The sequence below is a fragment of the Gossypium arboreum genome, chromosome 8 (assembly GCF_025698485.1).
Source record: "Gossypium arboreum isolate Shixiya-1 chromosome 8, ASM2569848v2, whole genome shotgun sequence".
Lineage (NCBI taxonomy): Eukaryota > Viridiplantae > Streptophyta > Magnoliopsida > Malvales > Malvaceae > Gossypium > Gossypium arboreum.
In genome coordinates, this window is record NC_069077.1 from 126,042,082 (window position 1) to 126,114,170 (window position 72,089).

Sequence of the window (72,089 nt, forward strand, 5' to 3'; positions counted from 1 at the left end):
TCGTTCATCACACTATAAAAGGCTTGCCTAGCCTCATCATTCGGATTCTTGGCCATAGGTTGAGAGTCCGCCGGTTGTCCCTTCTTGCGGGAGCAGCGCCACACTCTCCACATCATCAGCTATTGCTCGGTGGGATCGGGATCCATTGCTATAAACAAACACAAAGTCAAATTGTCAGAAATCACCACACTATCGATTCATCATTTAATGGCATGTATAGCTAAACCCCAAACACATCACGGTAGTCCTAGAATCGACTAAACCGTGGCTCTGATACCAATAAAATTGTAACACCCCGAACCCGAGACCATCACCGGTGTCGGACACGAGGGGTTAACAAGCCAAGTTCACATATTTTGCCCCCCAATTTGACATTTCCAGTCAGGCTGGAAAACTGCATCACCGTCGCCTTAAAAATCATATCTCGAGTTTCAAAACTCAGAAACTGGTTTCGTAAATTTTCCCTGAATTTAGACTCATATATCCATCCATGGATTTATTTCTAGAATTTTTGGTTGGGCCAATTGGTACAGTTTATTAGTTAAAGTCACCCATGTTACAGGGATCGACTGCTCTGACCTTTGCGCTTTATAACTTGAATATCTCTATGTACAGGGCTTTAATACTGGTGCCGTTTGTTTCTAATTAAACTAGACTCAAAATGGAATCTGTACATATAAGGCATGACTCCTAATTCTTTCTGGATAATTTATAGTAAATTTTTAAAGTTGCGACAGGGGACCCAGAAACCGTTCTGGCCCTGTCTCACAATAGCTTTAATATCTCTTAACATGTAACTCCTATGCCCATTTCGTTTCTTCCATATGAAAATAGACTCATCAAGGTTCATTTACATAGCTTATTCACTATTTAATACCATTCCTACAAATTTTGGTGATTTTTCACATTCACCTCACTGCAGCTGGTAGCATCTGTTTTTAAGGTAGGTCTTACCTATTTTGTAGTCTCCATGAACCAACTAGTCTTGCCATACATAGGTTCATATATGATCATTTTAACCATACCAATGGCTGATCATGTGACCAACATTCCAATCTCCAATCCATAATCACATCATGACACCATATATAAATATACAAACCGCAAATAGTCTAAGTTCAGTACTTCACTTTTACGAGCCATTTTCGCATGGCGTACACATATACATCACAAAGATATTTAAACCAACAAGGGTAGTCCTATACATGCCATTTCAAAGTTCAACCAAAAATTTATACCAAAATAGAGGCGTTGATAGTGTGGATGACTTCGACTTTAATGATCCCGAATCCGATTGCTATCGGCGTAATCTATAAAACAGAGAGCCAAAGCAGCGGGGTAAGCATTTTTATGCTTAGTAAGTCTCAAGGAATAAAATCAGCTTTAATTTAAGCCATACATTCACATAACCAAATGCATCATTTCATTAATACACATTCTCATAATCATTCTTACTTCACACTTCATCATTATATACTTTCACAAAGTATCAACCATTCCAATAGCTGAAATTGTTAGTCGATTGAGCGAATGTTGCTCAAATATGTCGACTTTCCAATGCACGTATAAACGTACCTTATTCTTTGGGCTTTTCGAGCGTACTAATTGAATTTATTACAGCAACCAACACTCACCTCCAGCCCAAGCTTCTTGAATACAACCGGATATAACCACGTGCACGAATGCCTTGGTCTTAGCCCGGATAGAATGACTCGCACGAATGCCTTGGTCTTAGCCGGATGTAGCCACTAGCACAATTGCCTTGGTCTTAACCGGATATAATTTCAACATAATTTTCTTGGGCTTAGCCGGGTATCATTCAATTTCTCATGCACACATACATCAATAATCATTGGACATACATATTTCATTTTCGTTACTAAGGCTCAAACACAATTATAATCACTAGCATAATCGCCTTGGGACTTAGCCGGGTATCATTCGAATACTCATACACACATAAATCAATAATCAATACATCCATATTTCATTCCACATAATTCAATTAAGGTCACTTCTTGAGGACTTACCTCGGATGTTGTCGAACGGCTTTTACGACTATTCGATCACTTTTTCCTTCCCCTTGTCCAATTGTGGCCCTCTAAGCTCTTGAGCTAATTCAAACAAATTCAATTTATTAAAACCTCATTGTGCTAGCTTATGGCGAATATGACAAGGAGTTTAAATGGTCAAATGGCCACCCTTTAGCTTGAATACACAATGGTCATGCACATTTTATACTACATCAAGCAATTCAATACAATTCATTCGGGCATCAAGGAAAAGCTAAGGCCTTCAATAGGCTACCTAAGGCCGAATATACTTGTCCATGTTGAGGCCAATTATGCACTTAATACCACACAAAAACAGCATGCATTTTACTAGTTAATGCTTTGCATGTTGTAGCTCAAAACTTATAATATCGCATCAAGCACTCATATGTGTGCTAGGAATAATGTGCTTGCAATTTCACAAGCATTCTTCAACATCTTCTTCTTTAAACAAACATATTCATCACTTACTTCATAGCCAAAACATCATGTGCAAACATATATATACATATATGAGCATGGCGAATTTCAAGGTGTCCATAGCCATCTAAAACACAAATTTTAACTAACATGCAAGAAGCATGAACCATGCTCATGAATGCATCATGGCGAATACATCATAATCATGCCCTTTTATCTTCAATCATGGTTAAACAAAAGAAAACTCAAAGTCTTACTCAAGATGGCTACAAAGAAATTTCAAGAGTAGACAATCCATCATTGCATGCATCATCATCAAGCTTCACACTTAACATGCAATGGCTTTATCACAATACCAACCTTGACCAAATACCACTTCCATGGCATAACAAGGATTTGAACCATGGCTAACATGAACATCAAGTTGGCAACTAAAACATGCATGAATCTCATGACACAACCTCATACATACCTCAATCTTGATGCAAGTTTAGCCAAATATCCTTCTAGATCTCTTCTAAACAAAGGAAATGAAGCAAAATCTCTTCTTCCTCTTAGTATTTTTGGCCAAAAGGAGAGAACAAGGATGAACAAATTTTTTGTTTTCTCTTCTTGGTTGCACGGCAATGGGGAATGCTACTCTCTCACACACATTTTTTTTTCATTCTTTTCTTACCCATGCTTATTTGTTTATTATTTCTCCCTAATGCCCAACAAAACGTGTTTCATGACATGTTTAGCCCACATCTATTTGTCATGGCCGGCCATCACTTGTAAAAAGGGGAATTTGACATGCAAGTCCATTATTTTGCATGCATGCTTTAATTAGTCATCACACATTTCCCTATCGTACTTTCAAAGTTCACTACTAAGTCCTTTCTTGTGGAATTCACCTTTATAACACTAAATCAATCATCATAAAATGTCATACATGAGCACACACATATTATAGGCATCAAAATAAATTTTTAATTATTTTTATGCCTCGGTTTTGTGGTCCCGAAACCACATTCCGACTAGGGTCAATTTTGGGCTGTCACAAACCTACTTTGCAGAAAATGAATCTGAAGGAAGCACACGAGTCGTTCTCAAGAAATAGTAGAGGACCTGTTCATGAAGATCGAAGACTACAAATTGAGGAACTCAATGAATGGCGGACGCACAAACCAAGAACACCCGACAAACCGAAACTACGCCAAAACGAGCCCGATACCTCTCTAAATCAACTTAAGGTTGGTGATAAGGTCTTATTAGATGCCACAGATCCCCACATTGTCACTACCACACCGAATGAGGAAATCCCTCTTACGGTACTCAGTAATTTTCCATTCAGTAAGGTGGAGGTGAATCATTCCAAGTTCAGTACTTTTAAGGTAAACAATACCCGATTAAAACTCTATTTTGATGAAATTGATAGCAGGAATAAGGAGTATAAACTCCTCAAACCACCATGACCATTCATTGGAGAGGTAAGTAGAGCTTAGACTATAAATAAGTACTTCTCGGGAGGCAACCCGAGCACTAACAATATTAATTTCTTTAAATTTTGGTATTTAACTCCTAACTTACTAATAGAAATCTTGAATACAAGTGTTTTCACAGAGACGCGGCCAAGCACACGGGCGTGCTTAAGGCCGTGTGAAAATAGGGCAAGGATTTCCTCAACACGGACTACGATAAAACACCACGGCCGTGCGATATGGCCGTGGTCGAGCCTGCCAAAACAACACTGGCGTGCGACATGCCCGTATGGAAGAACTGTGGTCAAACCTGTTAAATTAACATGGACGTGGGAGAAGCGAATGAAGCTAGACACGGCCGTGTGACACGGGCATGTACTAAATGTCAGACGGTCCCAAATTTGAAATTCGCGAATCACACGGATGAAATTAGGGGACACGGGCGTGTGCCCTGGCCGTGTGGCCCAAAATCTATAAATACCCTGTACTATTCACTTTCTTCCCCATTCAAAAACCCTAACCCTAGCCCCTGCAACTCCACACGGCCTCCCTCCCTCCCACGCCCGTGCACCGCCTACAACTCCATTCTCGACGCCAAATCTTTCCCCTTAGCGTTTGTTAACTAAATTTTCTTTTATTTCATTGATTTATAATGTTATTTATCATATTAATCTATATTTTTCATGTTATTTCCATATTGATAATCACATAAAGTTCATTTATCAAACAAGTTATCATCTTTCTCATGTTTAAAATCTTACTCATTACATGATTCCTACACTTCATTCAATTAGTTAGAAGTGAATATTCATGGTTAGGATAGTTGAAATAATCATGCATATTTTGTTGACATCTCTTTTCATTCATATAGTATTTTGCATTCCATTCCTTGCCATTTTACTTATATTACCATGCTCATGCCACAAAGAAATGGGTCATTGGACTTATTATTTTAATTGAATTTAGTAATTGTGGCTAAAGATAGTTATGCATTTTCCTTTTCAAATTTAGTCGCATTCATTTTACATATTATAAACTGTCCACTCATCAAAAGACGAATTAATGTTTCCACTTGCAGGTACAAAATGTTGTCTTCAAGAGGAAAGAAACCTACCGTACTTGCTTTAAAGAAGAGGAAGGGAGCGTCCTCTTCCGCAGGTCCAATCGCGAAAATTTGTCACCCTCTTCTACAGTTTCCCCGAGGGCCTCAGGAAGAAATTTTCCAGATACTTCGGGCTCGACCTTTAATTGCGGGCCGCTGAATTGACTGGGCTGCTGTAAAATAAGTTCAGGTGGCTGATGTGATTCAGGCCCTCTTAACCACCGACCTTTGAGAGCTGTTCTTTGGGATCATTAAACCAACATACGTCGAGCTCACGATGGAACTATGCTCAACGTTCCATCTCCAGACCGTAATGACGAACTACGATGATCCCGGCACAGTGCAGTTTCGCCTAGACGAGTTAGTCCGCCAGCTAAGCATCCTAGATTTCGGTGCGACACTAGGCTTATATATGGAGGAGTTCAAGGAGGAGAATGAACTACATGCTCTCAGTCGTTACATACATTTCTCTCCCTCGAAGTGCTGGCACACTTTGGCCCCTAGCACGGCCTCCTACAATCCTAGCCGCTCCAAGGCATCAGTTCTCCCACCATCCTTGAGGTACTTACACGCTATTTTAGCTCACATGATTACAGGAAGGCGAGAAAGCACTGGCGTCGTCAACACCCACAATGTCTACTTCTTATAGTGCATGTCGCAAGGGCACGTCATCGACCTTGCCTATTTTATCGCCCTTGCGATTCAGCACCAGATGGAGCGGCATCGGAAAAGGGTCATCTCCATTGGCCCTTACGTGACTTGACTGGCGCGACATTCGGGCTCCTCAAAACCGCGGCCCAAGAGTCATCCCTCACCCTCATTAGCCAGATGTCTCCACAAGATATCTTGAGCATGCTTAGCATGAGGATGATCGAGAGGCACCGAGGAACCTACCTTCCCCAGTATCGTCTCACCTAATCTATCGAGGAAAAGGCCTACGAGGACATTCTTGATGATGTCCCCCCACAGCACGAGAACCCACCGACTCAGCCACCACCACCCTCTCGTCCAGTTCATGCGGCAGCTTCATATGCTGACATCTCTGAGTGTCTCACCCGATTCGAGTAGTAGTGTTTTCAATGATTTGACAACATTGATGCTACTCTACAGCAGATTTGTCAGCACCTCCACATCTCATCGCCAGTCTCACCTCGCGAACCATCCAGTGATGAAGATGTATAAAAACATTTATTTATTTATTTATTTTTATGTTTTTAATTTTTATTAAAACTACTTTTATTTTTAATTTTATTTTTAATTATCAATTTCAGTTTTTCTTTATGAGTAATTCTCCTTCCTAATATCCCCTAAAAAGATCCTGATTTTATCACAGTTATATAGAGCCCTTAAGCTCATCGTTACATAGGAACTAAAACTCCACCGGGAAAGGTTCTCCACGACTGCCATGTCCTGCTTGCCCACGACCATAGTTACCACTAGAGATAATATCCTTTTAGCGCAGGACTTATGGCCTAATGAACCTCTACGACCGTCGAAGTATCCTCCTCCACTCTCGAACTGATTCCTATCTAGAACTCCAATTCGAGGAATTCATCATACAGGAAGTTTCACTTCTCTCCCTAACTTTATTTTATATACTCTAATATCTATCTTTGTACATTGAAGGCAATGTACATCTTAAGTGTGGGGGGTATTTATTTCATTATCACAAAAATCCCTGAATGATTGCCTTGTTCTCTTGAAAAGCTTTCATATCATATTTAGGATAAATTTTAATTGATTTATGATTTTGATTGTTATATCTTGAATTAAAACATAGGCATTTATGCATTGATTGTTTAAACTTTAAGACATTAGAGAATCAAGCATGATGAGTTTATTTTTAAGAATTTAAAATTATATGTTGTTTCCCCAAGTCTAGGTACTACTTTGAATTGGAATTCACGAGTCTCAACATCAAAAAGCCATAATTTTTGTGAGATTTTTTAGCCTTTTGAGCATCTATTAATCCTTTCACGCTCACTTTTATTATTGCTTTGAGTGCGTCAATATTGAACTATTATTCTAGAACTTGCTTGATTATGCATGTCGAGACCACACCATTTGATTTGATATATCAAAATGATTAAGGCTCTTAGGATTAACCCACTCGTACCATGAAAAGCCTACCTCCACAATTAACCCCTAGTAAACCCCTTTGAGCCTAACAAGCCATTTCTTGTATTACCCTTAATATTAGCCTTTAACCCATTATTATTGAAATCCCCTAAATCAATCCCTATTTTTGTCGAGATTTGAGTTGAATGGATTGCTCAGCCATGTTTTGTTCTTAATAGTTAGTCTATATTATTTAACTTGTTCTTAAAAAAAACAAACTATGTATACATATCTATAATTTCATATTCTGAGAAGAAGCTCTGTTGTACGCAAGTGAAGATTAACTCTTTTTCTAGTTAGGAAAGTTTTCAATTCAATCTCAATTCTAACCCTTTTTTTCAGCTTGTGACCACACCCCCCTAACCAAGCCTCATTACAACCCTCTAAAGACCTTTTGATTGATGTATCATCTTAAATTATAGTAGTGGAGATTTGATTTTCATGCAAGCCTATGGTAATGACTTTTCATTATTGACTATTGAGTGCTTCATTTATTATCCTTAAACACCTCGAGTAATTTGAGTGAATCTTTAGTGAGGATGTGAAACTCTATGATATTCTGAATCAAAGGTAATTACTTAGATATGAGAGACACCTATGTTTGCATAATTAAATACTCAACTTGGAATGTTTGAAACTTTTATGTTCTTTTAGTTGAATTCTCAATGTATGATTACCTATAGATTATTTTGAGATATTATTGATAGAAATTATAAGTTGAGAAGAATTTATTTTGATTATGAGTTGAGAATTTTGCTTAAGGAGAAACAAATGTTTAGGTGTGGGGGTATTTGATAAACCGTAAATTATACATATTTTTACCCCATGTTTAATGCATTTTATGAATGATTTCTCATCAGAATTGGTGAATTCGATGCTCCTATTTTGATGAGATTGATAGCAGGAATGAACAGTATAAACTCTTCGAACCACCCTAACCATTCACTAGAGAGGTAAGTCGAGCTTAGACTATAAATAAGCGCTTCTTGGGAGGCAACCCGAGCACTAACATATATTGATTTCTTTATTTTTAATTTCTAACACTTTAAATCATTAACTTTATCTTTGAATTGCAAAGTTTTTCAGAACACACGTCCAGGCACACGGGCGTGCCTAAAGCCGTGGCCAAATAGAGGAAGAGACACGACCGTGCGATACGGCCGTGTGAAAGCAGGACATGATTTCTCCAAAACACGGGATGCGATAAATCCCCATGGGCGTGCGACATGGCTGTGGGTGAACTTGATAGGTGAACACAGGTGTGGGAACGGAAAAACACGGGCATGTCAGGGGCAAGGTTTGATTCTGTTTCTTCTCACGCCCGTGCCGTTAAGCCGTGGACAACAATATACGGGCGTGGTACCCTAACACACGGGCATGGAAGAAGCGAACAAAGCTAGGCACGATCATGTGACATGGCTGTGTCCATACACGCCCCAGACACACGGGTGTAGGATAGTAGCCGGGTACGACCTAAATTGCAAAATTCGAAAAATATGAGCTCACCCTCAGAGTACACGGGCATGGCCCTAGGCCGTGTGGCCCTCCCCTATATAAGCAAATCAATATTAATCTTCTTCCCCCTTTCAAAACCCTAGTTGAAATCTCCCCTTCTCCACTCTCTGATCCCTATGGCAGCCACCATTCACCAGCTTCTCATTTTCCCTACCCCAAACCATCCTAAAATCCACATCCCCTTTATTAATCCTCACTTTCCCATCTCTTTTCCCTTTCCTACAGTTTCCACGAGGTCCTCAAGAAGAGCTCTTCCAAATACTTTGGGCCTGACCTTTAGCAGTAGGCTGCTGCATCGACTGGGCAGATGTCTCCAAAAGGCATCTTGAGCATGCTTAGCATGAGGATGATCGAGATGCGCCTAGGAACCTCCCCTCCCTAGTATCATCTTGCCCAATCTACCGAGGAGGAGGCCTATGAGGACATTCTTGAAGATGTCCCGCCACAGCACGAGGACCCACCGACTCAGCCACCACCACCCTCTCGTCCAATTCATGCGGCAGCTTCATATGCTGACATCTCTGAGCGCCTCACCCGATTTGAGCAGCAGTGTTTTCAATGATTTGACAACATTGATGCTACTCTACAGTAGATTTGTCAGCATCTCCACATCTCATCGCCAGTCCCACCTGGCGAGCCATCCAGTGATGAAGATGTTTAGAAATATTTATTTTATTATTTTATGTTTTTAATTTTTATTCAAACTACTTTTTATTTTTATTTTTATTAGAAGATTTAGAATTATATTATAAATTTCAGTTATTTCTTTTCCAGTATTTATTCTTTCTAATATCCCTTAAAAAGTTCCTAATTTTATCACAGTTATATAGAGCTCTTAAGCTCATTATCACAGAGGGACTAAAACTCCACCGGGAAAGGTTCTCCACGACTGCCATGTCCTGCTCGACCACAACCATAGCTACTATTAGATATAATATTCTTTTGGCATAAGACTTATGGCCTAATGAACCTCTACGACCGCCAGAGTATCCTCCTCCACTCTCGAACCGATTACTCTCCAAAACTCTAGTTCGAGGAATTCATCATACAAGAAGTTTCACTTCCCTCCCTATCTTATTTTTATTTTATAATACCTATCTTTGTACATTGAGGGGAATGTACATCTTAAGTGTGGGGGGTATTTATTACTGATTGCCTTATTCTCTTGAAAAGCTCTCATATCATATTTAGGATAATTTTTTATTGGTTTATGATTTTTATTGATATATCTTGAATCAAAACATAGGGATTTATGCATTGACTATTTAAATTTTATGACATTAGAGAATCAAGAATGATAAGTTGATTTTTAAGAATTTAAAATTATAGGTTGTTTCCCCAAGTCTAGGTATTACTTTGAACCGGAATTCACGAGTCTAAACATCAAAAAGCCATAATTTTTGTGAGATTTTTAAGCCTTTTAAGCATCTATTCATCTTTTCATGCTCACTTTTATTATTGCTTTGAGTGCGTCAGTATTGAACTGCTATTCTAGAACTTGTTTGATTATACATATCGAGACCACACCATTTGATTTGATATATCAAAATGATTAAGGCACTTAGGATTAACCCACTCATGCCATGAAAAGTCTACCTCTATGATTAACCCCTAGCAAACCCCCTTGAGCCTAACAAACCATTTCTTGTAATACCCTTAATATTAACCTTTAACCCATTATTGTTGAAATCCCCTAAATTAATCCCTATTTTTGTCGAGATTTGAGGTGAATGGATTGCCTAGCTATGTTTTGTTCTTGATATTTAGTCTATATTATTTAACTTATTCTTAAAAAAAACTATGTATACATATCTGTAATTTCATATTTTGAGAGAAGCTCTGTTGTACGCAAGTGAAGATTAACTCTTTTTCTAGTTAAGGCAACTTTTCAATTCAATCTCGATTCTAACCCTTTTCTTTCAGCTTATGACCACACCCCCTAACCAAGCCTCATTACAACCCTCTAAAGACCTTTTGATTGATGTATCATCTTAAATTATAGTGGTGGAAATTTGATTTTCATGCAAGTCTATGGTAATGACTTTTCATTATTGACTATTGAGTGCTTCATTTATTGTCCTTAAACACCTTGAGTGATTTGAGTGAAACTTTAGTGAGGATGTGAAACTCTGTGATATTCTGAATCAAAGGTAATTAGACGAAGGGAAGCACCTAAGTTTGAATGACTAAATGCTCAACTTGGAATGTTTGAAACTTTTATGTTCTTTTAGTTGAATTCTCAATGTATGATTACTTTATGGATTAATGTGAGATATTATCGATAGAAATTATAAGTTGAGAAGAATTTATTTTGCTTATGAGTTGATGATTTTGCTTGAGGACTAGAAAATGCTTAAGTGTAGGGGTATCTGATAAATCGTAATTTATACATAATTTTCCCCCATGTTTAACGCATTTTATGGATGATTTTCCATTAGAACTGGTGAATTCGATGCTCCTAGTGCTTTAATTTCATGTTTTACACTTAGGAGAGCATAAGAGAGCGAAAAGAACGAGAAACGGGCCAAAAAAGGAGAAAATGGGCCAAAGTACGAAATCAACACGGCCTGGACCTCCTCACATGGGCAAACCACAAGGCCGTGTCAATCTGGAAGAATTGGAGCACGACTCACACGGGCATAGCACACGTCCGTGCCATTCTAACAGTCTCAAACACGGCCTGAAGTAATCGCACACAGGTGTGTCCCTGCCGAGCCCAAGTTAAGTCCAATTTAGAAAAGGCCACTTTTGAGGGCTTCTAGGCATTCCAAAGCCCATAAATACACCCTAGAAGAGGAGAAAAAGGGAGACAGAGAAGAGGGGGTAAGGAATTACCCCAAGGAAGTCGATTGATCCATCTCAAAAGCCGGATTCACATCAAGACTGAAGATCTCTCCTCAATTTCCCTTCAGGAGTTTTGGGTTTTCTTAATGTTTTGTATTCTTTATTCTTCTGAGATGTTTTCTTATTCAGTTATGAACTAAATCCCCTAAATACCTAAGGGGAATGAAACCTAAGATGAATCTTGTTATTATTTTCTGAATCGTATGGTAAATATTTAACTTGTTCTTAATTATGTGTTCTTAATTCTTGTTTTGATATCCCAGGATACTGATTCAAGACATGCTCTTATTCAGAGGAGGAATAGACCCTGTCTAAGAGTACTTTTGTCATAATTAAGCGGAGTTGATTGCACGCCTAGACATAGGGTGACAAGATTTTGCCGGATTAGGGTGAAACCTAACAAGGGGATCCATAGATCTTGTTAATGCAACCCTAGAGTGTTAATTAGAGAAAAGTTTCGGTTATTCAATCTAGGGATTAGACGTTATTAGTCTTGAATAGGGATAATAACATAACTTAGAGATCTCTACGGAACAAGTTGAAAGAATAAATCGTCCGGTTCAGAGCCAGAATAACAAGTCTGGGTGGATTTTTCCTTAGGTATTATCTCAAGTCAATCGATTTTCCTAAAAGCAATTCCCCAAATCTTTTCTCTGTGCATTCTTAGTTTAGATAATTAGTTCATTAAAACAAATAAAACCCCATTATTCTTAGGCTAGATAATAAAAAGACGATCATTACTAGTACTTTTAGTTCCTTTGGGTTCGACAATCCGGTCTTGCTAAAACTATACTATTGTTCGATAGGTACACTTGCCTACATCGTGATAATAGTTGGTTCAAGAATGAGTAATTATAAATATTTAAAACCTATCACGAAACCTCACGATCAATTGCACTCCTAGACATAGGGTGACAAGATTTTGTCGGATTAGGGTGAAACCTAATAAAGGGATCCATAGATCGAGTTAATGCAACCCTAGAGTGTTAATTAGAGAAAAGTCTCAGTTATTCAATCTAGGGATTAGACGTTATTAGTCTTGAATAGAGATAATAACATAAATTAGGGATCTCTACGGAACAAGTTAAATGAATAAATCATCTGATTCGGAGTCAGAATAACAAGTGAAGTCTAGGTGGATTCTTCCTTAGGTATTGTCTTAAATCAATCGTTTTTCCAAAAGTAATTCCCCAATTCTACTTTCTGTGAATTCTTAGTTTAGATAATTAGTTAGTTAAAACAAAACCCCCTTATTCTTAGGCTAAATAATAAAAAGACAGTCATTACTAGTACTTTTAGTTCCTTTGGGTTCGACAATTAAGTCTTGCTAAAACTATACTACTGTTCGATAGGTACACTTGCCTACATCGCAATAATAGTTAGTTTAAGAATGAGTAATTATAAATATTTAAAACCTATCACGAAATAACACGATCACCTTTGCCTCTCCATTTTCTTCTTCTTCATTCTTTTTTTGAGAAGGTTTCAAAGTGCCCTTTGCGGGTTTTCTCCTTGGCCTCTCCCTTTCCTAGGTGAAGTACCTCTTGACGGAATCTGAATTCACAGGATTGGATATGTTTTTACCATCCATCTCGGCTAGAATTAGTACCCATCCGGAAAAGGATTTCTTTACCACATAAGGTCCTTCCCAGTTTGGCACCCATTTCCCTCTGAAATCCTTTTGTATTGGAAGAATTTTTTTCAGAATCAGATCTCCCTCATGGAATTCTCTTGGCTGAACCTTTTTTCATAAGTTCGCATCATTTATTTTTGGTACATTTGACCATGACAGATAACCATTAGCCTCTTTTCTTCAATCAAATTCAACTGATCGTATCGAGACTAGATCCATTCTGATTCATCCACCTTCACTTCTGACAAATCTCTAAGGGAAGAAATCTCAACCTCTATGGGTAAAACCACCTCCATTCCATAAACTAGTGAGAAAGGCGTTGTCCTAGTAGGGGTCTTGACAGGCATTCGATAAGCATAGAGGGCAAATGGTAGCTTCTCATTCCAATCTCTATAAGTTTCAGTCATCTTCTCCAGAATCTTCTTAATGTTCTTATTGGCTGCTTCCACTGCACTATTTATTTTTGGGCGATAATACGACGAGTTGTGGTGTTTGATCTTGAATTGGTTATAAACCTCTGCTATTGTAATGTTGTTCAAATTCAGAGCATTGTCTGATATGATCCTTTTTGGCATTCTATATCGACATATGATCTCTTTCTTCAAGAACTTGTTGACTGCCAACTTTGTGACACTGGCATATGAAGCAGCTTCCACCCATTTAGTTAAGTAATCGATGAACACGAAGATGAATCGATGCCCATTGAAAGTTTTTGGAGATATTGACCCAATTACATCCATGCCCCACATAGAGAAAGGCCATGGGGAAGTCATAAAGTGAAGAGGCGAAGAAGGCACATGAATCTTGTCTCCATAGATTTGGCACTTATGACATCTTTTGGCGTAGTTAATACAATCTCCTTCTATGGTGGACCAGTAATAACCAAATCTCATAATTTGTCTGGCCATTGTAAAGCCGTTAGCGTGTGTCCCACAGACGCCGTTATGGACTTCTTCTAGAATTTTCTTAGCCTCTACAGCATCCACGCATCTTAATAGCACTTGATCCTTTCTTCTTTTGTATAGGATCTCCTCATCCATGACATAGTCAATGGCTAATCTTCTCAACGTCCTTTTATCTGTCTCGGTTGCCTAGTCCAAGTACTCACAATTCTTCACATATTGCAATATATTGTGATACCAAGGGTGATCATCTTTTTCCTCTTTTTCGCTAATGTTACAGCAATGAGCTGAAGCCTCATAAATACTCATTTGGATAGGCTTCATGTCCTCTTATTTGTTTACTTTGATCATAGAAGCTAAGGTAGCCAAGGTATCAGCCATCTAGTTTTCATCTCGCGAGAGGTAGCAAAAAGTGATGTCATCAAACTCTTTCATTAACTCTAGAACTATTTTTCGATAATTGATCAATTTAGGGTCTTTTGTTTCCCATTCGCCTTTGAGCTAATAGATTACTAGTGTAGAATCCCCATATACCTTTAGCACTTTAACCTTTCGTTCTATGGCTGCACTGATACCCATTATACTCTACTATATTATTTGTGCAATAAAAATTCAGTTTGCTGGTGAAGGGATAATAATCTCCGTTTGAGGACACCAAAACTACCCCGTTCTATGGCTGCACTTTAACGTAATTTATACATATTTTTACCCCATGCTTAACATATTTTATGGATAATTTTTCCTTAGAATTGGTGAATTCAATGCTCCTAATGCCTTAATTTCATGTTTTATACTTAGGTGAGCATAGGAGAACGAAAGGAACTAGAAATAGGCCAAAAATAGAGAAAACGGGCCAACGTACGAAATCAACACGGCCTGGACTTCCTCACACGGGCAGACCACACGGCCGTGTCAATTTTCCAGAATCAAAGCAAGACTCACATGGGTAGAACACACGCCCGTACCATTCTAACAGGTTCGAGCACGGCCTGAATTAGTCGCACACGGGCGTGTCCCTACCGAGCCCAAGTTGAGTCCAATTCTGAAAAGGCTAATTTTGAGGGCTTTTAGGCATTTTAAAGCCTATAAATACGCCCTAAAGGAAGAGGAAAGAAGGACACAGAGAAAAAGAGGCAGAAAACTGCTCAAGGGAAGCCGATTGATCCATCTCAGAAGCCGGATTCACCATCAAGACTGAAGATCTCCCTTCAATTTTCCTTCAGGAGTTTTGGGTTTTCTTTATGTTTTGTATTCATTATTCTTCTGAGATGTTTTCCTTTTTAGTTATGAACTAAATCCCCTAAATACCTAAGGGGAATAAAACCTAAGACGAATCTTATTATTATTTTCTAAATTGTATGATAAATATTTAACTTGTTCTTAATTATGTGTTTTTAATTCTTGTTTTGATGTCCCAGGATACTGATTCAAGATAAGCTCTTATTCAAAGAAGGAATAGACCCTGTCTAAGAGTACATTTGTCATAATTAAGCGGAGTTGATTGTGCGCCTAGAGATAGGGTGACAAGATTTTGCCAGATTAGGGTGAAACCTAATAAGGGGATCCATAGATTGAGTTAATGCAACCCTAGGGTGTTAATTAGAGAAAAGTCTCAATTATTCAATCTACGGATTAGACGTTATTAGTATTGAATAGGGATAACAACATAAATTAGGGATCTCTACGGAACAAGTTAAATGAATAAATCATCCGATTCGAAGTCAGAATAACAAGTGAAGTCTAGGTGGATTCTTCCTTAGGTATTGTCTTAAATCAATCGTTTTTCCAAAAGTAATTCCCCAATTCTACTTTCTGTGAATTTTTAGTTTAGATAATTAGTTAGTTAAAACAAAACCCTCTTATTCTTAGGCTAGATAATAAAAAGACGGTCATTACTAGTACTTTTAGTTCCTTTGGGTTCGACAATTTGGTCTTGCTAAAACTATACTACTGTTCGATAGGTACACTTGCCTACATCGCAATAATAGTTAGTTTAAGAACGAGTAATTATAAATATTTAAAACCTGTCATCATGAAAATAGCGATCAATAAATGCGCTACGATTGACCTCCGAACTTAAGAGTAAGGCTAGCACAGAGATACGAGCTGGTTGTTTACGCAGCTACTCCACAACACTGTACTCACTGTACTTTAGAAATTTTAGAAATTCTTTAGCCTCCTCTTCATTGACCGGCTCGTTAACAGGAGGCTCAAGTTTGGCCGTTTTTTCTTTCTTCTGTTCGACTGCTGTAGCTTTTCCTTTTGCAGGTTTTGCTCTTACGTTTATTGAATCGTAGTGCCTCCCACTACGCGTATAAGAACCCACATCTTGGTCCTCCTTTGAAACGCTAGTCAGGTTTTATTTTCTCAGGATCGTCACGTTACAGTTGTATTTCCATGGGACCCTCTTGCTGTTTTTATAAGGGAAGACTGCGGGTTTTTGGATTATGACTTTTGGTGGCATTTGCGCTCCTGCTTCATTATTTTTGGGTCATGATAGGATGACTACTTGGTAATTGAATTTTTAGACCTACGTCGTCGATTCTCCTTCTGACACGCATATATTTCCCTCTTCAGGGCGTTTAACCTCTTCATGAAACTCCATTTCTTTGTTATTCATCATGTCTTGCACTAGGGCCCTGAACTCCCCATCCTTTTGGATTTTATACCCCACTTCATTATGGAACTTACAGTAGTTCCGCTTTTCTTTAGGTCTCTTCTCTAAATCCAATAATGTTAACTCTATTTTCATCATCTCCTTTCAAACCCGTTTCATAGGGTTTTAACTTTAGTAACCTCATATTTGACCTTCTTGTTTCCACTTTCGTTTATCCTATTTACCCCTTGGTCGGTATGATTGGGTAGCGGGTTTCCTACTACATTAGGTGCAGATGGGTCGTCAAACTTCACAATCACCATTTTAATAAATCTTTTGATTAACTTTTTGAACGTAGTGCAATTTTTAATTGAATGCCCAGTGATTCCAGCATGGTATTCACACTGAGCATTTGCGTCATACCATTTGGGATATGGGGGCTGCATTGGCTTTAAGTAGAAGGGAGACATTACGTGCGCATCGAATAAGTTCTGATACAGCGGGTTTTTGGATTATGACTTTTGGTGGCATTCGCGCTCCTGCTTCATTATTTTTGGGTCGTGATATGATGACTACTGGGTAATTGACTTTTTGGACCTACGCCGTCAGTTCTCCCTCTACGTCATGGGTATAGGTGTAAACTGTAGTCTTTCTGTGTTTGTCTTCGTACTGGATTCTTGTCTCAGGGTGCTCTGATGGTTGGCGGTTACCATCTTTGGTTGGCTCACTGTAAACGATTTGGAATGAATTTTGTTGTACGTGCTCATGTTGTTCACCTCATTCTCTCTTTTCTTCAGGGCTGATCTCTTGGTACTCTTCTCTGCATCTATTTCGCTACTCTTTACCATGTTCTCAATCATTTAGCTGATCATCATTATATCTGATAAGCTTTTAGTAGCGCTCCTCAACATATGAGTGATGAATGGAGCCTTTAAGGTATTGATGAATAGCATGGTAGTCTCTTTTTCTAAGAGAGGTGGCTAGACTTGTATAGCAACCTCCCTCCACATTTGGGCCTATTGTTGAAAGCTCTCATTCGGTTTCTTTTCCATGTTCTGCAAGGTGATCCTGTTCGGGGTCATATCTGTCACGTGACTATACTGTTTCATGAAAGCTTGAGCTAGGTCCTTCCATGAGTTGATCTTAATACGACTCAATTGGTTGTACCATTTGGATGCTGCCCCAACCAGACTTTCCTGAAACCAGTGAATCAATAGTTGATCATTGTTGATGTACCCAGTCATTCGTCTACAAAACATGGTAATATGAGCTTTGGAGCAGCTAGTCCCATTATACTTCTCGAACACGGGAGTTTTGAACTTGGGGGGAAGCACCAAGTCCGGAACTAAGCTCAAATCTTTAGGATCTATCCCACAGTGATAGTCAGCATTCTCCATTGCTTTGAACTTCTCCTCTAACCATTTGCATCAATATTCCAATTATTTTGGAAGCTCCACTCTCGCTCTTTCGACCTCCACCATGTCATCTAGATCAGAGACTACGGGATTGGTTGGGTTATCCCCTTGATTAGATCTTGAGCCTAGTTGATAGTTAATTGGCATTGAAGTACCGGCCTAAAATTATTGTGGCCTGATTATAACAGGTGGCCTTCATATACACACCTCGGCTTGTGTCTGATCGTTTATCGTGGTAAAACCAGGAGGGTAAAAAGGATCTTCATTGTCATCTCCATTCTTGACCATAGGGTCTTTTTCTTTCTCCTGTCCACCAGTCAGCAGTTGTGATAGCTGGTTCATCATGTTCATTTGTGATTCTAGCATTTGGTCCTTCATATCCTACTGTATTTTAGCCAATTTCTCTTGCATTTGTGCTTGCATCTGTTCTTGCATCTCCTTATGCATTTGTTCCAACCTTTCTAATCTTTTATCCATCACTTTAGTCTTTCTTCGTGTACTGTAAGGATGTGTACAGTAGATTTTTTTTGGTTTCCAGATTACTGAAAGATTTTTTAATTAGAGTCTTTTTGTGAAAATTAATGCATATGATGCGATGAAATGTGAATACATGCAAGCAGAAAAAAGGTGTCGACTCTGATTCAATTTCATTTAGAGCAACTTTACTAGAAAACAAAATTCTTTACATAGAAATAGATTACAGATACAGCCTAGCCCTAATGCTCAAAGTTTTAACTTTCCTAAGCAACCAAACCAATTCCCGGCTCCAGTCTGATTCTAGTTCATATTTCACACTCAATACATCTGCTTGAACTGGTAAAGTCTATAGATGATCGGCCACCTCTCGAATCTGGGCCACAGCCTCACCCATAATATAGTCTGTCCCTAATATGACCCTGAGATTGATGGAGTTGCTTATTACACCACTCATTACTTGCTTCAAGGAGCTCAACCGGAGCTCACTGTTTTGTAATGAAATCTTGAGTTCTTTGACCTTCCTTTTCAGTTCTCCAATCTTATCCAAGCTCGCATTCAGCTCCATTGTAGAGTTACGGCTACGATGCTGATGAAGCAATTTTTCTAATTCTACTATTCTGCCCTTTAACTTGATCTTCTCAATTTGGGCTTCTGACAGACTCTTCTCTAATGTTTCTTTTCAACCCTAAGCGTCTTGGTATTTTCTTTCACATCGATCGGCTTTGATCTTCTCTTCTTAGATCTCAAGTCACCATTATTCAGATGTTTTTTCCCAACCCGACAGTTCTCATTAATAGCCATAATTGATTATAATCCATTTTTAGTCTATCCAAATCTTCCTCAGCCTTATTCTGTCCTTTTCTCCATTCCTCGGTCTCCAATTTCTGAACATCGACATCTAGTCTCAAATGCATCTTTTCTTCTTCCAGTTGCTCTATTTTCTTTCCGAGTTCTGCATTCCTTCTTTTAAAGTCCTACTTTATGATTTCTAACTCGGATGAGACTGCCTGTAGATATCCTTCCATCGACTGTTCGCCCTCTTGATTTGGCTCGGGAATATTATCGTTGATTCTCTTACTCTGCCACCAATTATACTCAGGGGTCATTATCGAACCTACTGCTAATCCCTTCATCCGGCAAGTTTGATTCCGAGTGTTGGACATCTCTCGAACCTTCTTCTTATAGTTAGCCCCGTTATACGAAAACTCGCACTGAGCTAGCCCATGGGTTGCTGGTATGAACTGTCTGGATCGGTACTACCTCAACACGAGCAAAGGGGCATATCCTATGGCTCCCCAGATCCCAAGTAAAGGGACCCAGTAAAATCCTCACATGGTATAAGATCTCATCGGGAACCAACCAAGGGGTTATCCACTCGACATCCTCTTCTTGGAGATTTTAGAGGATTACCATCCATCTTTCTTCTGATATGTCATCCCGTCTTGGTGTAGCCACTATTTCCTTTAATGGTGAGTAATTCTCAAAGAACACCCGATATGACACCTTGTCTACCTTCCAGAAATGGCTATGGAACCAAGCTAGTAGCAGTTGCACACATTCTATGAATCGACCCTCACCAACTCTTCGGCACGCATTCAAAGACCTAAATTTTTTGGCTAAAACCGTAGAAACTGGCGTAACTTTCTTATACAGTTGGTCAAACAGATCAGAAACTACCTCGTCTACCTGCCCCAATGCCTTAGGGAAACCCACTAACCCGTAGATACTTAAAGCAAAAACATCCACTTTCTTCTTCATGTCTGGGTATGCCAAAATCAAATCTCGTAAACTTTTCCAGGGAATACATTTGCTTTCCCATTTCTGTTTGATCCTAGCCGTAACCCACTGCACACTTATTCTAGTGATATTCATCAATTTCTTCACTAAGGTTGGAACATTAGCGGCTCTAGAATAGGCCTTGTCAACCTGAACCCTTGAACAACGAAGTAAGGCGATAAATTCTTCCACTGTGGGCACCAAATCTATGCTCCCAAAGGTGAAACAACTATAGGCCAGATTCCAGAACTGGGCCAAGGCTCGAAACAGATGCTTGTCTATCTTGATGTCGAGTAAGTAGGGCAGATCACCGTAATTATCATAAAATAGCTGTTTGAATTCATCACCCCATTGGGCCCATATTTCCTTCAATTCTCGAAGATCATTCTGTGTCACGCTGATACGAGTGAAGTCCCATAACTCTGACGTATACCCCACTGTCAAGCTATCTCCCTTCTTCAATTATGTTTTCTCCGACCATATACGGACAACCGCATTACCATCCACTTTATCAAGAAATCCGTTCTCCATGACAAGCTCTCTATTTAGTAATCGAACTTGAACCGACACCCTTTTTTATGATGAAATGCCATGTAATCACAAGCAAAACAACACAAGTCAGTACAATTCATATGAAATTAAAGCAAGCAAGAAATAACAAGCAGAACATCTATTCGGACGACCACTAATGGTTTGGTGTAGCTCTACCTAGGGTGGGCTCCTATAGATCACTACATGTGGTTCGGTTCTAAAGACAGGGTACCTGAACTAGCAGATTCCTCGATCTTCACCCATTATAGGCTCATATAGACTGAGTTCGATTCAGGGGAATACATTTCCCTATGACTATACTAAAATGAAAATCTCACGAAGACATAGGTACGGATGTATTTCGGAAGCGATCCACTACCTTATACGGAGGTGAAAACCTCACGAAGGACTAGTTTTTCACTCCCACTTAAAAGGTAAGACCGAGCGGTCATGTAATGCAATATGCAAAAATATTTAAAGACTCGAACCAACAAAGCAAGTATCATGACCAAGATCACGAAGATAACAGATGAAATGCAATGAAAGGATCGTATTTTAAATCGAATTTTCAATTTTCAATGAAAAGACATAAATTAATCAATTTACGGCTTGACTCTCTCATTATGTCCCCAGCGGAGTCGCCAAGCTGTCGAGACCATTGTTTAATTTGAAAAATGGTCGACATTTTATTTTTTGAAATTGAAAACTAAAGTCGCCACCAATCCTTTTTATGAGGTGTGATCGGGTCACCTTATAATTAATCGTTCTAATAAAACATTGTGATTTATTAAAACAATAATTTTGGTCTATGAAATTTAAGAAAACGGGTTCGGGAGTCGGTTACGTACCTTAAGGATTAGCACCCTCGTAACACCCAAAATTAGTACCTAATTGATTTATTAATGTCTTAACGTCAAAATTTGAAAACCCGAAAAAATTTAAAGTACGATCCTCTCCTTTATTAATGTCGATTAAAAAGTTTGAATGAATTAAAACGAGTATTGAAGGCCCTCTCATCTTAAAGTACCAAAATGTCATATGCCGTAAGTTAGGACACGACATTTGAATCCCTCGAAATTAAGCTAGCCTTTTAAAATGTTTTATTTTAAAAGTTGTATTTTGATTTCTTAAAAGGTATTCGGTCGTTTAGATTCAACAAGAAAAATCGAGACCCCGTGAGTTAGGGCATAACTTTCTCAAATTTCTAAATACCAAATATTTCTTTTATTTGAAATTCACATATTTTAAATTTTAAAAGAATATTTGGTTATTTGGGTTCAACGAAAAAATCGAAACCCTGTAAGTTAGGGTAAGTTTTCTCGAATCTCCCAAATACCGGACATTGCATGTTTTTTTGAAAATTTTCCTTTTTTGTGAAAATTAATATAATATTTGAATATGCATGTGAATTGAATATTGTGGTAACGAATGACAACAATGTGAGTGCACTAATAAGCGATTCATAATACATCACGATAATGATCACGTAAAATATATCGATTTAACACCATGATTAACAATTAGAGAGAAATAAATGAATCATGATAAGAATAACAATATAATAGACATCAATCACAACAAAAAAAATCAATTTTAAAACAAAATAGGATAAATGGATAAATAAATAATCACATAAAAGGATGTTGAAAAAATAGTGTATGAAATAACAAAAATAAAGGACTAAATTTAAAGAAAAATAAAATAGTTTTAAAATTATATTGAAGGATGTAACTAAGTAAATGAAAAATAAGATATATGCATAAAATTTTAGGTAAACAAATGTATATACATAAAGTAATAATAATTATAATAATAATAATAGAACATAAGTTTTGAAATAAGTAAAAAAATAGTACACAAAAAAAACACAAAGGCAAATTAAAAGGAAAATAAAAGAACAATTGGAAAACTGAAATAAAGGAAACATTAAATGAACAAAATAAATAAATAAGGTAATTGTTTAAAAACTAAGACTAAATTAATAAATAATCAAATAACAAAATAATAAATGAAACGACTTGTAGAAAAAAGGTTAAATAGACAAGGATTTAATTGAAATCAGAATGAAATTTAGGGGTACCAATTATAAATAAATAAACGCTGAAAAGGTCTAAAATGTGACATTCTAAACAATGACAGGACTAAATGCGCAATAAACCCATGCGCTAAAACACGCGACTCCTGGAATGGGTTGGGTCGGACTATGGGTCGGCCCTAAACAACACCTTTTCAGGTGCCTAACCCCTAAGACGGTCCAAGGACCAAATTGGAACAAAAATGAAACTTTGGGGTAAAATTACAAAAATAGAAAAATGATATAATACCAAATTGAAACTCGCTACAAAAGAGGAATGACCTTTTTTGTAAATATCCCATTTTCAAAGAAAACACGTGGATCCCTTAACTGGGTCGGGTTGCGCTCGGGTTAAGCTCTAAACGGTGCTGTTTTGAGGCCACTGATATAGGCCCTAAACGACGTCATTTGATTATTCTATAAAAAGCAAAAAAAAAATTAAAATCATTCTGTTGCTTTCTTTTAAAAAAAACTAAATAACCCTCAATAGCTCTCAACTCCTCCCATTTTCTTTGGCTGGCTTGTGAGTTTCATCGGCGCCGGATGCGCCTCCACCTCCGTTGTGGCCCAAGGCCTCCTTTTGATTCGATTTTCGCGCCAGAGAGACAGACTCCGAGGATGAAACCACGGGCTTATTCAGGTAAACTTTTCTCTTTTTCGTATGATAGGGAAATATGAAAACTTTAAAGTAAAATCAATAGCCAAATATGAAACTAAAATCACCTCTTTCAATTTCTTTTCTATTTTTTGATTGCTATATGTGCATGTAAAAAAAAAAAGAAAAATACAATGAAAAGGGTTTTATGGATGAATGAGAAATTACAGCCTTTCTTTTGCTACTGTTTTTTTTTTGTGTGTGTCTGTTGTTTTTTATTTTCCTGCAAGTACGGGTGTGTGCTGGCTCTCGATGTGGGGCGTACGGAGGCTGTACGAGGATGTTGACATGGAGACGCGAGCGGCGGTGGCGCTGGAGGCTGTTGAAGCGGCGCGAGGGAACCCTAGAGTTCCTGAGAGTGTTTTGGTTTTGGGCCATTTGGGCCAGGTTTATTTTATTTGGGTATTGGGCCATTGTAAATAGGTTTGAAATTTGGTCTTGTGTTTGGGTTTTGATTTTTTTTTTATTTGTAAATGGACCGTGGAAATTTGGACTTTTAATTTTATTATAATTTGTTTTTTTGGTTTTGTTTTATATCTGTATGGGCCCGGGCAAATTGGACATGTTACAACAAGGAAGAAACAAAGCATCGCCATGATGTGCAAGTGAAGATAATGAACCAATTCAAATATGGGGACAAAGTACTGTTAGACAAATTGGATCCATATATTGTTCCTTCAAAATTTAAGTTAAGAGGGTCCAACCCATTTATGGTAAAAACCATTTTTCCATACAGGACAATTGAGGTAACACATTTTGAATTTGGCACATTCAAGGTAAACAATACTCGTCTCAAACCTTATTTTAGAAGTAAAACTGATATCGAGAGAGAGGAGCTTCGGCTCTAAGATCCGCCTTAATCATGAGCTTAAAAAGGGAAGTCGAGCTTATTTTCTAAATAAGCGCTTCTTGGGAGACAACCCGAGTTATTTTATATTTTTTATTTATTTTAATTTCATTAGAAAATAAAAAATTTAAAAAAGTACATTCATTTTTATTTTTATTACAAAAAAATATTTTTTAAAAAATTCATTCATTATCATTTGTTTTTAAATTTAAAAAAATTAAAAAATAAGGGTCACACAACCTGGAGTGGTCCACACAACTTAGAGACACGGTCATGTGGGACATACGACCTGACCACACGAACATGTCTCAAACCGTGTGGATATTGGAGCTAATTTTTTCAATTTTAATTTGACCACATGGGCATAGAGAGTTACACAGGTTGAAGACACGGCCATGTGAGACACACGACCTGTCACACGGGCGTGAGAAAAGGGAAGAAGTATTACACACGACTTGGACACACGGGCGTGTCTCAGGCCATGTTGAAATTGAATTTAATTTTTTTTTAATTTTTCAATTGCCACATAGGTTAAGGCCATTTACACAGTCTCCAGACACGGCCGTGTGGCCAACATTGGCCAATTACACGATCGTGTCATCTATAAGCTAGCGTTTTGAATTTTTTTTTACTTTTGTCTTCTTTTTGAATTACCCTAGCCATCGCTGCCCCCACTGATCTCTTCCCAGCCCTCTTCGCTACTGATTCTATCCATTTATCTCTCCTCCTCCCTCATTGGTCCGATCACTAACCACTAACTGCGCAAACCCTCTCTATCGACTGCCCACCACACCCTTACGCTTCTTCTTTTCCTTTTCCTTCCTCCACTGTCAATTGCGTTGTTTCCTCTACCATCCATTTTTTTCCCTCCTCTCCCTTACATCGGCCGAACCACCTTCGAATCCCCCTTTCCCTTTCCTCCCTGTTCAGTAACCGTTTTCTCACACCACCTTCTTTCACCTTCCAATCGAATCAACACCCAAACCCAGTTCTCCTTCCTGTGCCTCGTCAGAGCCCTTCCTCCAACGCCGCCGACCACCGTTCCTCTGTCACCACTGTTTGCCAAAACCCCCACCGTTTGGTTTTAACCCTTTTATTTTTTCATATTTTATTTATTATTATTAGTATTATTAATTTTTTTGTTTAGTTGGGTTTAATTATTGTCAGTTTTATTCTTATTCTTATTAATTATTAGACTTTATTTTATCTTTATTATTACTATGTTATCTGTGACAGCCCAAAATTGACCCTAGCCGGGAAGTGGTTTCGAGACCGCTAAACCGAGTCACCGACATGCTCGAACGTAATATTTATTGTCTAGAATATGGGAAAATGCATGTGTGAATTTTGAATTCTTTGATTTAGTTAATTTGATTGTGAATTGAAAGAAAAGGACTCATCTGAAAGGATTTAAAATATGTAGCTATTTTAAGAGGTTAATAAAGGAATGAAGCAAAATAAATGGAGTTGCATGTCAAATACTCCATTTATTTTGGATGAGTGTTGACCATGTCTAGAGTATGGGCAAGGGACATGTTTCCAACATGTTTAGTTAGTGCATTATGTAGAAAGAATTAAAAAAGAAAAAGAAAAAATGAGCATGGATGCCCCCATGGTGCCGTAGCTAGAGAGAAAGAAAGAAAAAAAAGTTGTCATTCATCCTTTCTTTGAGCAAAGACTAAGAAAGAAAAACAAAAAAATTGTTCATCTTTTCCCTCCTTCCTTTGGCCGAAATTCCCAAGAGGAAGAAGAGATTTTGCTTCATTTTCTTGAAGAGATCTAGAAGGAGATTTGGCTAAACTTGCATCAAGATTAAGGTATGTATGAGGTTGTGTCATGAGATTCATGTTTGTTTTGGTTGCTAACTTGATGTGCATGTTAGCCATGGTTCAAATCCTTGCTATGCCATGAAGAATGGTATTTGGCCAAGGTTGATATTGTGTTAAAGCCATTGCATGCTAAATGTGAAGCTTGCTAATGATGCATGCAATGATGGATTGACTACTCTTGAAATTTCTTTGTAGCAATCTTGAGTAAGACATTGAGTTCTTTGTTTAACCATGACCAAAATTCAATGGGGTATGATTGTGATGTATTCGGCCATGATGCATGCATGAGCATGATTTATGCTTGTTACTTGATTGGTAAAAATTTGTGTTTTAGAGGGTTATGAACACCTTGAGATTCGGCCATGCACCTATATGTGTATATATGTTTGCACATGATATTTTGATTATGAAGAAAGTGATAAATATGTTTGTTTAAAGAAGAAATTTGTTGAAGAATGTTGTGAAATTTGCATGTACATTCGCCTAGTACATGTATAGTGTGAAAACCTTGAAATTATTTTTGATTTTGTGTATTTATGACCATGTGTAATCGGCCACATGAGTAATTTGAGCACTTGATGTTATGTTAAAACTCTTGAGCTTAAATATATGGATGTATGTATATGTGGCCATATAATGGCGTTTTGGTTCAAAGGTTGAATGATAAATTATAATAAAGTGAGATGATATGAGATGCTAAATGTGAAGCTTGCTGAATGTGATTTACTAGTAAACATTATTGATAGAAATATTGAATACTTCTACTTGTATTCGTTAAGCTCAAGAGCAAAAGGGAGCTAAATCCGATAAAGGGAAGGAAAAAGTGATCGAATAGCCGTTGAAGCCGTTCGACAACATCCGAGGTAAGTCCTCAAGAAATGACCCTACTCGAATTATGTGAAATGAAATATGGATGTGTAATGATTATTGATTTATGTGTGTATGAGTATTTGAATGATACCGGGCTAAGTCCCAAGGCGATTATGCTAGTGATATGTTTGTGTTTGAGCCTTAGTAACTGAAAATGAAACATGGATGTGTAATGATTATTGATGTATATGTGTGCATGAGCAATTGAATGATATCCGGGCTAAGTCCCAAGACATTTGTGCTAGTAATTATATCCGGTTAAGACCCAAGGCAATTGTGCTAGTGACTACATCCGGCTAAGACCAAGGCATTCGTGCAAGTTGTTAAATCCGGGCTAATACCAAGGCATTTGTGCAAGTCGTTCTATCCGGGCTAAGACCAAGGCATTCGTGCATGTGGTTATATCCGGTTGTATTTCAAGAAGCTTGGGCTGGAGGTGAGCGTTGGTTGCTGTAATAAATTTAATTAGTACGCTCGAAAAGCCCAAAGGATAAGGTATGTTTATATGTGCATTGGAAAAGTCGATATGTTTGAGTAACATTCGTTCAATCGACTAACGAGTTTTCAGCTATTGAATTGGTTGTTATCTTGTGAAAGTATATAATGATGAAGTGTGAAGTAAGTATGATTATGTGAATGTGTATTAATGAAATGATTCATTTGGCTATGTGAATGTAATGCTTTAGTTAAAGCTGATTTTATTGCTTGAGACTTACTAAGCATAAAAATGCTTACTCCGTTGCTTTGGCTCTCTGTTTTATAGATTTTGCTCGTTAGCGATCGGATTCGGGATCATTAAAGTAGAAGTCATCTACACTATCAAAGCCTCCATTTTGGTATAATTTTGGTTGAACTCGAAATGGCATGTATAGGACTACCCTATTGTTGAAGGTCATGTACCTTTCGGTTTGTGTAAACTTGGATAGCCATGCGAAAATGGCTTATATCGTTTTGGTATGATACTATAATCGTTGTATGTTGATCATTTTGGGGTATGGAATTGTTTTGAGAAGATTAGCCATTAGAATGGTTAATCATGATCACACTTTGTGCTATGTATGCAAAGAGGGGCAATTGAATCGTGGAAATCATGAAATAGGTAAAGGTTACCTTGAAAACAGATGCTGGCAGCAGCAGTGGTGTGGTTTTGAAAAATCACCAAAAATTGTAGGAATGGTATTAAATAGTGAATAAGTTATGTGAATGAACCTTGATGAGTCTACTTTCATATGGAAGTAACGAAACGGTCATAGGAGTTACTTGTTAGGAGATATTAAAGTTATTGTGAGACAGGGCCAGAACGGTTTCTGGGTCCCCTGTCGCGACTTTAAAAATTTACTATAAACTATCCAGAAAGAATTAGGAGTCATGCCTTATATGTGCAGATTCCATTTTGAGTCTAGTTTCATTAGAAACAAACGGCACCAGTATTAAATCCCTGTACAGAGAGATATTCAAGTTGTAACGCGCGAAGGTCAGAGCAGTCGATCCCTGTAACATGGGTGACTTTAACTAATAAACTGTACCAATTGGCCTGACCAAAAATTCTAGAAATAAATACATGGAAGGATATATGAGTCTAAATTCAGGGAAAATTTACGGAATCAGTTTCCAAGTTTTGAAACTCGAGATATGATTTTTAAGGCGACAGTGACGCAGTTTTCTAGCCTGTCTGGAAATGCCAAATGGGTCGGTGCTCTAAGAGGACTTGGCTCATTAACCCCTCGCGTCCGACACCGGCGATGGTCTCGGGTTTGGGGTGTTACATTATCATTGTTTATATCATGTTACGTGTTGGTTAAATTATTATTAGATTAGTTGTTTGGTCTTTTGGTTCAAGTTTTCGTTTGGATTTGGTGTTTGTTATGTAGCTTATTGGATTGGAACTATTGTGTTAATTTGTACATTTGCTTTATTCATGCTAATATTTGGTTATTATATTTTATTTCAGGTACATAATGTCGAACTCATGAGGAAAGAGTAGGGTCCCCGCTCATTTCAAGAAAACAAAAGCTACTGGAGCTTCATCTTCCTCATCTCCAATCGATTGCCACCACTACCTCACATTTGACCATCCATCCTATGAGGAGAGGTACCAAAATCTTAAGGGTAGAGCCTTGGGCGTGGGTTGATGTATCGATTGAGAAGCCCTTCATACTGTGGGTTTATTTGCACTGGTTCATTCTCTACTAAACGTGACTTCATAGGAGCGATTCTTCGTGATCGTAGAGCTAACATATGCTGAGCTTACATTGGAGTTTTACTCCATATTTTTTCTATAGTCGGTGCTTTCGTCGGGGGACGAACCTTGAGCTATATCATTCTGTCTTGGGTATCGCTTAACACTTTAGTATTGCTGCTTTTGTTGTCGCTCTCGACCTATACTCTGATGATTTCCTAGCAACGACCGAGCTCTCCTCCCTCTTATGACACATCCATTATACCGCCTCTCTCTACTGGTCAGAGATCGTTGAGGTTGTCATTCCATATAACTTGATCAAATCCAAGGCTCAGTGCTTTCCTTCAGCCTTGCATGCATTCACACTTTCCTAGCTCTTACTTTGACTAGCCAGAAGGAGAGTACGAGCGTTGTGGGCACTTTAGATACATATTTCTTTTGGAGCATGCATAGGCGGCATCTAATTGATCTAGCCCACTTCGTCGCCCAATGTTGTAGTAATCAGAGTGAGCAGACACGAAGAATACTCTTTGTATGGGTCCATATATCACAGGCTTGGCTCATTACATCGACCTCCTCGAGACCCTGAGCAGATTAGTACTCTTAATTTGGTTGGGGATATGATACCACATGGTTTAAACATTATGAGACACATGAGGATGATTGCTCATCAGCCTGGGCCTTTCTGTGATCAGTATGTGTTGTTATGATTGACTCATTAACACGAGGATGATGATCATCTCAACAATGATCCCCCACCACCATTGTGACCTATTCCCACTCCTCCTCCGAGCCCCTATATTGCTGCACCTACGCATTCAATCACACTCGACGATATTTATTGTACTCAGCAATAGTAGTCAGCACGACTCAATACCATTGAGGTGTATTTGTAGCGGATTTGCCAGCATTTCCATATTTCTCCACTGGATCATGCGCCTCAGGATCCCAACATTTCGCACAACGTCGATCCATGACCTGATTTACTATTCTAGTTTATTTTTTTTCCAGTTGTACTTTTATTTTTATTTTATTTTTCTTTTCTTTTGTTAGTTGTCTTATTTTTATTTGTGAGACTTCTTTATTTTATTTTTATTTTGAACTATGCTGTTATTTTTATTATTTTGATGGTTGTTTTTATTTAAGTTTGTAATCTCTTTATCTTCTTATTTATTTATGTTTATCTTCTTATTAGTTTGTTGGGAAACATGCACTTCATTTAGATTTGTCCACAATGTCGGTTTTAACTTTTCTGGCGATTTCATCCAAATTCAGGGCGGTTTTAGCTCTCTCCCCCTCTTTTGATATTGTGCTTATCCTGTACTCATATTTATTTTCACATTGAGGACAATGCACATCTTATGTGTGGGGAGATTATTTGTAAATTTCTGATAAAACCCTTGAATTATTTGTTGTGTTTAAGTAATTTTCTCATAAACTCCATTAAAGTGAATTTTTTTTTTTGAAATTTTTATTGATGTTATTTTGGATTAATTTGTGGATTTTTATGTATTGGTTGATTTATACTTTAAGACATGAGAGAGTCAAGCATGATAAGTTGTTTTTTATAATTGAATATTTTAGGTTGTCTCATGAATTAAATTACTATCTTGAAATTTTGAAATTGTAAGTTTGACATTAAAACCATTCTTTTTTGTGAGTTTTTGAGCCTATAGAGCATATATTTTATTTCATGCTTATTTTATTTTTGGTTGTGAGTGTGTCAACTTGATTTGTTATTCTAGAACTTGTTTCAATTATACATGTCGAGACCACATTATTGATTTGATATATTGAGATGATAGAGGCATTTAGGATTTAACCCACTTAACTTGTAAAAAACTTACCTACTGAATTAATCCTTAGTAAACCTTGTTGATCCTAATACATTTTTTTCTAACCCGTTAATGTTAACTCATAACTCATATGTATGTTGTAAAATTATCCTTGTTATTGACTCTTTTGTTATTGACTCGTTGAGATTTGATTTGATTAGTTGCCTAACTATGTTTATTTTTTTAAAATTGCTGCATTTTATTTTTGTTCTAAAAAATCAAAAAATAAAAAAAGGAAAAAAAAGAGAGAAAGAAAATGAAAATGAAAAAAAAAATTGATTGAGCTTGAATAGTTAGTTTGTAATTTCTCTTGATTCAGCAATTGATTTTTTTTCTATTTTGGTAACTTATTAATTTGATCTCAATTATATCCAACTTTTCTAGCCTTTTCCATACCTTTAACTTAAGCCTCATTACAACCCTTTTTAAAGACCTCTTAACTGGTGTGTCATCTCATTTTATAGTGGTGGAGATTTGATTTTTAAGCAAGCCTATGGTAATGACATTTCTTGTTCTACTATTGAGTGCATATTACATGAGCCTTAAACACTTGGAGTGCTTAGGGTAAATCTTTAGTGAGGATGTCAATTTTTGTTGATTTTGAATTAAAGGTAATTATTTAGATAAGGGGAGACACCTATATTTTTGTTCTTCAAAATTTTTAGCTTGGGCTACTTGAATCTTTAGTGTCATTTTGGTTGAATTTCTAATACATGGTTGTTTGCGAATTATCTCGAAACATTATTGCTGAAAATGCCAAATTGGGAAAAGTTAACTTGAATATGGGTTGAGAATTTTTCTTGAGGACAAGCAAACGCAAGTGTGGGGATATTTGATAAATGCCAAAAGTAATATGTTTTAGCCTCATTCTTAATGCGTTTTTTGGATGATTATTCGATTTAAAATGGTAAATTTTATGCTCCTAATCCTTTAAATTCATATTTCTATACATAGAAGAATATTTTGGAGCAAAAAGAATGAAAAAACGAGTGAAAATGGGAAAATCAAAGCAAGTTTCAAGAGCCACATGGGTTGGACACACGGTCGTGTGAGCCACACGAGTTGCCACATGACCATATGCCAGACCGTGTGGATTTCCTAAATTGCATTCCAGAAACGTGAAAAAAATGCAAATTTTAGGTTTTGGGGGCATTCTAAGACCTATATATACCAAATATAAGAAGAGTAAAGTAAGCCATCATAGAATATTGAAGAAAACAACTCGAAAACGCCATTGAAGCTAACTCGAAAGCAGATTTCCATCAAGATTGAAGATCTCCTTTTGATTTCTTTGAAGTTTATTATGGGTTCCTTTATTTCTTGTGGTTATACTGTCTTTGAGATGTTTTTATTTGCGATTATGAACTAATTTTCTAAATACCTAGGGAATTCTGTCTTTTGATTTCTGTTTTACGCAATAAATACTTGGATCTTGTTCTAAATTATGTGTGCTTAATTCTTGGTTTTATATTAATAGACCTTGTTTGATAGTAGATCTAGCATATTTGAGTGGAGTTGCATGCAATACTAGAAATAGGATGACATAAATCTATCGGATTAGAGTCAAATCTAATAAGTGGATCCATAGATCGAGTTAATGCGACAATAGGGGGTTTTAATAAGAAAGAAATTTCAATTAATCAACCAAAAGTCAATTGCTCTTAGTATTAAAAAAAGATATTAGCATAATTTAGGAATTTCCACGAATCAAGATACTAAGTGAAGAAATTGCGTAACATATATAGATAATGACAGATGAAATCTAAGTGAATTCTTTCCTAGTTATTATTTCGCTTCTTGGTTGTTTACTTGGTTATTTTCTAATTTTTTTCTTAGTCGTGTGCTTTAGTTAATTAATTTAGTTAATTTTAGTTTTAATCAATCACTCCAATTTGTCAGTTAAATAATAGAAAGACGATAATTACTAGTACTTTTAGTCTTCATGGAAATGATATCTTTGCTCACCGTAGCTATACTATTAATTGATTGGTGCACTTTCCTTTGTTGAATTTTTAGTTGGTTTCATGGACATCAAACACTTAGAGAAGAATTAGGTATTGCTACCTTACCTTAATTTTGTGTTCAAATGAATTTTAGCACCTTTTGTTTTAAAATTGTTTCATGACTTAAAATTGATTACAAAAGTATATATGCATGATTTATATGGCCCTTGTATGCAAAAAGTTAGGGGGATTTTTCATATGGATAACTTTTCTATTTTGACCTTATTAATCTAGCATGACTTACTGTTTTGACGCTCTTGACTTTACTACAATGGACAAATTTTGTTAACTTGGTCATTTCTTTTGGTTTTTCATGAATCATATGCATCATGCTTACATTATGCATTTTCATGCATAAGAAACCATTAGGAATGATTTCAAAATGATTTTAAAATCATTTTAGGACCCTTAGAACCCTTTTGGACCTAAAAAGTTTGTTTTTGCAATTTTTCTACACTTAGAAAACAAAACTGCAATTTGGTATCAATACCAGTTAAAAAATATCAATACTTTTATAAAAATATCAATACTCGTGAGAAAATATCGATACCTCTAGGTGTTTAAGAGCTCTAGGTTTTTAAGAGCACTGCACCGTGGTTTCAAAAACAGCTTTGTAAAAACCCCAATTTTTTTTCTCTTTTTCGAAAACCTCTCATCTCTTCTCCAAAAAAATTTCAAATTTCTTGAAGTTTTCATCAAATCTTGCCTTTGCAACACTTTCAAACACTATTTCCTCAAGATTTGTTCAACATTGCTTGGACATTTTGTCTATTTCAACACTTTTGAGGTAAAACTAGAAATCGTCAAATTTTTTATTTTATGCAATGTAGATTAAAATGTTGGTTTTTGATGGACTATTGGGTTGATTTGTACTATATACTTTGTATTTTGTTGTAGGGGGTTTTCTTTTCCTAGCCTTTTTCTTAAATTTTTTACCTAAAACCCTTGCACACCAAATGTTTGACAAAATTCCCACATGAAATTTTTTGATGTTTTAGTCTAACTTTAGTGTTTAATTCTCTAGTTATGGATCCTAAGAAAAGACTAAGAACCAGTGCATCATCGTCTCATCAACCTAGTCGTTTTAGACCATCCTTTAACGAATGTTTTCGCACCAATGCTTTACATGAAAATTTTGATAGAAACTTTGCATCCAAAAGAGTATGGGAGTCTAGGAAAGTTGATATAGCCATGTTAAAGGGTATTATTTTTTCTATCTTTCTATTTTGCAAAATTGGGGTTGAATGGATTTTCTTAACATTTCATCGCCGACTTACTATAATATTTTTCGAACGTTTTTCTCTAATGCCAAACTCGAACATGATGAGTTTGATGACACTGTCATAGCCATCACTTCTTTTTTAATGAACACCTCTATACGTCTTACCTTAGAAAAGTTTGGAGATTATCTTCATTTGCCTTCTAGAGGTAACTCCAATAAAAAAGGACCTTTCAATCCTGCTATTTTTATTCAGTTCGGATCAGCATCCAAACTCAACCTTCATAATCATGTCCTTCATTTGATCATAACTTGGAACCTATGCCCCATTAAGAAACATGCTAAGCTTCGAAACACCAATTATAGGTGGCTTGCTTCTTTCCATACTAATAAGCACAGCGACCTAACCCTTATCATGTTTAATGACAACTAAGGCTATTGGAAGGGGGATGAATAAAAATATCACCCTTTCTCATGGCACTTATCTGTCATATCTCTTTAGAAAGTTAGGCGTTAGCACTCATGGAGACACCCTCATTACTTTTAACCAACTTATTAATTATGGGGCCTTTCATCATACGGAGTATCATTTTGATGCCTCCTCCGATTCATGGGTTAAGAGCGATCACCTAGCAGAAAATGAAGATAAACACATTGAAAGTGCTTTTAAAGACATTCCGGCACCTGAACATGTTCCTTCACATGAACATGCTCCTCCTCCGGCTTCGTTCTCTCAAGCTACTCAACCTTCATCCGAGATTAATAGTGTCATCCTTGATGTTATCCATTCTTTGATCAATAATGTTAGAGGACTTCGAGATGAGGTTCGATCTCATAAGAATGAGGTTAACTCTAAGCTATCGACATTAGAGATGTAAATGGCATAACTCCTTGCTCATTTTCCACTGACTCCTCCCTTCTCTCCTCACGATGACAATTAAAGTAGATGTTTAAGTTTGCATTTTCATATCATTATTCGTCACATTTGCACTATTACTTTTGGTTAATTTCCTATGTCTATTGCTTCTTTTTGCACCTTATTGTTTATTAAGTATTATAAGATAATTTGGTTTTTTTTTTTTATGTTCGTTCTCTATTTCCTCATGTCTATATATTTTTGAACTAACCGTCTTTTTCTCCTCAAGCTTTCTTTATCTATTTTGATATAACAAAAATGAAAAGAAGAAAAGGTAAATTGAGGTAACTTGATTGATATTATGCTAACCTTATGCAATGCAAATTATGTGACCACTTTTCCTTAAAGTAAAAATGAATGTCATATTTTGAAAATTTATGTCAATTTTTATTTTGGCATTAAATTCAAAATGACTTTTATTAAGGGGAGTAATATATTCAAAAACAAATTTATCAAAGGTTTTGTTATATCAAAAAGGGGGAGATTGTTAAACTAAGCTTTATTTGAAAATATACTTTGATATAACAAATTAAAGGGTTTTTGAATAAAAGTTAAAATTAAACAAAATTGACTAAATGGTTTTTAAAAGAAATCTAAGAGATAAAATTTTCAATTATTACTTAGAAAATTTGTGAATCATTCTCAAAATTAAGTTAAAATGATTTCAACTAAGTTTAGATTCTTTCAACTAGACAAACTGTTTTTAAAACAAGTCAGAATTACTCCAGGCCAAAAAGTATTGATATCTTTTTAGCCAAGTATTGATATTTTCAAAATATCGATACCCTTAGAAATAAACGATACCAAATTGACATTCTAGTTTTCACAAAATCAGCTAAGTATCGGTCTGGTATTGATACCTCTTGCTTTGGTATCGATAAAATTTTCCTGGTATCGATATTTCAGCTCTAGCGGTCACTGAATTTAACATTTATGACAAAAAATATTGATACTTTTTTACATGGTATCGATACTCCCTGTTGTGAGTGTATTAAATGCTCTGGTTTTTACATCTCCAACGGCTCTATTAACTACCACAACAACCTCAACAGTTGGAAATTATAAATACTAACTTCTAAAGATCCTACAATAACAAGAAAGCATATTCAAGGAAAATCATCAATCAAACAACTTTTGTGTCCAATACTTCCATAATTCTCTTGAATACACTTGTGAGCACTTTTTTTTTTTTGCTCAAGTGTATTCTTATCTAGTTGTGCTTCATTGGCAAACATTTTGATCTTGTTAGGATTATTTCCTTTGTTTGCTTTTTTTGTAATTCTTTGAGAGAGTTTATGTTTTAACATTTAGGTAGAAATATTTTGAATAAGTATACAAAACGCTATTTGAGTATACAAATTATTACAACATTTGTAATATTTTATGTAAATTATATAAAATATTAATAATTACTAAATTATAATAAAGCTCGTTATTTTACGTAGGATGAGTAAAACTTGATTTGACTCGAAAAACTATTTTTTTTAATTTCAAGTTAATCGAATTAAATTATTTGGTTTTATAAATCAACTCAAATAAATATTTAGTTTTTCGAGTTCGAGTCGAATTGAATTTTACACAAGGTGGTCAGTACCATATCAGTAGATGTACCATTTTTCTACTAGTACTAGTACGTACTAGTACCAGTCTATTTTAGTGTACCTTTTCGAATTTATCACTATTTTTTAAAAACATTTAATATATATATATAAAAATTTACAAATATCAAATAATGAGATTAAATAAATCTCAAATATAAATACTCATAAAAACTAAAACTTGATTGAAATAGTAAAGAAAATATCTTAAAAATGTTAGTGACATAAAATATGCAAATTTTATGTATGTAAATTTTAAGATAAAAAAAAAAGCTTAACTGTTATATAAAATATTTTTTATAAATACAATCCATCATTAAATAAACTCAAAATAAACAAGCAAAAAAAAATTCCATAGATTAAACAACAAGATCATCCCATATTATGGATACACAATTCATAATTCATCTTTAAAAAACAATTCATAATTTTAAAATTTAAAATAAATAATACAAAAATTAATTTTAAAATTAAATTTTTGGTACACATAAATAATAAAAATGTATATGTTATATATTTTTAATTTCTTTACAAATAAATAATAAAAATTTAAATTTAAAATATATTTTAAAATTATTTTTTGGTATAGTACACCATATTCCAGTTGATACGAGTGAAATCAACTAGTGTGCACTGATACAACCGGTATTGACTGAAATTTGCACTGGAATGGAACCTAAAGTTTGTTGTTTCGGCTCACTACCAAATTGGAGCATTCTAGCCAATACGGGCGGTACCGGAACAGTACCAAGTACCATGATTTTACAACTTGAATAAATTGAATAACTAGAATAACAAATTGGTATAAATACCTCTCGTATCCTAGTCAAGTTCGAAAATGAACAAATTGGTCCCTGAATTACAAAAAAAAAATCAAAATTATCTTCAAAAATTCAACTAAATTTTTCTAAATTTTATAAAAAAATTATAAAGATAACTTTTATAAAAAAATATAAAAATCACAAAATAATATATATATATATATAATTCTAAAAAATATATAAAAATGTTAATTATAAATTTTATAAAAAACACAAAATATAAACATGAGGTTTTAAATGAGTAAATGGCCAAATCAAGTTCAACATACTAAATTATTTTTTTCCTTTTTATTTTATTTTAAAAGAGTTTCAAATATACATGGTCTCAAATTTACATAACCAAAATTTAAATTTTAGTCATGAATAACATTTTAATTTGATCTATTAAAATTTGTAATTTAACTTAAATAAATTTATTCAATTTGACTCAATTTCATTTCACTCGACTTGATTAAAGAAAATTTTAAATTGAGTTAAGATGATAAAAAAGACTTATCAACTCAACTAATTTAAGATTTTTTCACTCGATTCAATTAAACACTTACCCTTATTACCAAATTAATGTATATTATATTATAAATTTTATATAAAGAATTAAAATTTTATAATAATTATGTAAAAGTAAAGGGTAAATTACATATTTCATTTATGTATGGTTTAAATTGTGTTTTTCCATTGAACTTTAAAAGTTACAATACGGGTCACCAATATTATCAAAAGTTACAATATGGTTACTACGTTTTTAATTTGTTATATTTTGATCATTGAGCTGTTAACTACTACTAACGGTGTATTGACAAGTTGATGCAACACATTATATCATCATTCCAAATAAAAAAAATTAGATTAAATTTTACTACTAGTCCCTACATTTTTTGAATAATTTAATTCTTCTTCTTTTATTTTTGTAACTTTATTTTTCTTTTCCTTTAATAAAGCAAATAAGATAGACCTAATTTATTTAATATTATTGTAATTTTATAATTCCAAATAACAAAACCATGAGAAGAGATTAATTGCACGAAGATCTTTGACTTAATAGATAGATAATATACTTTAACTATTTGAAAAAGTTTAAAATCATTAAGTAAGAACAAATTACACGATTAGTATTTGCTTAGGTTATCGTTCCTAACGTCTTAAATGTTAGATTTTATTATAATTATATATTTTACATAAAAATATTCAACAATTGATTTTTAGTTATTATTAATTTTGTGATGTTTGTAAAATATTGAAATATACATATTTTTGTTTTCTTTTAAGTTTGATTGAAAATTTGCAAACAATTTTAAACATCAAATCTTTAACATTGGTTCGAATCCATAAAATTTTTATTTTAATTCTCATTATTCTATATGAAAATGGTTACCATCATATTTTCATATATATATATATATATATATATATATTTATTGAAAACAAAACGTTTTTATATATCAATCGTATTTTCATTTTTTAAATGAAAATTATTTTTAAAGATATAAAATTGAAAATATTCTTAAAATAAGCGGAGCGTTAGATTCTTGCTTAATGATCTTAAACTAATCGTGTAATTTTATTTTTCGTTTTTATTTCCTTTGCTTTTTGAATCTTTTATAAAGAAAAAAAAAAGAAAAAAGTTGATAGATTAATTGTGCAATTTATGTCAAATTTTCTTTTCGGTTAATGATTTAGTGACTACAATGTAACCAATCAACAACTCAGTGATCATATCACAATGTTAATGACTGTTTCTAATTAAAAAGATTATGACGAAAACATACTTTAAATCATAACAACTGTCAATAATATAATTCGGAGACCAACCTTTTCTAATAGAACTAGTCACTTATATATATATATATATATATATATTAAAAAAAAGAAGGTAAAAGAAGAGAAAAGAAAACAGCTGGTAAAGAAAGAACGAAAACTTATCTGTCTTCCCTTTTTGCATAATTCGACTCTCTCACACTGATCTTCCATTAATGGCTTCTTGATCAGGTTTTTCTCTGTTTTCTTGCTCGAATTTATTGTTTGATCTTTTATCGTTTTCCGATGATTTTCCTTTCCTTTCGTTGGTGTGAGAAAAAAAAAGTTCAAAAAAAATTATATTAAAAAGTGTTGTTTGTTGTGATTTCTGTTTTTATGAATTAACACTTCGACAGAGCGGAAAGAAAATGGAAAGTTTTAATTAATTTTATTTTCAGATTCTTTTTCCTGTTGGTTAATTACTTAATTAGATGTTTAATAGAAATGTTATTTGATGTTAGTTTTATTTTCCAATCAGAAATTAGCAGAATAGTGAGATCCTTTTTCTACTTGTTAATTAATGTTATTTTTGGTTTATTTTACTTGTCTCTGGATATTGATGTTGAATATCGGTTCAGAGCTGTTGACGGGGAACCTTATCAGATCATATGAAGTGCTCACTTTGTTGGCTAGGTTCTTTGGCGGACGATTTACATGCACTCTTACCAAACAAAATTCTCAGAGGATTAATCGAGGTTAGTTTAATATTATGCAATTTGAATTCGAGTATGCGTTTCTCTCCTTGAGTATGAAAAACAACCTTTAAAAATAAAAAATGTAATAAGATTGCGGTACTGCCTAATTTAACTATGATAGGGCTTTGATTTGATTAATCAAGATTGCTAATATGGTTTTTAAGCAATGTGAAGGTTTTTTGTTTGAGTTTTCAATATGGCAAATGTTGTGCAGGTGAGTGAAACGCGATTTAATTCTCAGCTAAAGCTTTTCATCTGTTATCACATGCGACCTGCAAGCTGGGAAACAGAGAACAAAGATTACTATGGCAGAAGGAGAAGAGCTTATTGAGCTTAAATTCTGCACTAACGATGGAACAGATGTGGCACACGGTACCTACGCATTATCCACGAATGTTGCAACTCTTAAGCAAAAAATGGTTGCTGAGTGGCCCCAAGGTTATTAATCTTTTTTTTTTTTTTTTCCTTCTTTAACTTACTTCTTGCTGAATTCTGTAATTGGCATCAAACATCTTAGGTACTCGGTCTGATTGTGTTTGTTAATATTGTTTCTGTCTTTTATCTAATCACTTTTGACCAAACCATGACTTGAGGAGCATGTGCTTGATACTTTGGTATTCTGGTCTTAGCTTTGAATTTGTTTTCCACATTATCTGTTTCTGACCCTGTTGTTGATGAGCATAAACTCAAGTATTGAGCATTATCTGTATGGTATTTTAAAAACAATTTTTTATTTTGGCATATACTTGTTTGAATGGCATTGATTTATGTACAATGTTCATATATGTACATACACTAGCCTCAATTTTCATTTTGATGGTACCATTCAGCTTGGAGAAAAGGGGCTGATATTGGCAACTGTAAATGAGCTCATATATGCATGGGGCATGTTTATGAATTTGAGTTTAGAATGTCTTGGATGTTGCTCCCGCTGTAACCATCTGAGTTAGTTGAATCTGCGTGTATTTTCAGGCAAAACAGTCACACCGAAGTCAATAAATGATTTGAAAATTATACATGCTGGTAAAGTTCTGGAAAACAACAAAACACTAGCTGGTTCCAGGATAACGTTTGGTGACCTTCCTGCTGGTGTTATTACCATGCACGTAATAGTGCACCCTGCTATAGCAAAAAATAAGTCGGGTTTGTCAAGTTCTCCTTATATTTTTATAGATAAACATGTTTGGAAAATGAATCTTCTTGGTATTTTAAGTTTCCTAGAATTAGCATGCCTTCATGCTCTTCATCACATACAAGATTTTCACATAGATCCTTGCTGAATCCATGGCATATAAATCTGTCCACTAAACCTCCATTTCTTTCCTGCTACAAATTCCTCATGAAAAAGAAATAAATATGGCTGAAACAAGATAAAGCTCTGTGATTTCGTTAAGTAAAGCAGCCCTACGAAGCAATCTCATCAATAAGCCTTGTAAAGCAGTTCTGAAGCTAGTAGAGAAGCAAGATATTGAAGTCGGCCAAGGTTTTGTTTTGTTGCCTACTTCAGTAACAGGTCCCCAAGGCTTGTTTTGCCTTTTCCTTTTCCCTCGCTTTGTTTATAATAATCTTTCCCTAAAGGCTGGTGGGGTTTTAGAGGATGGTTGCTTTGAATTATTTTGAGAAATAAGCAGATGGTAGTTGGTACTGCATTAATGATTTTTAAACTTTTAGTTACTGTATTCACACTATTCACTACTTGCGTTTGAGAAGGAAACATGCAAACAATTCCTAGTTAAGTCTCACTTTATCATCACTGCAAAGAATTTGTCATTAATGGAATTTCACATAATTATGTTAGAGGTCTTATTCATTTTGGAATTGCCTCTATATGACCAAAGCTCTAGATGCTTTATGTATTAAGTTATGTCCCAAAATTCTAGCATGTAGTCCGTAGAAGAATCTGCTTTTGTTCCATTCACGAATATTTTTCTTTTCTGTTTTTGTTGCTTGTGAACTGAAAATCTATTTCTATAGCTATAGTCTAATGGTGTAAACTTCCTCTAATATCTCTTTGTTTTCCCGTTTGTGTTTTTTTTTTTTTTTTTGTGCACTGCAGGTAAGAGCAAGGAAGATATGCAGAAGCTGAATTCATGCGGTTGTATTATTCTTTAGAATGTAAATATGCTCGGTAGTTGTCAACTGTCATTAAATATAGATAATTTTTCCCTCACATATGTAGGCGTTAGTTGCTTTTGAAATGGTGTTCGTCTGTATACTGGTTGGCCTGCTTACTATGATATCTTTGGTTATGTGTTCCTTAATCCTTGTGCAAGTGTATAACCATCCTACAATAGTAAACATGTTCTGCAAGAAGAAAACATCTTGATAGTTGCGCAACTTGTGCTCCTGAGCTGTACCTTGAGTTGCCAGTCCTTTGTTCGAGTCTCCTCGGGAGATGCCTCATAACCGGTTTGAATAAGATTACATTCATAGGTAGGCTGTTCAAAAGCCAATTTTGTGTAAGGTACAGATATATGAGATGCATGTGAGAGAAAGAATGAAACAGAGATGATAATACGATATGGTTAGTGCAAGTTAGCTTTTGACATGAATCATTGATACATGTAAAATTTCTGAAAAGAAAAATTACGAACGGGAAAATCCACGATTGACCTTTCACGTGCTTTGATATTTGCCGACACGTTACATTTGATTAAACCGGCTTGATTATCGATGAAGGATATATGCTCCATCTCAAAATTTCAGTCGTCGTGTTTCTAGCATTGGTTTATGTTGGTTCTTGTTACATGTCTTCACCTCGAGTCAATCGTTTTGATAAGAGAAATTTGTTTATTGGAAATATCTTGTCTATTGAAAGAACTTGACAAAGTTAGAATTTTTGTCAAGTCAACAATTTTGATCAGAGAAATTGTTTATTGGAAATATCTTGTCTAGCATCTCGCCTTAAATGATTAGCATGTGAATCTCGATCAATTTTCACATCACATTATTGGGATTTATTTAAAGCAATCTACCAAGAGAAGATCCTTCATGGTCCAAAGACATGTATTAAGGGTACACATAACAAATCTACTACCTAACGAGACAACGTTATGGGATTCACAAAAAAGCCCATATCTAAGAAAACATAGAAGGATGGATACAAGACATACTTGTGAGACGACTACTTCTGTCGAAGTGCCTCCTCAATCCGTCCTCCATTGAATCAATTTTCAATTCTTTACATGACTATTGGATGAACCATCACTTATCAATTATCACTCAATTTACTTCTTTGTATCAACTCTTCTAATCATTTTCTTTCATTTAAAAAAAATTGTATATCCTCTAAAATTAAAGATATTTGTATTAAAAACATTCTTAATTTTATCATTTACATTTGCGTCATTATTTTCATCAACAATGAACAAATTTTATAAAATGTTAACGTTAAAACTTGATGAAAGGAGAAAAAGGACAACAATCCACTGTGATTGTTAACAAGGAACAACCTTTATTAAAGGGATAACATATATGGCCCTTGAATTTGTCCATTATATCTAGTTGATTTCTAAATTTGTATTCTCGTTAACTAAGTTGATATATCCACATTGACACTGTTAATTTGTATTGATGTGGCACTATTATTCAATCCGGTAGTGCCACGTGATGTTTCGAGAGGTTGCCACATGGCAAACATAAATAAAAAATGTATATTTATGTTTTCCATTGTAACACCCCTCACCCGTATTCAACGTCGGAATAGGATTACGAAACATTATTGGACTTACAGCACAATAATCACACATTTCACATACATTTATCAAATTCAAATAATCATCAATCAAAATCATTCATATCTCCCTAATACGAGCCTACAAAGCCCAAAACATGTATTCGGGGTGGTTCGGGACTAAATCGATAACTTTAGAAACTTTTTACACACTTAGAAGATTTTTACAAAATACAGGGGACACACGCCCATGTGGTCCAGCCATGTGTCTCACACGGCCAAAGACATGCCTGCATAGGCCGTGTGGACATTCAAAATGGGATCACATGGCTATGTCCCAGCTCTTGTCCGACCCTGTGTAACTTTCTGACTTAGGTCACATGCCCAACACACACGCTCGTGTGGCCAACTTGTGTGCCCTAAAAATGGCCACACATTCCTGTGTACCAGGCTATGTGCTAGGCCTTGCCAAACCTGTAAAGTATACTGACTTAGGCTACATGCCCAATCACACTCCCGTGTGGTAGGCCATGTGGAGCATACTGACTTGATTTTTAATTCAACACCAGGGGATACATGACCGTGTATCACACATAGTTGAGAACACGCCCGTGTCTAGACAAAAATAAGCTATTTACCAGGCCATTTTCTACCTAAATTTGAATACACCTACACCAAACCAAATGGCACCAAAACATAGCTTATATAGCCATTTAAACCAACTAAATCAAGCTTATTTCATGCCAACTCAACTCTATTATCCACAATATACACAAGTTACAAAATGGACCATTATATTATGCCAAATTTACACATACAATTCAACTAAGTAAACATTTCCAAACATGCATCATTATGCTCAAGTTTACAAGCATATATATTCTCCAATATCAACCATTTGACAACCACAATACCTACTATCAATAAGCATCACAAAGCCAACCTCAATCACATAACATAAGCCATATGCACACATATATATACACAACTAAAACATAAACATTTACAAGCCAATTCAAATGGCTAAATTCATCATCAACTTATATACCAAAATGACCAAAGTTCCTATACATGCCATATATTCCAAAAATATAAATTCAAAAGTACCAAAACGATAGGTTAATAGTGTGATGAAGTCTCCGATGATTCCCAAATCCGAGCTAGCTCTGAAATCACTATAAAACACGGAAAAATAAACAGAATAAGCTTTACAGCTTAGTAAGCTCATATGATTAATAAGTATAATATGCCTATTCATTCACCATTTAAAGAACATAAGTAACATAAGTATTATATTCAAATCAACGATTTGCACATTGCCATAATTCTGTGTTTAAGTATAAATTCATCAACTTTCACTTACATTTCATATAAACTTATCAATTATCACTTACTGCCAAACTTATCACGAGTATCTGAACTGATCCGTATCATTGCCTATATCCTTGTACCATCATCTTTTCCCGTTGAACCATTCGGAATAATATCGGATACTAGGGAATCTCGCACCAAAGTGCCACATACATAGCCAACACTATCTCAATCTCATATTACATATTTGCTCACTCTCGAGCTATCAACGAGCCTGCTCACACAAGCTGTTGGTCAAGACATAGTTACACGGTGCTGCTCACACAAGCTGTCAAGTAATCGCAACATTTGCCAGTATACTCAGCCACCAGTAGGACGTACATGACCAGCACCCGGATCACATAATCACAATAACCCCTAATGACATGTCACTAGTATCCTATCTATTCTCAAGGTTCATCCGGGATTCTCACAGTGTCAATGCTTTGTCGATAGATTTCGCAATGTTGTAATATCACAATTATAATATTTAAGCATATAAACACATATAACATTAAGCTTATTAATCATACAAACTTACCTCGGTTTACAAAAACGTTGAAATAGATCGAGTAGTCGAGTACTTTGTTTTTCCCTCGGTCTAGATCCAAATTTCGCTCTCCTTGATCTATATGTAATCAAATTTAGATTATTTAATTATCACTCTATTCAATTTAATCCAAAAGCACTCATTAAAGCACATTTACACTTTTGCCCCAAGTATTTCACAACTTTTACAATTTAGTCCTTATTTCATAAGAACACAAATTAATGCAACTTGATATCAACCCATGCTAGTCAAATTTTCCTAGTACACATATCAGCCCATATTTTTCATTTATTTCACATTTTAACCACAAAGTTTCCACATTTCACACTTTAAGCCCTAATTTGCATTTTCACTAAAAATAACTTAACAAAACTTGTATAATTATCATCAAACATTCATAATCTATCATCAATCATTAAAATACATGCTTATTCATTAATGGAAACTTCCTAAATCTTTAACAGTTTTGTAAAATAGTCCTTGACCTAGCTACACCTAGTTGCAACGATCTCAAAAACATAGAAATAATTAAAAATCGAGTCAAAATCACTTACCAATTAAGCTACTAAGTGACCGAACCCTAAAAAACTTTCATGGCTTCCTTCTTGCTTTGTATTTTTGGTGGAAATGAAGAAAGGATGATGATACATTCAGTTTTCCATCATTTTACTTAAGTTATTTACAAATTACTATATTAACCTTGTTTAAAAACATTAAAATCACTTAATATATGCCCATAATTGTCCACTCACAATTGAAATGGTCTAATTACCACTTAAGGACTCTTACTTTAAGGTTCTATAGCTATTAATACCTTTAGCTATTAGAATATCACTTTTGCACTTTAAGCGATTTAGTCCTTTTTACCGAATTGAGCATTCAAATGATAAAATTTCTTAACAAAAATTTCACACAATCATACTATCATTTTGTAAACATTAAAATAATAATAAAATAATTATTTTGATTTCAGATTTGTGGTCCCGAAACTACTGTTCTGATTTGACTAAAAATGGGCTGTTACATCCTGTGGCGTTATGAGAGGTTGTCATGTGGTACCATCGGATTGGTTAATAGAGTCACATCAGCACAAACTAACAATGTTAATGCAAATATATTAACTTAGTTGACGGAATACAAATTTAATGACTAACTAGATCCAAAAAAATTTAGAAACTAACTAAATACAAATAGACAAATTCAAATATCAAATTATATATCATCTCTTTATTAAATATATAAATGTCAAAATGAGTGAGAAGATAACAACAATCGACGGGGAATGGGTGAAATAAGAAAACATTCAGTGACGCAGGCTGAGGCTAATATCTACTGCTAGCAGTTATTACGGCAACGTCTAGAAGATACCTAAACAAATCCTTTCTTGCAAACGTAAGATAAAAGTGAATTCCGTTGGCATTCAAAAAAAGGAAAAAGAAAACATCAGTTTGATTTACAAGCCTAATAAGGCCGAGCAAACATAATTGACTTTGAAGGCCTAATAGGCCCAATTTAGTAAATTTTATGTTTTCTATGTTGTTCTTAATTTTCAGAAAGGAAAAAAAAAAGGAAAAAAGAAGAGCAAATGTCTCTATTTTGTTCTTTCTTTCTTCGTGTTCCTATTCTAACCAATGGCAGGGGACTCTGTAATTTCGCCTCAGAGAAGCAAAGATTTCGGAAAACTCGACCATGGGTATCTTCTCTTTGCTCTATATTCTTTTTTGTTTCCTTTGGGTTTCAATTTGTTAAATGCTTTTTTTTATTTGTTTTTTCTTTCAGATGCGATCACTACAAGAGACGATGTAAAATCCTTGCTCCTTGCTGTAATAAGATCTTCCCTTGCCGTCATTTCCATAACGAGACCTCAGTACTTTCTCTCCCTTCTCTCGTTTCCCTTTCCCTTTTCATGTTCATTTACGTTTTTTAATTGCCTGCCTTGGTTATATAAATTTATTAATCTTATTGTTTTGGATTGTTTAATTTTTTTTTCTTTTAATAATTCTTTTATTTCTTTGTTTAATTTAGAACTCACTTAGCAACCCAAAAGATCATCACGACCTTGTCAGGCAGGATGTCAAGCAAGTATGTTTTATTTGACAAAATCACCTTTCATGTTGTACCTTAACATATAATTGTTATAATGGAGTGGAGTTGATGATGTGTCAGGTTATTTGTTCAATTTGCAATACCCAACAGGAGTTATGTCAAGTCGCATTTAATTCTGTGGTAGTAACTGTAAGTGTCTCAACTCTGAAAGTCCATTTTTCTAATGTCCAGGTTGCTCAAGTCTGTTCCCATTGTGGGGTAAACATGGGAGAATATTTCTGCGACATTTGTAAATTCTATGATGATGATGTAAGATGATTGCATGTTTATGTTTACTTTTATTCCACTTAAAGAATCATGTTGAGTTTATGTTATGACTGTTGCAGATTACAAAGGGACAATTCCATTGTAATGATCGTGGAATTTGTAGGTTGGTTAGCATGTTGTGTCCGATTGCTTAAGTTTTTTACTTCTTGTTATTGTAACTTGTTTCTGTCTTATATCTTGTCAACTACTATTCTGGTCTAATCTGTGGTTTTCACAGGGTTGGTGGCCGTGATAAGTTCTTTCACTGCGAGAAATGTGGTAGGCAGTCTTATTACCATTCTTGCTCCTTAATTGATTTAGTTTTAGAGTTGGTTTCTTTTATAGTATTGTATGGAATTTCATGTTATACTTGTTATGGGGCACAATATGCTATTCCTCTTTAAGCTGAAAAGAAATGGAAAAAGATGAAAAGGATAGCTGAATTATAAGTTATTGATATTCATGGTGGTTTGATCATATTAACCAGATGTGATTCTTCTCTAATTTTTATTTATTTAATAGGATTAACCTAAGAAAGCCAAAGGAAATAGCCAAAATCGTAATGATAATAGCCCTTAAAATCCTTCGTTTCCCTACTGTTGTAATTTTGCGGAGTGCAGCGAAGTATATTGGCTTTATCTGTTGTTTAGATGGCCGTGTTCCAGGGTGTTTATTGAGGTGTGTTGCAGTTCTATAGTCGTAGTGTCCCCTATTTTGTCCATTATCATTTTAAACATAGGGCTCAAAGAGATGACTTCTAAGACATCTGGGGTCCTTTCAATGAGTTTATGACTCCATTAGATAGTTGATGATTTAATGGTGTCCCAAGCTAGTTTACTTCAGACTCCTAAAATTCACTTAGTTGTAGATTTAAGCTGGAGTTTCATGTAAAGGCTAAAGAAAAAGGCATATTAGGGAACCTATCTCTGTACTTGTTATTGTAAACTTTAAATTCTCTTAAGTTTATGGTGAGTATCTCTAAGCATATAGTTGTGCAGTCTTCAAATTAATTTTATGATTCCAGTTTAATTACTCTTAGTATTAGCAGTATCTTCAAAGTTGTTTAATTTCTTGTGGTCATTTTCCTGTATTGCTTTTTCCTTTATGATGTTATCATTGGCACAGGTTCTTGCTATATGGTGGATCTGCGTGACAATCACTTTTGTGTAGAGAATTCCATGAAGTCTTATTGCCCCATCTGTTTTGAGGTTTGAGCTTTGAGAGTTTGACCATTTTCTTCACTTTTCTTGAAATTTCATAAGAATATGTTTTTCCAAGACATTTTTTTTCTGTGTCCAGTATCTTTTTGACTCAGTTAAAAGCACACGCATTATGAAATGTGGACATACAATGCATATGGAATGCTTTTCTCAGATGGCTAAGCAAAATCAGTAAATTCAAATTACTTTGCTAATTGCTTACCTATTTTAATTTTATTTTATTTTTTCAGAATGGTTAAAACATTAACTATATATATATATATTTTTTTTTTTCTCCATTTCACAGGTATAGATGTCCCATCTGCTGCAAGGCAGTACTTGATATGTCTGCCTTCTGGGAAGATCTGGATATGGATGTATAAACCTTCTTCTTTTGATCATCTTATTGCACATTAAGTTTCTACTAGACCTCAGCATATTGTGTGTTACTAATAATTGGTTCTTTTGTTGGATTTTTATATGCCCTTTCCATGGATCTAATTTTTTATTTCAAGGATGTCTGATCTTTCTCTAAAGAACATATTAAATAGATTTTGCTGTAGAAGTTGTTAAGTACTACTTTCAGGATTAACCAACTATTTTACTGTTTCGATCATTTTTGTATGTCATTAATTGGTGATCTTTTTCTTTGTTTACAGATTGATGCTACTAGAATGCCTGCGGAGTATCAATTTGAGGTAGTAAATTATGTAACTTTCTCTTTTTCTTTGCCTGCAGCATACATGCAATTAAAATTGTTGCAGCATATATGCAAACTTTTATAAGTTTTTGCTCTCATTCAGAAATCACGTCTAGTTAGATAATTTCCGTGCCTCTAGAAGGTATCCATCTGTTTCCCAATGTTTGGTCGGGACATAGATGTGTTGTCATATAACACTTCCTTATTTCAAATAGCAGCCAGTCTTTCTTTTTCATGGATGTTAACAGCCGACCCGATTAGGAAATATTCTTCATTCTCATTTTTACCCTTTCCAAATGAACATAAAGGTAATAATTTAAGGGTCTACTTTAGCGGGCAAGTTTATGTTATGGTTTCTAGTGCTGTTCCTTCCTATTTAGCTTCGTTCAGGCTAATACTGAGCCACTGTTGCTCTATATGATATAATATCTTCTTCATCATACTTCCGTTCTTGAACATAGTCAAAATGATGTTCGGTTTTATATTTGTACACTTTGTTGAATGTGGTTTTCATGCAGGTTTCAATCCTCTGCAATGACTGCAACAGTACAAGCACAGTCCAGTTTCACGTTCTTGGTCTTAAGTGCAGGAAATGCAATTCTTACAACACCCGCCGGGTTACAGAGCCGGCCAACCATTGCCATACATACTGAAGTTGTAATCGGTTCGTAATGCAACATTTGACACTCTTTTATGCAAAACTCTCTTACAAAAGGTCTTTGTTTAGTTGCATCTATTTCGTTATTGAGTTTTTACTACTACTGATGTAAGATCAGTTAATATAATTATAAGACAATTAAATTCAAGTACAAAAACCATAATAAAAATAAACATATAATTCTAGAACTAGAAAAGAGAAGAATATATTAGGAGTCTAGACTCAGTAGCAAATTAAAACCACAGCTTCCCCCTGATAGAAGAACGACTCGTATACTGGACAATTTCTACCTTATCTCTTACAAAAGCCAATTTCGTTTGGTTTTAATTTGATGTTTGACCCAAGCCAGGAACTTCTTATTTGGGTTAGATGATTTTTGTCAAAGGCAGCTTCTGGCATTTGCTGCTGACTTGTGAAAGCTGTCGAAACTGTATTTGGTGTTTCTTTTTTTTTGGGCCAAAAAACCTTTTTGTTTATTTCTGCTTACCATTAACAAATATGACTGCTTTAAAGACTTGGCTTTGCCTTTGAGCCATGCATCTCTTCAACCCTTTGTTCAACACATTTCTCGCCTTCAGCTCCTTTAATTTTTTAAAGAATATGCACAAAGTCACAGCTCCACCTTTCCCTTCAAGTAACCTATACATATGGTTACTTAGAACTTAAAGCCCACTAACATTATTCTCTTCGTGCTTGATAAGTAAAACAAAGCAAAACATCAGCACACAAGTCCCACTTTTGCACAAATATAATACCTTCACACTCAGTATGGTAAAATTATCATAGATGCTTTTGTAGGAGTCGCATTGTATTTTGCCCTCTTTATAAAAAAAAGGTAAATTAATTTTTATAAATTAGATCAAAGAGTAAATTAATTTTTTCTATTAAAAATTTTATTTATTTGTACCGTTGAAAATATTTTAATTTCATGTATATTGATTAATTTATCTATTTTTCAATTGAATGTAAAATATAATCCGACTGCACTAAGAGTTTCAAGATATTTTTACATTCTCGGTACTTGCATATATACTTGCATTCACATAGTTATTGGACATAAATGCAAGATAACATGGTAAACGTGTTTTACAATTTCTTGTGTTAGGATTGCATTTTGATTTTTATATTTTTAAAACGAGTACAAAAGCCTTTATAGATTAGAAAAAGCGCAAAATAATTCTTTCATGGCAATTGAAAATTTTAATTTAATGAGATGAATTTAATTAAATTATTTAGTTTAATGTTAATCCAATCTATTATAGCTCAAAAACTTAAACTTGGATTTAAATCATATTTTAAATTCATATCATAAAATTAATATTTTTCAACTATTACAAAAAATTGACTATTTTACTTATTTTTAATGTACATAAATATAAATTTTGAATTTTAAAATATAAATATGCACCTTGGGTAACAGAAAAGCAATGTAAATACTTTTATTATAAATTTTATTTTGTTCATCCTACTAAAAGTAGATAAAATAGTTCTTGTACATTAGATGAAACAAAATTGTCTCTCCATTAAAATTATCTTTGTTAAATGCTTATTTTGTGTGTAATATATATGTAGCATACAAACAAATTTAGTTCTCAACCTTTAAACCTTTGTTTAATTTGACCCTCCTATTTCATTTGGAGCAAATTGGCTTTTAACCTTATTATTGTTGCTGTTGTACTATTTATCTTATATGTTACGTTGATAAATAATTTAAGAATTAAAAAATTCAAAAATCATAAAATAAAAATTACAGTTCCAAAATTATAAAAATGATAAAAAATTTAAAAATGATTTTTTTCAAAATTTCAATAAAATTCTAAAATTTTTATAATTAGAATTGCAAAAGAATTTTATTTTTTTAAATATTAAAAATTAAAAATTTATAAAATTTATAAAATTGTTTTAAGTTTTTTCTTTTTGCTATTCAAATACAATCCTGCTAAAAATACAAATAAAATTCTATGTTCAAACTTGATTCATATAGGCAAAATATTATCCATGTTAGCAAAAATCTGACCAAATTTCTATTTAAAAAGATAAATTTGTTGAGTGTTTTTGGTGTATGTCCCTCAAAAAGGTTAAATTCTCTATTTATGTAATACGATTACTGTTCCTAGATGTGACGTTGTGGTTAAGTCCCCATGCATGCCAACACATACCCTATTCTAGGATTAACACGTATTTTCTAGGTGTGGCTTTGTGTGCATGGTGGTGCAAACCCATATCATGCGAGCTCATGAAAAGACACAGACACCTCATGTGCGAACCATGTAGGCGACAGGTCGGGACCTAATCGAGTAATTGGGGAGCGAGTCGGTAACGACGAGCACCATAACAATTTGTTCTTCACCTAGTTCAAATAAGAGTTGTAAAGTGACTCTTCTGAGAACTTGACTTTGTAAGGTGATAGATTTCTGAGAAAAAAACTTATCGCATACACTTTTCAATTTAGATTGTCATATACACTTCACCACATATTAAGGAGAGGAACAATTGTATACAGTTGATTATGCCTTCATTATTGGACACACGAATTGTCAAAATGTAATTTTTTTTTAAAAGGGAGGTTACCTTAACCCTAAATATTAAACCATTTGGATTTGAAATTTTTGGGAAGAAGCTGTTAATGAGAAGGATAATCGTGATTTAGAGGTAAATTTCCTAAAATTTTCAAATTGTCCTTGTAATTATTTTGGGTTTTGTTGGGCACGATGGTTAGGTTGAAAGAAGGTGGTCGTAGTGTTCAGGGTAACTATGGTGGTTCAATGAGCGAGCCCTCACAACGTCGTGAAATGAATGCTTCCGTGGAGGCGAAATCGTATCCTTGTGCACCAAGCACGAAGAAATGAGTCGCCACTTGGCCATTCGGGGAGTTCAAATATCTAACTTTGCCATGATTTCTCGATCGTTGAAGGCTCGAGCTTATTGAATGACACCACCAATGGAAGCTTTTTGCTTCTCTTGCATGTGTTAGAAGTGGGTTTTCATCTTCCCCTCCACCCCTTATGTAATAGCCTGAATTTCAACGATGTCGAAAATAGTGGTTCAAGACCATCAAATTCGACAAATGAACTCGTAGATTATATTATTTAATATTTACGAGCCAAATGTAGTTTTTAAAAGATTTTTAGAATAATAAATTGTGTTTTATAAAGATTTATTTGGTCAAGAAATTGAGAAAAAGAGGTATTGAGATCTCGATGTTATAAACCGAGCCATAAATATTTTTATAAATATTTACGGAATGTCAATAAGGTAGTAATAAAATTTCGTTAGAAAATTTTGACGTTTGGGTGGTCAATTAAATAAAAAGGATTAAATTAGAAAATGTGTAAAAGTTGCTAAAATGATTAAATAGCTCAATTGTCAAATGAGGAAGGACCTAAAGTGAAAATAAGCCCAAAGGAGATATTTTGGGCGGCAATAGCTGAGAAAAATCAGGAAATGGGTGAAATAAGGGCAAAATTGGAAAATTGTCAAAATTAGCTAAATAAAAATGGGACTAAATTGGAATATCTAGAATTCTCTTCATTTCTCTTCATATTCATCAGTTGAAAAACAGCCATGGAAGGGGGTTCAAGCTGGTTTTCATGCTCTATCTTCATGTAAGTTTAATTCTTTCTTTCTCCTTGAAATTTCTATGTTTTTGGAATTTTACAATTGGGTCCAACTTACAATTTCATTAGTTTTTGATTCCATGGCTAATTTTTAAAGTTTTTATGGATGAGTGCTGAAATAATATGATGAGTAATCATAGAATTGAAGCTTTACTTTTGGTATATGATGATTTTATCAAGTAAAATTGATGGAAATTCATTTTAGGACCTAATTAAGAAAGAGTTTGGAATTAATGTCTAATGCTAAAGTTCTGATTTTTAGGGGTTATGAAGAAGTTTAAAATGATAGACTAAAGTATTAATTGAGAAAAATTAGCTCAATTGAGGGGTTAATTGAGCAAGGACTGAATTGTATAAACTGTGAAATTTGGGGCAAAATGGAAATCAACATTTTTCACTAAAACTGTTTTGGACAGCAGCAGTAGTGTAACTTTGAAAAATCACCAAAAATTGTATAAATAGAATTATAGGATGAATAAAATATGAAATTAAAGCTTATTGAGTCTAGTTTGTTTATAAAAGAAACGATGTAAGCAATGAAATTGCGAATCATGAGATATAATAAATTTTATGAGACAAGATCAGAATGATTTTGGGTTCCCCTATTTTGAATTTGGAAAATCATAAAAAATTGGAGAAAAATAATTAGGGGCTCAAATTTATATGTTTAGAATCCTTAATGAGCCTATTTTCCATAGAAACAAACAAAAACATCATTTGAATCTTGTACAAGGATATAATTAATTTTTAGTGAAGAAGAGTCAGAACTGTTAGACAACAGAACAGGGGTAACTTTAAAGAATAAACTGTACTTATTGGCTAAACCAAAAATTTTGAAAATTTTATGGTAAGAAGATATATGAGTCTAGTTTCAGGGAAAATTATCGTATCTTAATTTTGAGTTATATAGCTCTAGATATAAATAATTTAGTGACTATGATACAGATGGACAGCTTGAATATTCATAAAAGTAAATAATAAAGATTATAGATAATGTTACTTACAAGTGTGTTATATACATTAAGGATGTGGAATGGAGAGGAGGAGGAGGAAAATATATATGAATATCCAGCTAGCATGGCTAATTTGCATGTTTTAGGCTTAAGGACTGAATTGAATAAAAGTAAAACTTCAGGGGTAATTTTGTAAAAATGTCAAAAATGACCAAATTGAAGGGAATGAATTTTTTTTATTATCTAAATTAATAAATTGAATGAAATTTTCAATTTAAGATCGGGTGAAAATTGGAAAAATGGTAAATTACCAAAATGCCCCTTAATCTTGATATTTCTGCAATTTCGCCAAGTAAGTTCGTGTAACTTGAATTATATTCTTAAATGCTTGAAATGCATGTTTTTTTTATATGAATATGATTTGAATGTTCATTATATGGAAATTTATGAAACATTGATATATTTGAAAAAAAGGAAAAAATCCCGGTTGAATGGAAGGAAAATTCGATGGATCTCTGAAAAGGAATTGACGGTAAAAAGGATCTAGCCCGGACGGGTGATCCTATCTGATATAGCCCTCCGAAGAATATGTGGAAAATGGATTTAGCCGGATGGGTAATCCGAATTAGGGTCTCAATTTAGCTTTGATGGTAATTTAGATCCAAGCTCATTAGAGTAATTGTCGTTTGGGATTTAGCCTGGGTGGTAATCCCGACAATACTCTATGAGTTTATATTTGAGGATTTAGCCTGGACTGGTAATCCCACTATAAGGATGAGGTTCGCGGGAGTGTGCTCTCTGATATGGAATGCGTAAGACCATGGTTGAAAGATACCATGGCAACCTGATATGAAATGTGTAAGACCATGGTTGAAAGATACCATGGCAACCTGATATGAAATGTGTAAGACCATGGTTGAAAGATACCATGGCAACCTGATATGAAATGAGTAAGACCATGGTTGAAAGATACCATGGCAACCTGATATGAAATGTGTAAGACCATGGTTGAAAGATACCATGGCAACATGACAGAAAACGAGTAAAACCATAGTTGAAAGATACTATGACATCATGTCGAAGATAAATAAGATCGAGGAAGAGAAATGCCAAGATATCTATTGAACAATCGATATTTAGGTAATATGTATCAGATGGCATGGTTATATGAAATGGTTGTGTGAAATGTTTACAGGAATTGGTCATATGGAAATATATGTAAAAAATAGTTGTATGAAATAATTAAGAAGATAGATAAATGAAATAAGTATATGTACATGGAATTTAATTTATGTTAAGTTTAATACGAACTATTACCGAAATAAATATATACAAGATATAAGGAAATGATGGTGCATGAAATATTGATATAACGAAATGAATGATATATGCTTATGAAGAAACAGAAGAGATAATATATTTTGTGACATGTACATATATAATTATCTTTGATATGTTGATACAAGGAAATTATGTAAGTTGAGACTATTATTAAACTCAAGTGTGATATGTTGAGAAAATAGGTATATTAATGTTGAATTTATATGAAATATGTGCAAGTATACTAACAATGTTGTTGTTTGACGCTTAGACAAGTGCCAAGCTATTGATTGAATGGTAACATGTTTAATTATAAGGAGCATTAAAATGGTAAGTACTTAGATGAAAATATAATTTAAGATTTTGCGAAATTTTTTATGATCTCGATTTTATTCCAGTTGGTTTCTCATGTATGTTTTGGGCTTCGAGGGCCCAATAGAGAGACGTTATGATTATTTCAAAATATGAATAATAAATGACTCAAAATTATCTGAAAATGTTCAGTAAACTCTGGTAATGCCTCATACCCTATTCCAGCAATGAATACGGGTAGGGGGTGTTACACCTTATTCTGCCATCTTCTCGACGAATATAGGATAGCTCCGAGGTATCTACATAGTTGCTCATGGTGGGTTGCAGTGGCCTATTTCATCGAATGTGATCAGCGAGAGTAGGCATTGTTGATTTCTATTTTCCAAAATTTATACAAACTCAAAACGTGTAATCGAGGATGTAACACCCTAAACCCAGCCCAATTATCGAGCTCGAAATCAGGATGTCACACCACCATCACACATCATATGCATTACAGATGGTCTTGTTAATTAACAAACATCTTCTATTTTAACTTTTGTATAATTATAAGTCATACGTATTCCAGTCATCATTAAAACATACTAAACATTCATCAAGCTAACTTAAAATGAGAATTAAACATACATTAGAACCACGTAGCAAAATTTCAAAACAAATCACGTAGGTATTGATATTGAATCAAAGGTATCGATATTTCTCTCAAATGGTATCGATAGTGCTTGGAAAATCGATACCAAAACAACATTCTGTTTCTCATTTAAAATCAAAATCTCAGAAATTATCTGTACCTTTCATAAAGTATCGATTATTTTACCTCGAGTATCAATACTCGTGATGTGGTATCGATACCAAATAACATTACTAACTTCTTATGCTTTTAAAAATCATGTAGGTATCGTTTTTAAAACCCAAATATTGATACCTCTGATAAAAATATAGCATATTTAAGCATTTAGATCATTCTAACTTATACCAATACAACATGCAACCATTACATTGTCAAAAGAACATCACATATTAATAGTTCAAAGTATCATAAAAATGTCTGAGCAAGCAAACAGAATATCAAGAACAATATCCATAAATCCTAAGAACAAATAAGTCATATAAGCAACCAAAACAGCATGGAAAAAATTAACTAAAAGTCTACCACATTGCCTTTATTTCCCCAAAACATAAACGAATAAATAAGCACCTATGAAATAATGCTAAGCTTTGCTTGGATCACTCCCTTGGAACCACAACGCTCACACCGAAACACAACTAAACTGCAATGGTTTAAAAAGGAGTGGGTGAGCTTTACAAGTTCAGTGAATAATCAGAATAGCTACCACGCAAACATGTCATCATGCATTAACGAAACCACTTATATAGCACAATTACAATATTTTCAACTCTAGTGTCATACTACTTATTCATGCATTATTCATTAGTTTGTTTACATAGTAATCACATGCACATTTAGGCATATATCACATTACACATTATCATATTTTATGATAATCTGGCACTTGAGCAATGAAATATAAAAGTGGGCTCTATCACCACACAACAAATACACGAATCTCTAACACACCAAATGACTCATAGAGTCGAACAGACCCCAAAAGTGTAACATATAGCTAGCACTCTCTAACACACCAAACATATTCGGATGAATGGAGCTTAGCTCACATTCCTTTATCTCTCCAAATCTATCCCGGGCCTTAACACCCTAAAAACACAACACATATGGGTGAGTACTTACAATCCTATGGTATGCCAACTATATCCAATGGTCTCAAGGTTCACAAGGGAAAAATATTTGTAATTAACAGACATAATTACTTACCGTTTTTTACACTTTATCACTACATAATCATATTATAAGCACAACATAATCACTGTCATATGGCACGAATAACATGCCCACAATCAACTATTTCAAAATAGCCATCATAAGCTTATTTCACATGTCATAGTATCACACTTTAATTCAAAATTTCACAACACACAAATATATATTAAATCAAGAGTATGAGAAAGCTTACACTCGGAATTTAGAGTAGGGGTTTAGGCTACTTTTAAGTTCCCAATTTATGCAATGAATTGTGTCTACAAGCAGCGATTCCAAACACTCACCAATTATGCTTTCGTTGAGACGCCGAAAGCTCAAACTAACCTTTCCTTAACTCATAGGAGGTCTTAATGAATTTGAAACTTCAACACAATAAATCACACAATAATACAATCAACAATTAGCCAAGGACTCACCTCAGACAATCAAAATACAAGCCTAAGCTAATTACTCATGTAACAAAACCTTTGACATAGCAACTTGAGATTCACATATCTCAGTCTATACTTAAAATTTTTTCCTAAAATCAATTCTGTTCAGCTAATTATTCACCTACGATAGATTCTTTACCTTTAAACTATGCAAAACTACTCAATTCATGGCATCAAAATTTTCGACATGTTTATGGCAATTTTCACAAAAAATCATTAAATATTTAGAAATCTTTAACTAAAATTTAAAGTAAATTTAGAAACCTTCTAATCTCATTAAAACTAATTGAAAAATACTTTGAAACCATGTTTTTACCCAAAATCCCGAAATCCACCATTAACTACCCAATTTTCGGCTTTTATTTAAAGTATGTGATTTAAGGGCTAAAAACTCAATTTAAAGGATAAAATAACATAAAAAACTAATAAAGAATAGAATCGTTATCTTAGTTGACGAAAAACTGAACGTTTGATCGAAATGTCGAAAAACTAAAAAATATCAACAATGGAGAAATCTATGGTGTTTTTGAATGTTTTTATTTAAATACTATGGAGATTTATGGCTTGGGAAATGATATAAATTTAAAGAATTAAGGTTTGTAAAAAAAAACTGAATGAGGGAGGCTTGGGAGAGCAAGGGACGACAACAACAATAAAAGGGGAAGGGGTTTTCGTGAGTTTGCTATAAAATAAGGGAAAAATAGGTTGAATTTTAAAATTTGGTTTAACCACTTCATAAACATAGAATTTTGCCCATTTTACAGATCAGTCCTTATTTCAAAATTGAAAGACTTTTTGGCATTATGTTCAAAAATTGATTTGATTTTCTAAAAGCTATAGTCAAAAACATTTTTGGTTTACCACGCTACAAAATTCCCAAGCACACTAGAGCTAAATTCCCATTTACCCTCAAAACTTTTAAGGCTTATTTTGGGGTGTGAAAGAGGAGGTCTGTGGGCCTGTCTTACTTTACTCATTGCGACAGAATAGAATCAATTATTTTCAACTAATCTTTGAACCTTTGATTGAATCGTTGTAAATTCATACGTGTAAAGTAGAAGTTTGGAAATGATTTTGATTTTCCAATCGAGTGGTTGATGCCTAGTAAGCATGTATGGTTGCAAAAACGAGAAATTATATTGAAAGTGGGGTAGGATCAATTTTATAAGCTTTGCCAAGGTCGTGTACTAAATCTGGAAGATGTGCTAACTCTCAAGTGTACTAAATCTAGAAGATGTGCTAACTCTCAAGAACGTGTTTCACCGTTGTCTTATAGATTTGAGCCCTAATGGATGGCGGCCAATTAATGACAACATGGTGTAGACATTGTGACAGTGTTGCCCGCGCAATTCACATGGCCACATGGAGCCGTTGATGAATTAGGACTTATTCTTTTAGGGAAGGAGGAACCTGAAAAATATTTTTATACCTTTTGTAAATTAAAGCTTCATCCATGGTCCTTTAAACTTGTAGGGGATCAAGAAAGTTGTGCAAACCCCCTTATAATTACTGTTGGTGTTGATAATAAACTTGTTGATGATGCATACACAATTTTCGTTGTTGAAAAGAGTTTAGAGGAATCAAAAGTTTATCCAATAAGATTGACAAATACATGAACGTTCGATCTTTTATGCAAAATATGTGAGGAGGTCCCTCCTATGCTTTTGCTGGGGAAGGAAGTGTAAGTAGTTGAAAGAAACAAAAGGCTACTACTAGAGTTGCCAATATTGTATTTAGTAGTAAAGACGAGAGTATCCGTGTAACGGAACTTGACCGAAAGAAAGGAAGGGATCGTACTGCATCATCTGGTGGTGTGACAACCACTATTATAGTTCCTTTTGTTTCCTTTTCCTCCTATGTCTCCACTTCTACCAAGACCACCAACTGAGGACACCTTTGGTGTGATTGTTCAACATTGCCCTCTTAGAGGTTCAATGAAGATTATGTTTACTGGTGGTGAGACACAAACTTTATTTTCATGGTGCAAGCACTTGAATATGCAAAAATTTTCTTATTTCCCTAATGAAGTAAGTAGAAAGTGAAAAGATTCTATGCCTCAAGAAGTAAATGAGCATGTTTTTCCTTTTGCATCATTTAGAAGAAACCATCCTTGAAGGAACTTATACTATCTCTTTAGGTGGACTTGGCTGAAGCTGGTATGGTTCGTGTGGACCTCGCTAAAGGTATTAGTGAAGATAAGGTAAAAAGGATGGAATTTAAGAATACTCATCAATCCACCATGGGGCATTGGAAATGGCTCGTGAAATATGGAAGCAATTGAATGAAGAAAATAGAAAATTGGTGGATCAAAATAAGAGGTTACAATATCGCCTCACTCTCACTGAAAAAGATATTGAAAAATTATATGGGAAGATTGAAGGTGTGCGAGTTGGTAAGGTTTTTTTGGAGGTGACCATGCAAGCCATGGATAAGCAGCATAAAGTTGTTGTGGCTAATCTAGAGAAAAGCCATAAAGAAGCCTTGGAAAAACATAAGGTTGATATAATGCAAAGCTTTAAGGATTACCTGCCAGATTTAAAGTCAAATTTTCTACTGCTCGCCCAAGTAGTTGGCAGTCCCTTTGATGCTCACAGGGTGAATTTCGATGCTATAAGTCACCTCACGGGTGCTCAATTGGACTTTGATATTCGCTTCCATTCTGGAGCTTCTTAGGAAGAATTTGTTGAAGAATGGAAAAATTCCAGCAGACTTTATTTTGTTGATACTCTTGCTAAGACTAGTGTAGCTCCTACTATTAGATGTGAAGAAAATGCTAATGAAGGAGTGGAAGAAGAAGATGAAGAGCTCATTGACCCTAATAATACTAGTACGAACTCGTGATTTTCTTTTATTCATTGTATTTTCTATTTTTTATTTTGAAATGGAAAAACTATTTTTGCTTAGTGTTGAAACCTTGTGGTGTTTGATTGTGATTTTGTTTGAACAAACTATACAACTAAGTTGTCATCGTAAATGACTTAAAAAATATAATTTAAATGATGACTAAGAACCATTAAATTATTCAACTTAACTATTATTTGAAATTATTGTGTCTAAGTTATGACTGTGAATCAACTAACTTAGGAAGGATTATTCATGGTTGTAAATTAATCTTAGGCTGTGATCCTAAATCAGTCAACCTTAATAATATCAGTTTTGATCTTAAACTAGCGACCTATTTGGAGTAGTGATAGTAAATCAACTAACTCATAGCAGATTGTTCATGATAGTAATCAAGGAACTTAGGCTATGATCGAAAATCAACGAGCCTTAATAATATCAGTTGTGATATTAAATCAGCGAGATTTTTAAAGTAGCGATAGTAAATCAACTAACTCATAGAAGATTTTTCATGATAGTAAATCAATGAACTTAGGTTGCGATCGTAAATCAACGAGCCTTAATAATATCAACTGTGATCTTAAATCAGCAAGCTGTTTGTAGTAGCAATAGTAAATCAGCTAACTCATAGAAGATTGTTCATAATAGTAAATGAATGAACTTAAGTTGCGATCGTAAACCAACGAGCCTCAATAATATCAATTGTGATCTTAAATCAACGAGCTATTTAGAGTAGCGATAGTAAATCAACTAAGTCATAGAAGATTGTTCATGATAGTAAATCAATGAACTTAAATTGTGATTGTAAACCAACGAGCCTTAATAATATCAATTGTGATATTAAATCAATGAGTTATTTTACATGTTTCAATATTTCTTGTCTGAGAAAATTAAATAACTTTTGCAAATAATGTATCTTTATTGAAAAAGTGAGTAGAAGATTCATACATAATATTTTTTCAGATGGCATGTATTCCACATATGAGGTAGAACAAGAGCATCCAATTTTGCTATTCTATAGGCTCCATAGCCTATTTTCTCGAAAATTTTGTAGGGTCCTTCCTAATTAGGGGCCATTCTTCCATGCTGTGATGTTGGGAAATTGGCTTCAGTATTTCTCAAAACTTGATCATTTACTTGAAATTGCTTGCTTTTTACTTTAGAGTTGTAGTAGCAAGCAACTTGCTGAGCTCACGCAACATTCTTGATTTCTGTTGTCTCTCTAATTTCATCAATAAGATCCAAATTGAGTTTGATGGCCTCCTAGTTAGCATTTTCATCGAAATGAGATGTCCTGTGGGATTGCATGTAACACCCCAAACTGGTCTCCGTCATCGGATTAGGGTTACAGAGCATTACAGTACAAATCAGAACGTTTAACTTCAAAAGAGAAACAATTATGCAACTTAATATCAATATCTAACAACTCAATATAATCATAGTAAAAATACACAATCGGGCCTTAAATCGAGCCTTCGGGGCCCTAAAAACAACTTGGAAACAATCAGGATCAATTTGAAGCAAAATAGAAAATTTTAGGAAAAAATGAAAATTTGGGAAACATAGGTCACATAGTCATGTGACATAGCCGAGACCGTGCGAACATTCGGATTTTGGAGACATGGTCGTGTCCTAGATAGTGTGTCCACCTATGTGGGTATTCGAAATAGGGTCACACGACCGTGTCATAGGCCGTATGCCAAACCGTTTGTACATTTGATGTTGGGTCACACGGCCATGTGCCAAACCATGTTACGTACTGACTTGAGACACACGGCTGTCTCGCAAGTTGTGTCTCAAACCGTGTGAAACCTGCACCTAAAACAATAATGACACATGACTGTGTGGGATTGCTATGTGTGGCACACAACCTTGTGGTAGCCCGTGTCCTAGGTCGTGTGCAGCATATGTTGCCCCTAAAACAAGCCATTTCAAACCAAATATTGCACACGAAGACACACCAATTCCATAAACATTCACATGACCTAAAACACACTTCAACCACACTTAAAACATACCAATTCCATTAACCTATAAGACTAACCAATGTACCAACAAAAGGTACTACAATCACAAATCAAACATAATCCCATTCAACATTACAAGTTCATTTAATAAACTTAGACCAAACATACCAAAAACCAATTCAAAAGCATACCACTCAACCTTAACTTACCTAATGTAAGATAGAACATGCACAAGTGCAACTTCATCTATATACATCGTCTTTTACAATTTCAAAAAGAACATTAAAGCATACTTAAACTCGGCATAACTCAAAACATACCAAATGACCACATTAACATCAAGCCTTATTACACTTAAACCACATGCCATTTATAACTATTAGCCAAAATAACTGAAAACTACCAAAATATCGACGGATAGTGTGATAGAGCTCCGATAAGATTCTAACCGGTTGAGCTTTCTAATGATCTACAAGACAGAGAAAAACAATTACATAAGTGACTAATGCTTAGTAAGCTCGTATAAGAGAAACTCAAACTTACCGAAGATAAAATGATTAACCATTCAACATTGCTCATTAAATCATATGGATATTTTACTTTCCTATCCACAATAATTCACATAGTTAGTAGATAAACTTTAAAATATATCATCTATGAAACATGGCACATATCATGAAATGAATTCCATATACATACCATTCATTACATGTTTAATTGGTTTCCTTTCAAATCCATTTGCACATACCATACTTTCCATTTCATATGTTCATTGCCATAAATCAAATCATATACATGCATTTCTATTAAGCCTTAATTACCCGTTGAACCATATTAAATAAAATTGGATACTCAGGAAATGCTCACACAAAGTGTGTCTTTTCATTTAATTATAACCTTTTCAATAATGCTCACACGAGTTGTGAAATGGGCCTACTCATATGAGCTATGGGTTGGGATGTTAACTACATGATGCTGCTCACATGAGCTATGGAGAATCTACAACAAATGCAGGACCTTAGCCATCAGTAGGACATCTAAGACCAGCACCCAAAACCATATAATCCCTAATGACATGTCATTTGTATCCTAAGTATTCTCAAGGTTCAAACGGGTCTATTAAACCGTCCAACATCTAAAAAATCGTATCATTATCAATTTAAAGTATACTTAGCATGAATTTAAATAACATACAATTGAAATAACAATTAATAAGTTTAATAATCACACGAACTTAACTCAATTACAACGATTGTTACAACAAAGTCGAGAACTAATTCGTGACTTTTACTTTCCCTCGATTCAAGTCTGGTTGATTCTTTTCTTGATCTAAATAATAATTTCATTCAATTAAATCATTCAAATAACTTAATATCATTAATTTTAGCTTCTAACACACTTAAAAAATGAAATTACAAAATTACCCCTAACAACTTTTATACAATTTAGTCCCTAGACCCAAAGCTTACAATTTAGCCACATTTAATAAAATTTCCTACTAGAAGATTTTCATAGGGTTCCCTAATAGCATATATTTATCACAATTTCACATTAATACCAATGAATTTACTCTTTTAACAAATTAATCCTTAAACCTTAAAATCACTAAAAATCACTTAACAAAACATATCTATTTAACAACCAAATTTAGTAACCTATCAATTAAATTCAAAACACATTCAAATTTAATCATGGAAATTCCATACACTTTTAAAATTTTTACAAATTGATCCCTGGCTTAGTTAGATTAAGATAATACGAGCTCGAAAATATAAAAATCATTAAAAACAAAACTAAAAAACATACCATGCCTGAAAAATATGCCTTGATCAAAGCTTTCCCTCCTATTTCAATGGTGTTTTAGTTTCCAATTAACTAAAATGAAGAAGATGATGATTTTAGCTTACTAATTTTATGTTTTACCTTTGTTAATAATTAAAAATTTCAACTAAACCTTGTCCATAACTATCCACTAACATATTAAATGGTATAATTACCATCTAAGTCCATTATTGTAAGATTCCACATCCATTTGATCCTTTTACTAATAGAAATAAACTTTTGCACCTTTTTCAACTTAGTCCTTTTTACCTAGTTAATTATTTAAACCTTAAAATTTCTTAATGAAATTTAATACGAGCCTAATATAACACTATAGACATTAAAATACTAAATCACTTATCAGAATTGTGGTCTCCAAACCACTGTTACCGACACCAATGAAAGTAGGTTGTTACATTGTAGGCCTATCTCAGTAGGGATTACTACTTTTACACCATACACCAATGAGAATGTTGTTTCTCTATTTGCTGTATGGGGAGATGTTCGCAAGGTCCATATGATTCCTGGTAGCTCTTTTAGCTAGACACCTTTTGCCTCATCAACCTTCTTCTTTAAAGCAGCCAAAATTTTCTTATTCATTACTTTTACTTGACCATTCGTTTGAGGCATTTTTGCAAAACTTTGAGCAGGGAATATCTGCAGGTCTTTACAGAAGTTCTTTAATTTTCCTTGGAATTGGGTTCTGTTGTTTGTTATAATCAAACGTGGGATACCAAACTTGCAAACCATGGATTTCCAAAGAAAAGATTCTATTTGCTTCTTTGTTACTGTAGCCAAAGCTTTAGCTTTTATCCATTTTGTAAAATAGTCCACAGTGAGAACTATGAATTTCTTCTAAGCTATGGCTATTGGAAATGGATCGAAGATATCTATTCCTCAAGTTGCAAATGACCAAGGAATAGACATCATTTGTAGAGGTTTAACTGGTGATCGCTACATTGGAGCATGTTTTTTACAAGAATTACAACTGCGAACCATATGGTGTGCATCTTTCTGTATGGTTGGCCAATAATATCCCTGCCTGAGAACCTTCTATGCTAATAGTCTTCCCCCAGGTGATTGACGCATATTCCCTTATGTATCTCTCTTATAACATATTCAACTTTAGTGGGAGCGAAACATCTCAAAACAGGCTGGGAGTAACCTTTTTTTAAAGCAAACCCTCTAATATGATATATACATAAAGGTGATAGATTGAATGTTTTAATTGAATGAGAGTTAAGTACTTACAGATACAATGATATATTAAATGTAAATAATAACATTATACCTTGCAGCCTTATGTCGTATCTTGGCAAGCTCTTTTTTGTTGAGCTAGTGAGTTTCCCCTTGTAGAGCTTGTATTATGGGGGTCATCCATGTTTCTTCTTGACTCAAATTAAGCACTTGTTGGGTGTCACAGCTTGGAGTAGCTTTATGTTCTAGTAGAGTTTTCCCTCTTTGCTCAATGGTTATAAAGGACACTAACTTAGATAAAATGCCAGTTTTGGCATTCTTTGCCCTAGAGAACTGACTGACCTCTACCTTGCCAAATTGAGTGAGTAACTAAGCAGCTATGGCATGGTACTTCTTTAGAATAGGCTCTTTTAATTTAGATTCTCCATTCATTTTTTTTTGCTACCAACTGAGAATCAATGTATATTATCAACTCCCTCACCCTCAGTTGGAGAGCTACTTGCAATCTAGGAATTAATGCCTCATACTTCACAACATTGTTAGATGCCTGTAAGCCGAATGAGAGTCCATACGACTATTCATTCTCATTAGGGACTATAAGGAAAATGCCTGCTCCTGATCTCATTTTAATTGTTGAGCCATCCACATAAACTGTCCAGCATTTTGGTTTCATAGCTGAGTTAGTTTGTCCCTGTGATGAGCTAACTACTACATCTTACATAATTAATAGAAAGATTTTTTAGAACTGAATGTATATTTTTAACGAAATATCATGAAGCAAAGTGATTATTTGTCAAATAAAATTTCAATAACCTTTTTGACACACTATTATATCATCTATGTGAGTTACAATGATTCATATTAAAGAGTTACTTGAAGGGTCTAACGATCTTTTAAAATCTACCATAAAGCCAACTAAGATCTGGGCTTTTATTGTTGTTCATTGGGCAAACTCTATTCCAAATTCTACTAGCTCAACTCCCCATTTAGTCATCCTACCCAAAGTATCTACCCTTGATAATATGTCTTTAATAGGTTGGTTTGTCATGACTATCACATTATAGACTTGAAAATAGGGTCACAACTTACGAGCTACCATTATTAAAGAAAAAAAGAGTTTTTCTATTTTTAAGTACCTTTTTTTTTTTCTATTCTGTAACACTTTTTGCTAACATACTATACTGGAAATTGGCGAACCTCTTTTGTTTTGATTAAGATTGCTACCATTGTTTCTTTAGATACTACAAAGTAAAGAGAAATAGTTTCTCTACTCGAGGAGCATCAGGAGAAGTGGAGATATGAGATAAAACTTAAGTTGTTCAAAAGCTACTTGGCATTCCTTTGTCCAACTAAAAGAAGTTCTTAATGCCTTAAAGAAAGGTAAGCACTTGTCTGCCATTTTGGAGACAAATCTGTTGAGTGCGAACCCTCCCTGTTAGAAGTTGAATGTCCTTAATAGTCTTTGGGGGAGGTATATCTAGCATAGCTTGAATTTTCTCAAGGTTTGCCTCTATACCTCTTTCTAATACCATAAAGCCCAAAAAGTTGCCTGCTCTTACCCTAAAGGCACACTTCTTTGGACTCAACTTCATGTTATATACTCACAGCATGGCAAAAGCTTCAGACAAATCCCCAATATGCCTTTTTAAAGCAGAACTCTTCACAACATGTCATCCATGTAAACATCAACACTACGACCAATCTGCTCTTTGAAAATCTTATTAACCAACCTCTGATATGTTGCACTTTTATTCTTCAACCCAAAAGGCATAACTTGATAGCCGAATAAACCTTCCTCTGTGACAAAGGTTATTTTATCCTGGTCCTCTAAAGCCATAGAAATTTTATTATTCCCTGAGAATGCATCCATGAAGCTTATGAACCTATGGCCTGATGACATATCCACTAGTCTATCAATTGACGGTAAAGGATAACTATCTTTTGGACAAGCCTGGTTAAGACTAGTAAAATCAATACCCATTCTCCAATTTCCATTAGCCCTTTTCACCATCACAACATTTGATACCTAGTCTGGGTACGCCACCTCCCTGATAAATCCCGCTGAAAGTAATTTACCTACCTTTTATCTAATGGCCTCCACAACCTGTGGAGCAAACCTTCTTCTTTTTTGTTTGACCAGTTTGACATTGAGAGACATATTTAATCGATGGACAATCACCTAAAGATCCACACCAAGCATGTCCGCTACTAACCACGCAACAATGTCTGAATTGTCCCTCAAGCACTTTACTAAGTCATCCTTTTCTTCTTCTGCTAATGTTGATGAAATCCTTACCAACTTATCCGTGTTATCATTAAACAATTGTAAAGTTTTTGTAACTTATACAACTTCTTGCTTGTAAATTATTTCCTCACTTCTAACATCCAAACTATCTAAATCTAAAACCTGGCTAGCCACCTTTGCCTGTTGCGAACTTTGACCCTATGGCTCCTACTCATACATTTATTTAAATAACAACATATAATGTTGCATGGTTGTTCGCTAGTCAGATTTCATGAAACCTATCCCTGTCTTGGTAGGGAATTTAATCTTTATACAAAAAGTGACAATCATCATTTTAGCCATTCTCATAATAAGACGCCCAAAAATGGTGTTGTAAGCCATTTGATGGTTTACCACAAAGAACTGAACATATTCTTGTTGGGCAATATGCCCATATTGTAGTAAACATGCAACTGTTTTCTATTTATTTGAACGATGAATAAATAAATAAAGTTAATTTCACATTTCATTATTATGTCTTTTGTATTTATGTCTTTTATATTTTGCATGCATAGTGAAATTGTGACAAGCAAATATTAGCTCATTGATTGTCTAAAGTTCAAACTGAAGATAAGTGGCATTGTAAAGAATGTTTACATTGCTAGAAAGGTAACTTACTTCAGTAAATAATCTAAATGAGTATGTAATCTCGTAAAAGAATCAAAATGAGCATTTTATTCAAATACTGAGAAGGATTATTATGTCGTCTACAATTCCAATTAGGGATATGGCTAGTCTTGGTTATCGGACAATTGACTCCACGAGTAGAGACATAGATATATTCATTGGTAGAACGATACATTGGACTAGACCCAAGGTGAATTGATTCTGAATCCATTTGTGAATTAATTCACTTGTGACATTCATGATGTGATTTACCTAAATCCTGAGTTAGACATTAATCATTTGCATGCAAATCATGTGCTTTGATATAAGTTGAGGCTTATGCTCTAAAGATGATAGAGCCCATAGCTGATATGTTGGGTTCATGACCTGTGTATGGCATGGCTATACTAGCAACAGTGGAATTCATAGCTCAATTAAAGAGTTAATGATATCCTCTCATTGGTATTTTGTGGATTGATAAATATGAAACGTGGCCACAAGTTGCTTGTTCTTGAACGAGAAATTTATCACAATGATTTGCTGATAGTGATCATATTAATCATTAAGAAGACATAATGCTGACAATGAGATAAAATAGGATTGTATTGAGTGAACGGATTTAACTCAAAGGAATAAAAGATATCATATGAGGGTAACACACATATGACGAGATCATTGGACAAAAAAATTGGATGAATTACTTTTGTAAAGAGTATACAATAAGGAGTTTTCAATCATGGTACTTCTTGTGGACAGACTTCCTGATTAAGTAATTGCGAATTATTGGAGCGATGCTTCTGGACATAATTACAATCCCTAGAGTCTAATCGTATATGTCTGATTGGTCCCTATGCTAGCCCAACAAAAGCTCGATTAGACTGCATTTGAATCATAAGTAAATTCTAGGACTTTGGAAATAATTTAATTGAGTTGATTTATTCGATGTGAAATTAAATTAGGTGGTCGTGAGATTTGTTCAACTAGAGAAATTAATTAAAGAATTTTCTTGAAAAATTAATTTGGAAAATCTAAGTGATTTTTGGAAAAATTGATTATGATCAAGTAAAAAAAAATCAAATTAATTAAAATTAATATGATACTTTTGGAAGTTAATTTTCAAGTCAGACAATTGGCCCAATGGACAATTGAACTTGAAAATTAGACTTGATATCATAAATTGGGCCCGAGAGCCCAAAATTGAGATCAAGACCCAAAAATTGGTCGAATTGGGCCCAGTATATGAAACTGGGCGAACGGTCTAACCGGTGGCTAGACCGGATCGATCGGGTCGTCATTGACCTGGGCCAAACGACAGCAACTGAACTGGCTTGGGGTGCCATAAGGTTGTCGCACTTGAATCACCAGACATGATCGATTGTTGTGACGGCGGCGTCCTGGTGGCTGGCGACAGTTGGTCATCCGTGGTTGAGCAGTGGAAGATTTACACTTCTACTGGGACTCTACCAGAGAATTTGATTTCAAATTAATTATTCCAAAAATATTATTATTTTTATAGTTTAATATTAATTTAAATTTAATACTTATCTTAATAATATTTTATTAATTTAATATTACGGTGATTATCTTAATATTAAATTAATATAATATTTATCAAGATAAGTATTATATTAATTTAATATCAAAATGATTAAGTTTAATCATAATTGAACTCTCTAATCTCTCCCTATATAAAGAGAGCCTTGGGTAATTATTTACACACACTTGAATTCAAGAGAAAATTGTAGAGACATAATTCTTTGAAGAGATTATTTCAAAAAACTTCTAGAAATATTTTTCAAATTTACAACTTGACCCAAAAGCTTAGAGAAATTGCAAAATTATCCCACTTGTAATAGCCCGTTTTCAGTGAAATCAGAACAGTGATTTCGGGACCACAAATCCGAAGGCAAAATATTTATTTTATTATTATTTTAATGTCTACAGCATGCTAATAGAGTCATATGAAAATTTCGTTAAGAAATTTTACCGTTTGCATGCTTAATTCAATAAAAAGGACTAAATCGTTTCTAGTAGCTAAAGGTATTAAATGGCTATAGAACCTCAACATATGAGTCCTTTAATGGTAATTAGACCACTTGTATTATTAGTGGACAAATATGGACACTTATTTAATGGTTTTAAAGGTTAATAATTAAGGTTAAAGTTGTAATTTAATAAATAAACTAAGTAAAATAATGAAAACAAAAATGTCATCTTGTTGATTCATCTTGTTGCACCAAAAA

General features: G+C 34.4%; 2 protein-coding genes across 5 annotated transcripts; both read left to right on the forward strand.

The window, feature by feature from the left end:
* Positions 1–39,529: 39,529 nt before the first annotated feature.
* On the forward strand, positions 39,530–42,493 carry LOC108477032 (membrane-anchored ubiquitin-fold protein 3-like). 2 transcript variants are annotated; one of them, XM_017779447.2, is made up of 5 exons: positions 39,530–39,672; positions 40,059–40,175; positions 40,390–40,613; positions 41,148–41,318; positions 42,232–42,493. In XM_017779447.2, the coding sequence occupies exons 3-5, from the start codon at positions 40,481–40,483 to the stop codon at positions 42,285–42,287; spliced, it is 360 nt and encodes a 119-aa protein (XP_017634936.1). In that variant the 5' UTR covers positions 39,530–39,672; positions 40,059–40,175; positions 40,390–40,480; the 3' UTR covers positions 42,288–42,493. The 2 variants fall into 2 exon arrangements, with proteins under 2 accessions (XP_017634936.1, XP_052887347.1); XM_053031387.1 differs by having other exon boundaries at positions 39,532–39,672; positions 40,114–40,175.
* A 4,743-nt stretch (positions 42,494–47,236) lies between these two features.
* On the forward strand, positions 47,237–50,814 carry LOC108478238 (E3 ubiquitin-protein ligase MIEL1). Of its 3 annotated transcripts, XM_017780675.2 has the most exons (12): positions 47,237–47,441; positions 47,528–47,615; positions 47,774–47,830; positions 47,915–47,956; positions 48,026–48,103; positions 48,181–48,224; positions 48,339–48,379; positions 49,226–49,308; positions 49,400–49,491; positions 49,607–49,676; positions 49,959–49,997; positions 50,518–50,814. In XM_017780675.2, exons 1-12 carry the CDS (start codon positions 47,380–47,382, stop codon positions 50,650–50,652), a joined length of 831 nt encoding a protein of 276 aa, XP_017636164.1. In that variant the 5' UTR covers positions 47,237–47,379; the 3' UTR covers positions 50,653–50,814. The 3 variants fall into 3 exon arrangements, with proteins under 3 accessions (XP_017636164.1, XP_017636162.1, XP_017636163.1); XM_017780673.2 differs by lacking the exon at positions 47,915–47,956 and having other exon boundaries at positions 47,240–47,441; XM_017780674.2 differs by lacking the exon at positions 48,026–48,103 and having other exon boundaries at positions 47,245–47,441; positions 47,915–47,983.
* Positions 50,815–72,089: the final 21,275 nt, after the last annotated feature.

Bases quoted from the DNA above. Each gene is read 5' to 3' on its own strand.
- LOC108477032 (XM_017779447.2), top strand. From the start codon at position 40,481: ATGGCAGAAGGAGAAGAGCTTATTGAGCTTAAATTCTGCACTAACGAT. The intron at 40,614-41,147 runs GTTATTAATCTT...GTGTATTTTCAG, and splicing joins GGTTGCTGAGTGGCCCCAAG to GCAAAACAGTCACACCGAAG. The intron at 41,319-42,231 runs GTTTGTCAAGTT...TGTGCACTGCAG, and splicing joins TATAGCAAAAAATAAGTCGG to GTAAGAGCAAGGAAGATATG.
- LOC108478238 (XM_017780675.2), top strand. From the start codon at position 47,380: ATGGCAGGGGACTCTGTAATTTCGCCTCAGAGAAGCAAAGATTTCGGA. The intron at 48,225-48,338 runs GTTGGTTAGCAT...TGGTTTTCACAG, and splicing joins AATGATCGTGGAATTTGTAG to GGTTGGTGGCCGTGATAAGT. The intron at 48,380-49,225 runs GTAGGCAGTCTT...TCATTGGCACAG, and splicing joins CTTTCACTGCGAGAAATGTG to GTTCTTGCTATATGGTGGAT.